General features: G+C 40.2%; 4 protein-coding genes and 1 long non-coding RNA gene across 7 annotated transcripts in view; 2 read left to right on the top strand and 3 right to left on the bottom strand.

Moving 5' to 3' along the window:
• The window catches only part of nck2a (NCK adaptor protein 2a), a 44,789-nt gene extending 32,383 nt beyond the window's left edge, over positions 1 to 12,406 (bottom strand). Inside the window, exon 1 of the mRNA XM_080901999.1 lies at positions 12,134 to 12,406. The gene's annotated coding sequence lies outside the window, so the exon portion shown is untranslated. The remainder of the gene's footprint in view (positions 1 to 12,133) is intronic.
• Positions 12,407 to 41,515: 29,109 nt separating this feature from the next.
• LOC308410227 (four and a half LIM domains protein 2) lies at positions 41,516 to 48,576 on the top strand. Its single transcript, XM_080903417.1, has 6 exons — positions 41,516 to 41,608; positions 43,741 to 43,916; positions 43,996 to 44,170; positions 44,951 to 45,120; positions 45,271 to 45,457; positions 45,548 to 48,576. The coding sequence occupies exons 2-6, from the start codon at positions 43,761 to 43,763 to the stop codon at positions 45,697 to 45,699; spliced, it is 840 nt and encodes a 279-aa protein (XP_080759543.1). The 5' UTR covers positions 41,516 to 41,608; positions 43,741 to 43,760; the 3' UTR covers positions 45,700 to 48,576.
• A 153-nt stretch (positions 48,577 to 48,729) lies between these two features.
• On the bottom strand, positions 48,730 to 50,975 carry cUnh2orf49 (chromosome Un C2orf49 homolog). The gene is made up of 4 exons (XM_080903418.1): positions 50,844 to 50,975; positions 50,500 to 50,663; positions 49,684 to 49,933; positions 48,730 to 49,492 (listed from the first exon to the last, which is right to left on the bottom strand). The coding sequence occupies exons 1-4, from the start codon at positions 50,952 to 50,954 to the stop codon at positions 49,436 to 49,438; spliced, it is 582 nt and encodes a 193-aa protein (XP_080759544.1). The 5' UTR covers positions 50,955 to 50,975; the 3' UTR covers positions 48,730 to 49,435.
• Positions 50,976 to 51,762: 787 nt separating this feature from the next.
• On the bottom strand, positions 51,763 to 55,198 carry gpr45 (G protein-coupled receptor 45). 2 transcript variants are annotated; one of them, XM_080902310.1, is made up of 3 exons: positions 55,072 to 55,194; positions 54,047 to 54,208; positions 51,763 to 53,607 (listed from the first exon to the last, which is right to left on the bottom strand). In XM_080902310.1, exon 3 carries the CDS (start codon positions 53,507 to 53,509, stop codon positions 52,349 to 52,351), a length of 1,161 nt encoding a protein of 386 aa, XP_080758436.1. In that variant the 5' UTR covers positions 53,510 to 53,607; positions 54,047 to 54,208; positions 55,072 to 55,194; the 3' UTR covers positions 51,763 to 52,348. The 2 variants fall into 2 exon arrangements, with proteins under 2 accessions (XP_080758436.1, XP_080758435.1); XM_080902309.1 differs by lacking the exon at positions 54,047 to 54,208 and having other exon boundaries at positions 55,072 to 55,198.
• A 6,968-nt stretch (positions 55,199 to 62,166) lies between these two features.
• Positions 62,167 to 66,426, top strand: LOC308410580. 2 transcript variants are annotated; one of them, XR_013974200.1, is made up of 5 exons: positions 62,167 to 62,607; positions 63,291 to 63,374; positions 63,706 to 64,632; positions 64,735 to 64,806; positions 65,748 to 66,426. It is a non-coding gene; the product is annotated as an uncharacterized lncRNA (long non-coding RNA). The 2 variants fall into 2 exon arrangements; XR_013974201.1 differs by having other exon boundaries at positions 63,259 to 63,374.
• Positions 66,427 to 67,357: the final 931 nt, after the last annotated feature.

Here is a 67,357-nt window from a genome sequence, read left to right as displayed (position 1 = left end):
CATCACACTATCTGAGCTCTCCTGCTCATATTACATGGTTTTCTGCACCACAGGCATCCATAGCTTGACATTTTACACTACACTTCAGTGCCGATTTAGTGTGGCCTGAGCACCGGATGGCATTTCTGCTTCTACGACATGCAGATGATATAATTTCTTCCACATAAAACAGTGAAGCACCGTACACACATCTGCCGGCAGCTCTTTCTGCCCTCCCAAGGTCGCGTTCTAACAACTGCAGCTCTGCCAACCCAAAAAACAGCAGACTGGGTGAATAGATGTCCTGTAGCAAGTGTATATGACTGTGTCCATGTGAAAGCGACAAAGAGACACTCAACAGCGGAAAAACAGAATGTGTGCAGTATTTAATTCTCCGGAGACCCCTGTGGCATTCTGAACCTTACATCTCATAAATAAAGAAGGATTTCCTTCAGCTGTAGCCATGCGTGTGAGAGAGGCTAAGAGAGAGAGAGAGCACAAATGGATTAGGGGATGCCTATCATATTGCTACCAGCAACTGAATCAACTCCCAAGCACGCAGCAGTATATTTGAAGACAAATACAAGACAACAACATATCTTTAAAGCCTAGATTTTAACAAGTACATGATCTGGTGATTTCAGATGGTAACCTTCCTTAAAAGCAAAAATATCAAACTTGAGTTATTCCAAAGCATTAGTCTGTCCTTGAACAGATTTCATGGGCTCCAAGTTATGTCTTGGTGAGCCAAATTGTCACACAGACGGTAGCTGTGACTACTTTTGACTGAAGTTCAGAGAGGCTGTCTCTGCAGCTCTTACATCACACAGAACTGTGATACAAGCCTGGGAAAATACAAGTCAAATAAAGTTAGTAGGCCACTAGACAACCGTTGTAATCGAATTACTGCATAGATCATAAATATTCAGTAGCAGCAGCACGATCGGTCTATTAAATATTTCATACAAATCAAGATAAAACTGGGTCATTTGACTAATGGCGTTGATTAATCAATTTATTCGATTAATGGTGCAGTCCATGTTCTGAGGCACATCAGGCTGCAAAACACTGCTCAGCAATTTGTAATAATTGAGGTTTTCAGGCAAGGCTAAGGTTGGTGTCTAACATTTAATGAAAACATCTCTAATGCTAATGGAACTAAAGGGCTGCCAGTTTGGGCTATATAACATTAACCAACTTGTAGCTAAAACCTGCAGCTGCATATAGATGTTGTGTGTTATTTCTTGTTTTCTTCACCATGTAACTGTGACAACAATGTTTAGCTCCTGTATTGTATAAGCTGTGGAGCGGGTGGCACATTTTCACAAGAGTTGAATTCCATCCATATAATCCCTCCCATAATGCATGCCCCAGCAAATGCACACTGTCTGCTCTTACTTTCTTATTCTTTTCTGTAGTGTGGGGATTTCCCTTAATCTCAAGGATTTCTGAATCATCTTGTGGGAAATTACTTAGAATCACATACCCGATTCTCTGCAGACTAAAGTCACAAGCTATCGACAAACTTCCTCTCAAAGTCATACTGATGAGAATTCAATAAAACCCTTTAAGATAAGCAGCTGGGCAGTGGGGCAAGCTACACCGCATGCCCTTGGTGCACAGATGGCTACGAGTGCATTATTTTAAATCTAATAAATTGTGAAACAGGCTGGTTTTGCTGATCTAGGTTTGCATCTATGCTTATCTTAAACACGTGTAAACTGGAAAAACTGCAGTCCAGAACACAGAACAGTCTCAGATCAGTTAGGCTCATCTCAAGTCCCTGAACTTCCACAGTTTGTCCTCCATTACACAGTTCAGAGCTGAAGATGCTGAACTTGTGTATCTGTATTGCAAGGGCCAAGAGTCAGAAATTTCTGAGAAAAATATTGACTATTCAGGATTACAAAGTTATACAAACTCAGAAGATCTCACAATACCACAAATTTACAAACGAGAGAGAAAAACTTTGCAATATAACATTTTTGGGGGTTCAGGGAGACACACGGTCTCACTATACACGGCTGGCGCGCGCACACACACACACACACACACACACACACCACTGCTTCCTGTGTATGTTATTGGTAAATGATACCGAATAAAATTTGTAATTATATTTTGCTGAAGAGAACTACATGTGATTTTACCTCGGAATCACAATATCATAAACATTTGGAGTTTAATAAGAAAAATGATGTAAACTAGGCTCTTCAGAACAAAAAACAAAAAAAAAAGGTCACACAGTGATGTGGATAAGGCAAGGGCTTTTTAATGCATTAAGATCTAAATTGGAGAGATGCAGTGATAGCTGGTTCCATCATCCATACGTATGGATGTATGTGTGTAAAGCAGTCCCTCTGTGGTATGAGGAGGTTGATGCAACCTTGCAAAGTAAAATCAGTGGGGTTTTTTGTTGTTGTTTTGACACAGTTAGGAACATTTGCACTCAGAGGTAGTGTGTGCCCCTTATTATCAGAAATATTCAGCTGATAAACTCTGAAAGATGAATGAAAGCTTAACTGACTCACAAAACTAAGGCAAAGCAAACAGCTAGATTGTTTGCACTGGTAGGGCAGTGGATCTTTTGGGAATGTTGGGTCAATTTTCAGTCAGAAAAAAAATAAAAACAATTTCCTATTATCCAATTCAAATCATCCTATTTGTAAGAGGAAATATTTTCCATTTCATTTTCAGCCTACAACTGAAAACACAGTCATGTTTTTAGCTGAATATAAGGCTACAGCCTGCAGCCTATTACCTCTGGAAGATTGGAAACAGGGGAAAGCAGCTCGTATATGTATCAGCAAAAATAACAAAATCTGACTACCAGCAACTCCAAGATTAACAGTATTAACAATGAACAATGCATATCAATGTTCAATCTGTTAGAATTAACTCTATGGTTTAATGAGAGAATTACTTCTTAAACTTGGTTTAAGCCATAAACCAGTGACTTCCCCAAGTCTTCACTGGCTTGAAAGAACATTTTTTTCCTAAATTGTCAAAACATTGAAGGTCATAAGTATTTTTTTTTCCAAATCAGATTGCTCCCATTTTTCAAATTAATCTTAGGTTTTGATGAGTTTAGCCAATTAGCGAAATTACTGGACACGTCATTCCAACCTGTAACAGTGAGAGGCGTGTAATTTAGCAATCAAAGAACGCAGCAGCTGCAGTGGCAAATCTGAATGGCAGGTCAAGATGCATTCACACTGAGGTTAGAGCAAGGGCAGATCGAGTGAAGAGCTTATATGTTAGTCCCGGCTGAAGTTCATTACTGGCAGGAATAAAGAACAGCTGGTAAAACATCATTTGGCATTTGAGGTAGTACATGTGTGCATGTTCCTCAGGCCAACATTAGAGTTATCAATGCTTGAGTAATTTTGAGTAAACAAGAGGGTAAAATCAATAATAAAGAAAAGTAAACATCGTCCCAAATGTTCCATAGGGCTATTGTTATCTTTTTTTTTTTTTTAAATATTATTTAGCTTGTTTAATTTTATATTTAACATTAAAAAAACAAAACAAATCCAAGTGACAAGATTACCTCATAAAAACATAGCCGATGTCTCTCCATTGCAGAATGTGCGCCCTATGCGGAATAACTCATCCATTCAGAAAAACTAATCACAAATATGAATCATAATGTTTACTAGAGTGCGAGTGCCTTTCACAGCGTCCATAGGAATGGTGAGAGCTTGTTAATGAGGCTGAACCGCAGAGGGATGGGAGTAACGTGGGCTGCGATGCTCGGAGGGGAACTTGGATTTTTCTGTGAAATACAGATAAGCAAAGCCCTCATGCTCTGTCTGCACGCCGCCTGTTTCTGCATCAGTACAGCCAAAGGGGAAAACGTTCACTTAATTAAATCAATTAGAGCATGAAGGGCCTGTCGAAGCCTCCGCAGAAAAACAACAGGATGGAATAAACTCACAAAAAGTTCAAGTTTTTCCATGAGCCATATAAATTTCTCTTCATTTCACAACTTTTAGATGTCGAAAGTCATGCAAATGGTCTGAATAAGATGGTGCTGTGGCCTTTAATTAGTCTTTTAAATTCTTTCTAATCTGAGACATAAGGGGTAAAGGGCGCATCAGTATTTGATCACTAATTTTTTTGGTGTACTTATAGTTATTTTCACTTTTGATCAATCTAATGAAATTTTAGAGATGCACAAATATTGATCTAAAACATAAAATGTGACTTTTTATTTATGTCATTATTTGCACTCAAAGTAAGATGTCAAACTTTTGTCCAAAGTTTTAAACTCTTACAGTAAAGTGTTGGGTTTCACCCTCGCTCAGATTCTCTCTCCACAGCCCAAGTAGCAATTTTCTGCTATGCAATCTGAACCCCATACCTGCTTAAGGAACATGTGGGACAGCAGTGGACTCTTGATTACTGTTTAATGAGCAGTTCACCGGAAGGTTTATAAATTTAAGGTCATATTTCTCCACAGAGTGAAGCGAAGCTGAAATCATAGTCTGCATGGGTAATCTCCCTGAAGACCTCAGAAGCTTTACATCTCCCAACCCTCAAATCTCCATCTATATCCATCATTTCAGTAAGAAAACCTGCCAACGTATTGCCTCAAACTCGATAGCTGTCTGCAGAAATATGCCGTCTTCTCTTCTGTTTTTAAAATACAATATAATGTCCCTAACTTGCACTCAAACTTGCAACTCAGGTCTTAACCTCAAACTGCAGATTAAAAAGTGTGCAGTTTTGACTCTGTGGATAAGAGTATGCAAGACTGAGAAACTGTGCAATCGTACTCTAACCAGCTTTACTCTTTCACAGCCTCCCCTCCCTCCAGCACTCACCCCTGCCACCTCCCTTTCATCACAGAGCAGGATTAGGCCTGATGCCCAGTGGTGACACAAGGACACTGAAGCCAACATACTGTTAGATCAGTTGTTGGGCATGAATTAGGAACTCGAACCGGGTGGAAGGAGATGGAGCTGGGAGGTGATGACAGAAATGAAGGACAAGAAGGAGAGACTAGACAAACTCAAGGAACAAAAGAGGAACACAGGAAAGACAACAGAAAGTCTAAACTACTGAGTAAAGTCATCAAAAAAAAAAAAAAAAAAAAAAAAAAAAAAAAAAAGGAAGCCAAAAGCGACAGCCTGGGGTGTGGTGTCCACTAGACACTAAATGTTTAGATGCTGATGTTTCAACAGGTGATGTTTCTCATGGCTTTGTTAGCCTATCATAAAGTAATATAAATAAAGATGTAGTGCTACAGGCATGAAAGTCTGATGTTGTAGTTATAAAGTAAACTCTGGGCAAAACTTAAAACAACATAAAGCAAAAAACAGACTTCAGAGAATACTATACATTGGTAAATCTCATTAATCTGACCCATCTTCATTACAGTAAAGACTTTAAGTCTTATTTATATAGACTAGGACCCAATGCATCAAATGTACTCAGTTAACAATTTAACAGAAAAAACAACATGAAAGGTGTTTGTTGGTTTTGGAGAGGTCTGTGTGAGCGTTTAAGTCACACAAACTCTCTTGTGCTCTGTGATGTTTATGGACCTGGGCTGGTGGTGAAATGTGGAAAAAGCCTGATGTTCCAACACCATCCTCTGTGCAGAAAGAAGTAGTCTGTTTGTCACTCCAAAGGGCTTTTTGTTTTGTTGTGGGTTTTTATTTTTTATTTTTATCCTCTACAGGTATTATTGCCGTTTATGGCATTTTGAGAAAACAGTGAGCTTTTTTCTTTTTAGTGAGCTGAGACCTTCAGCTATAGCAGACACTTCTCTTACAGGTAGGTACTAAGTTTGAGCGATTAGACGAATATATCAACGATAGGCCGAGCCTTTCACCAATCGTTTTTACAAGAGCAATTTATTCATCTGTCTATCCATCCATCCATCTGCCCATGAGTAAGTTTGCTAATAATGTTGGTAGAAGCTAAGAGAAGCAGTCAACGGAAAAAAATAAAATAAATAATAGCGCTATTTTAACAGCACCCTCTTCCAGCTGCGAACAAATGCACCCTTCTCAGAGTGCGCCCAAATGCAGCGATTCATTTACTCAAACTCATAAAAGAAAGAAGGAAAGGCAGTACACAAAAAAAGTAAGTTAAAAATCAAATCATCTCTTCTAGCAGACATTTTAAAAAGACAATCTGACGTAAAGTATTTGGCGCATCTCAAATAAATAAATAAACGAATAATCCAAAAAAGTAGCTATATTATTGCTGAAACAAACAAGAAAAGAAGGTCAAATATTCCCTCCAAACAAAACGTATAAATTCTAAACATGCAAATCAGTGTGTGCATGATTACATTGCTCCACCTATCAAAAAGTCACCTTCGCAATTATATTGCCTATCGTCGGTTAGTGGACTTACTATTCAGTTGGAAAATTTTTACATATTGCCCAACCTTAGTAGGTACACACCTACCTGTTAACAAAGAATCATTCTATCTTGATGATGAGATACAAATGTTACTAGATCTGTTAGAATAAAGCCTCGTGCCTAGGTTATACTGTTACAGACACTTACAGCGGCCGATCACTCATTCTGTTATACTTTTTTGAAGTCAAGGCCCGTGTGACTGGAGTCTTAAATTGCCAATGGGATTGCAGCAGACATGTTCAGATGCCATCAGATTAACAGAAAGAGAGGAATGAATGTCTACATTTTGGCTTCCAAAGAGAAGAAATAATAACCACGATAGACCAATACATTTTAAACATTCAGTTTAGCTATAAAACTCAAAGTTGAAACTCCCACATTTTTTTCCAGGTGCAGCTAAGATTACTAAAGAAGAGTTTTAATCAGTAAGATACATATACATTTTACTTGGTGTAGATGTATTTTGTGTCAAAGTTTATAAAGTGGAACCTGTTAAAGGAACTTTAACAGTTGCCTTTATCTCTGAATTGCTTAGGATCTCTCACATGGTTCACCCACAACTGCATGCAACATTAACCGTCAAGTGCAGGATCTCTATTGTTTGCTGGGCCTACCACAGCCATAAACAGTATAAAACAGACACAGCTTCCATGTTGGTGAAATAAAGCCAATGCGGAAGTCCCTAACAATCTGCATCTATCTGGAAGACACCAGATGGTGATAGCTCCAGTTACAAAGAGATTTATGGTTCTATAAAAGTCTATGGGAAAGGGTTTTTTCATCCCTGACCTCTGTAAAAGCTTCTCTACAGAGTTTATGGGCTCAGTCACTAATTTGAGGTTATACTGAATAAATATTAAGTCGGTCTTGAAAAGAAAAACTACTTTTCAACTGCTGCCTTAGTAACAAACGATCACCTCCGTGGATCTGTCCGTGTATTTGATTTGGCAGATTTTTATGCCGGATGCCCTTCCCGATGACACCCCCAAGGGATTTGTGTCTCCTCCCGGCATCAAACCAGGGATCTTTTGCTTGTTAGGCAAATGTGCAAATCACTACACTGTGAAAAATCATGTTAAAAAAAATCATTGCACAGAATAAGCAACACCTCGGACAAGATGTAGCACACTAAGATAAGGAAGGGGAAATTCTTATGATTCTTATGATGATCACTTTATACACTAACAATATTTGTGCATAACTTAACTTTCCATTTTTCAATATTTGTTCAAATAAACCACATTGCGCTAAAGTGACCGGCTGACACTTCCATCCCAGAGCCATGTTGATAATAACATTGAAAAAACAGAAGAGAAGAAAAAAAAAAAAAACATTGATGGGCTGCAGTGACGTGGTATGAAGGAAATAACACCAACTTTAAAAACAAACAAAACCTAAATGAAGAAAGATTATATTTCACCAACAAGACCACACACACACACACACACACACACACACACACACACACACACCCACACACCCACCCACCCATGGTAACCTTCCTGATCCAGTTTAAACAGCAGCATGAATCAACTTTCTTCTCTTACATTACAGAGTCACAGAAGTCATAACTGCATGTACTGTCAGTTTAATGGACAACTATTCCCCAGATTACCGATGATTACAATGACAATGAGATGGCCTTCATCTTGCTTCCATCATGATTCTCTTCAGAAGCATTGCTCTGTCTTCTCACAGCATTTATTAATTCCTTCTTCACTCCTAGTAAGCCTTTTCCCTGAGGGACACGAAATTTTATGCTTTCCACATGAAAAAAAAAAATTTTTTTCCATGGATGTTTCCCCCTGCTGTAGGCTCCTGAAAATATTGCTGGAAATAAATTTCTATTAGGGCTGGGCCATATCATACCGTTCACGGTAATACCGGTATAATGTTGGGGAATGATAAGAAAATGAAATATCGCGATAGAATATGGGTAAAACGCGCATGCGCAGTGCCTTTGTTTTCATACACAGATGGCGGGAAAAGGATGGCGGCGATGGAGAATGAGAAGGGCGAAAGCAGATCGTTGAATGAAACAGATAAACCAGAATTGGTTTGTAAAAATGCTGCAACTTCAGTGGTGTGGAACTGGTTTAGCTTTCGTCCGTCAGATACACAACAAAGCACTATTTTTGGTAGCGCATGCTAGCGGGCCGTCGTTATTACAGTGTTTTTTGGAAAATACGGCACACTTAAATTCAATCCTAAGATTTTTCTGAAAATCGACAGTACCCCTTATAATCCCGTGTGCCTTATGTACGAATTCTGGTTGTGTTTACTGACCTTGAAACGATTTTATGTGGTACACGGTGCTCAAAAATCTGTCAAATGTTTTAGTACTACTTTGCTAAGCTATGAAGCCGTACTGCTTGATGGATTGTCGGAGCATTACGGCTATCGTAGTCAGGAGACTCACGGAGTGACACATACTATGCTTCAATATAATATTACCGTATTGTGTGTGTGTATAACCCCTTTTTTAAGTTTTGTGGATATTATGCATGGTTATGGTGAGGACATGTCGGCCAATTTCCACTGGAAATGCCTTTTGGTTAAACTGTCAGCAAGGAAAGTTATATCGTTATAGCAAATTTTCAAATTTATTTCGTGATAAATATTTTTGGTCATATCGCTCTGCTCTAATTTCTATTATTTTGTTTGGGAGGTCTACACAGAAACCTGCGTCTTACACTTTCTTCACAACGTTCCATACAATGTGAAGAAAGTGTAAATAAAATTACCCTCACTCTCCAAGAGACAGTCCATGTAATATAGGTCATAAAATAAAAGGGGATGATGCAATAGGTTTTAGAACCCTTTTCTCACAGCAGGCATAAAAATAAAGATATATTTCGCCTGCACTCGAAATCTTAAATCATTTAACTACCACTTATGTTATTAGACTATAAATGATTCATTGCTACATTACAGACAATTTAAGATCGCATATGATCGACTCAGCGCCTTCTCTTAAAAAAAAAGAGAGAGAAAAAAAAGAAGACCACTTCAAGTACAAATCACATAAATCAGCAAAATGAGAAAGAAGCAAAGCATCACTTGCTCGGAACAAAGTCATTTTCCACTGGCTTCCACTCAAAACAACAGAGGAACAAAATATTGTGTGGGCACAGCGCGGCAGTATGCAAGGGATTTTTTTTTTTAAGGCCCATTAGGCATATACAAGAAAGACAAGCAGAGTAATTAGTCACAGCTCATAAAAGTGCAATCAAATACACAGAAGAAAGAGGATTTGGATTAGTATCTCGTATGTAAGAAGAAAAAAAATGCAGCTCAAATGACAAACGTGCACATGTTCCAAGTTTGATAGTGGAAGTTAAGACATGCAGACGAAAAATAGCAATTTGTCACTAAATGCAAGGGCGATCTACATGCTTGTATATATATCAACATCACATATACTAAGAAATATTCATATTATATTATTTTCTCTAAATCGGCACCAAACGTTTATACAATACCACCTCATCTGACGTCCAGAATATTTTGTTCAACACTTGCTACGAGCTGCCTTCATATCAACTTCAAGTGACAAAGCTCATGCAAGGTGGAAACAAACAAAGTCATATATTAACACCAGTGTTTGTTCTTTCTATCAGATTGGATATGAGGTTAATCATTACCTGTTGTCCAGGTTGCTTCATTCACTTAGACATATTATGGTAGGAAAAACCATGCATGTTTTAATACCCCAATACTGAATCACACACTGGTTAAAAAAAATGCTTCAGTTCATCTCAAGCATTTAACACTTGGCAGACTATTATAGGGGAAGTTCCCACAGATTGACTCTTAAAATGTTTGACTTTATTAATTGATGATGGCTGCCTGAACGCACCATTGGTTTCAGTCTCTGCAGCACATGGAGCCAATTTAATGTGTGTCATTTTGAAAAGGGCTCTTCTACAAGTCCAGCTTATAATGAAACATGTCAATTATAAATTCTTGAAAGGAGAGGTAATGAAAGACTGCTTTAAATGATGCGATTGGAGCAACCAGCCAAAAAAAGAAAAGAAAGAAAAAAAAAAGTCCCAAATAATTGGTTTACAAAGACTTTAAAGAGGAAAAAAGCAGCATCTGCAAAATTGACTTAATCAACTTTACATTAAAATGACAGAATTGCTTAACATGTGCACACACTTGGTAATTCCTTCAAAATGTACCTATAAAACATAAAAAATGCCTTAGATCGAAACCTCATTTAAAAGCATGCATGCAACAGGATACAGCAGGGTTGCAACAATTATCTGACTTTTTATCATTACTTATTATCATTACTTTTTCAGTTATAACTGTTTATAAGTCGTAAAATTGGAGGGGGAAAAAAGGCATGGCGTGAGTTATTTTAATACCGCTTTTTTTGTCTGCCAATCAAAAATACAATAATATTCAGCTTACAATCATAGAGGATCAAGAAATGCAGCAAATATGCACTGTGAGGTGGAATCAGACCCAAATTACCCGATCACCCTAATTCCCATAACTAATAGTTTCAGGTCAAATTTAGGGTTTAACTGAACCACCACATAATCTACAACACTCATACTAAATGTTACTTGAGTGTGAAGTCAGCCCGAAAAGCTCACCTTTCCAGTGAGTACATGCAGTTACTGCACTTCTCGGTATCATTAGCAGTCTTTCTAGTTTTAGTCATGTTTCTGATATGCTGGAAATGCAAAGCACTGAAACTCGCGTTCTCTCTTTGCTTTGTGATGTAATGGAAGTTTATGCAATTCACACTTTATCGCTCCATTATTGCACATGCCTACACGGCATACCTGTTCATTTCTGAGTGAACCTTGTCCTAGACTCAGAGCTAACATGGTGCTCTTGTCAGAGGGTGTGTCGGCAGAATAGGTGTGCCACGCAAGTGTACCTGCATGTTGAAAAAAAGAAAAAAGAGAAACTGTGCTTTCTTATAACCTCAGTCCTTGCATTTGCATGCAAGTGCAAATTTCCCCCCGTCTTCTAGAATAAAAGGGACTTTACTTATGGACAATAACTGCCACAGCAAGACAGACAATGCATGCTATTCTCTGCTGCTATTGATGAGGACGACGCACGGTGTAGTTACCATGAAAAGCCACTAGACATTCAACATTGACAATCTCGGCATGTGGCACCAGTCGCCAGTCTATGGTGTTTTGGCAAATGTGGTTCATTGTGTAAGCCACTGCGTTTTTAAATAGGCCTGCTGACAAACGCAGCTCATTGTAAATGTAAAAAGAATGACAGGAAATTGTGTGTGGGGTTTTATTAATCAGAGATATAAATGCGAGAAATTACTCAAACAAGAGCAGATGCCTGAGAAAACAGTCTAAAGGACCTGCCTGAGGATTGCTTGAGTAGCTTGCGCTTATAGGCCTTTAAGAAGTGGCCCCGCAAAAAAAATGCTAAACGGTAAAGTTGATAAATTGGAAACCATTTGTTCTGACTCTAAAAATTAAAAAAGAAAAATATCACTGTTTGTGTGGCTCGTTAACAGCAACCACTCAAACGCAAGGAAAAACCGAGGCTGTAGCACACAGCGTCCAGTGAAACCACCTCTGAGTGGACAAAGACCCAGCGTCAAACCTACAAAGTGGCACGAGCAAGCTGCCGTTTTTCTTTACCCCAACTTTTACCTCAGCTTGTAATTACATTTTTCCCGGGCAAATATAACTGAAAACGGTCGTTTAAGCAGCACTGAAATGGCCAAAACAACCAGTCCAACTGCACCAACTTAACACAGTTCATTTGCGGTTACAAGGCTTACCTTAGTGTTCACTCCAGTGAGAATGGGCAAACAGCGACACGCTCAACAACAAACCCCGAACCAGAACCCGCCAATCAAATTGTAAGTTAGGGAGCCCGCGCGAAAGCCGCGAAAATAACCTCCTACATCCACATAACCACCGGTTTCTCTATTTTTCTTTCTTTTAAAACAAGAACCGAGCATGAAGTGTCCGACCTATTATAGCTTGTTTTTTTCCGTCGCAGGCTGACTGCCTCCACCTCAAGCACTCGTTTCAAGCTCAGTCTACGGGGCTGCCAACTTCCGCTCTTTGCTTTCAAAATAAAATACCTCTGGGCGTAGAGACGTTGCAGTCAAACAAGACTGAATTTGAAGTCCGGAGGAGATGGTGACAGAAATGTAACTTCCAGGTGGGAAAAATGGGCTTTTATTAAATGTCTTTAGATTTTTAAAGTTTTCTTTTAAGTTTTTAAATCATATATGTCTTATGTTTCGGTTTATGGCTTCTTCTTCTTTTTTATCTCAAAGTAACCAATAGTTTTATTTAATAAGTTGATTCAGATGATTCGTCAGGATGTCTGCCCTTTTAAAGGTGTCTGGAGGCTTCACAAAAACTTGTTTCCAGAGGAATTCTGGTTCTTCTCCTTCAGCCGACTGCTCCTTTTAGAGCGTCACCACATCAGATGCTCTGACTCCATCTCACCCTATCACTGACAACCTCCTCTGTCACACAACCACCTTCACTACATCCACAAATCGTCTCTGTCATCTTCCTCTTTTCATATACAGTAGCCTTTGTTCAATCTACCACCTATCCCTCCTCTGTACATGTCCAAACTCTCTCAGCATTGCCTCTCTAACTCTCTTTCCAAACTTGTCCATGGACTTACCTGGTGAGTCACAATGAAAATTTTAACATTTCCAAACCACACATAACAGCAGGTCTCACTACCCTCCCAAGGTGGCTGTGGCTTAGGAGGTAGAGTAGCGCCAGAGTATTCTTGGATAAGATACTGAACCCTGAATTTCTCCTGATGTTCATCAGAGTGTGAATGCTAGATAAAAAAGCAATTAGATGGAGAGAAAAAAGCGCTTGTATGTGTGTGAATGAGACATGTTGTGAAATGTACTAATAAAAACCTGTCCATTTATTTTTTATTGTAAACCTTCCTTGTTTGCATGTTCACCTTTCCACCTGTCTTTGACTTTTTACGACGACTTATGAATATATCATGTCAACCCCCAAATTATTTATTAATTGAACATGAAACAGCTAAATGTGAAAAGAAATGCAAGAAAGATGCAAATAAAGATTATGAATTTGAAAATATTTTATTGTCTATTTTAATTTTTATTCAATCTGCTGTTATTCATTTTTGCGCCTACAATTTTCAAGGACATTTCGCTCCTCTGTGTGAGCTAAGATGCATAATGCTTTTATTTTGAAGACAAATTCCTTAACTTCCGGTTTGATTTCGTTGAGCGCACTCAGCTTGATCGCCGGTCCCCTTGGTGACGTCACCCACACCGGGACTCGTACAGGACAACGCCGAGAGAAAGGGAGAAAATGTGGGGTACTGTGTCGCCCCTTGGCGACCACACTGGGAAATCTGATGTATTTTATTTTATTTTTTTAACATGAAAAGTGATTTTTTTTTTCAAAGCCTGCAAGTAATTATCTTGAGTAAACTCATAAACAAAAACTTTGTATTGATGAGTTCATCAAAAAGTCCCTCCTCGCCCGTCAACTATGTGATTAATCATTAATCATCATTCGTCGTATTACACTTAAATAAACTTCATTGTTCACACACTAAATTTAGACTTTGTGCGGTTGCTTTCTCACCTGTGTATTCCTTCTCACTGTTTTCATCACTCAGATGGTGTGCTATTTACTACTGTGCCATATACTAATCATCCTACACACTTGTAACTGTTAAAAATAACACGAGGCGGAAAAAAAGTTGCATTTAGCTCATGTTAGAATTAAAAACAGTCCCACACCTTGACACTTCAGAGGTCCAATGAGCAAGTCTGATATTTACCAGTACTTGGGTTGAGTAATCAAAGAGCAATCAGATTAAAGGCAACTCCCCCCCATGTTTTATTTTGTTTCTCAGACACACCTAACCTACAGTGTATGACCTCATGAGTGCTGACAAGGCCACATTTTCATGAGTAAACCTTGAGCACGAGTAACTGGTTGCATAATAACAGGTTGGTTTTTACATCCAATCAAAACAAGTCAGTCCTAAGATGGTAATAAAAGAAAGCTGCACTGAATCTTAAAGTGATGCTGATCTAATTTAAAAATGGAGTCCCTACTGAAGTGTCCAAAGTGTCCCGTATTTCCTTGCTCAGTATCCCACGGTGATTTGCTGTTATAGGCACCATTCGAAATCAAATAATGTCTTAAATCTAATTTTGTTATGAGAATTAGAGCTGTGGCCAAAAGCCAGAATTAAGTCAATATCTCTACTGACTTCTTCTCAGCTATATACTTCATGTCAATTTTATGACAGATTGTCTGTCATGCAAGAAAAAATAAAATAGTATCGCCATTTTGCATGCTGTAAAAGTGCAGTCTCACATTAAGACTACATCCTGTGTGTCTGACTACTACACATTTGTAATTTATGACTGGATTTGGATCCTACTCAAAACACAGTTTTCATAGCCAAAACCTTCTGTTCCCACTAATCTCTTATATGCAATATCCATCTGTTTTAACAGTTCAGTTGGCCCAAATCCACAGATGCTGATTCATTTATGCGTACCTCGTTCCACTGCACCTTCACACGTCCCTATTAATTCCTGCAATGTAAAGCGAAGCAGTTACCTGTAAACGCCTTTTGACACTCATCTCAGCAGGCCCAAGCGACACTTTTTGTATTTATTTCAAGTGAGAAGTGAGAGTGAAAATAACACTGCACATGTACAGAGAGGCTCTTGAAGCATTGGATTTCCTGTCACAAGGGGGCAGAACATCCTTGAAAGAAATGCATATCCACTAATGATATGCCAAAAGCTTTAATGTGCCCTAAATGCTGCAGCAGATCAGATACAGTCCACCAAAAGTATCAGGATGGCCGCCTGCATCGTTCCCCTTCTGCAGCACAAAAGCTAAAATGCTTTTTGTCCCTTCTAATCCACCAAACTCTGCACCACCAATACAAAGTCCCATTCGCATGCATATTGTAAGAAACAGTACTAAAAAGATAAAGTATGTGACTTGGATCATGGACGCTGTCCCCGTAATCATGTGCGAATGCCTAACATACTAACCTTCATCACCATAGCGTCAGGATGCGACAAATAAATAACCATCTGCTGACCTTTTCACCCACACTCCACTCCTCCACCCCTCATCCACAACCACCCTGTCTTATTCATCATACACATTTTTTTTCTACCTCAACAAACTAATTTAATTCGAAGACAGCTGGATGAATAACTGCAAGCATGTGCTTATTTTTAAACATACACGTTAAAAGTTAAATCCGTTTTAATGCTGCAGACTCACGGGTAATTGGAAAGAGCTGATGTGTGTGTTCACACTGCTACACTTGGTATTATTAGATTTCCCAGTTGGACATCATTCAACATAAAGTTCATTATATAACTTTCAAAAACAACATTACATGTCTAAGGGGGGAGGAGGCAACGTTTAATGTTGCTGAAGAAGTGCAAAATGATTGGAATGGTTTGTCTTTCATACCCCACTCCTCCTAATCCCGAGGCAAACTTGATTTATTAATCGGGACTGAGTCACACATGTCACCACTCTATCTGCTCCTGCTATAACCAGGATGTCTTCCATTTTAGAGACACGCCCCTCATATTCTCACCAGTGACACTGTATCGTTGACTACTGAGGGGCCTGCAGCTGAGCAGAGCTATAGTTACCATGCTGATGAAACTGGATGTTTATTTTGGCAGAAAGGCGCCCCGTGTTTAAGTACACCTGACCGGAGGTGGTGATGTACGTGATGAACCAGCGGCTCCTGTGCTATGTTTGCAATTCACTGACCTCGAGGCCAAGTGAGACTTTTAGTCTTATGAAATATAGATTGCATATGATGGAAATGAGCATCTTTGCTCCTTCAAGGAGAGGATGTATTCATCAAAATGCAGAAATGTATTAGCTTGGTGTCATAGATGTAGATATGGTGCTTTTCCCCGTGCTGTTAAAATATCCACAGTGGAAAAGGTTGGTTTGAAGAGGGTATGAAAGCTGGTTAGTGGATTGCAGAGAGTTACAGATAGTTAATGGCTGGATATTAAAATTAGCTCTCACACGTGTTTCTGGAATAAAAAGCAGAATCAGAATAGTTTAATAATCCCCTGTGGTTGCACAGCCAGCACTATTCATCACCATTCTACAACCATGCTTAACAGCTGGTATGAGGTGTTTCTGCTGATATGCTGTGTTCGGGTTTTCTCTAAATGCAGTGCTGTGTGATATACCCAAACAGTTCCACTCTGGTCTCATGTATCCTAAGGACATTGTTCCAGAAGTCTTTTTTGTTTTATTCAGGTGCAACTTTGCAAACCTAATCCGTGCTGTCATGTTCTTGTTAAAGAGAAAAGAGGCTTCCATCCAGACAAGTCGTGCAGTACTTGTTGAGTGCGTTTCTAACTGCACTCTCATGAACTTTCACATTTAGCATGCTAACAGAGTCAGAGATGTAGCTCTTGAGTTAACTGCAGTTTCTCTGAGCACTGCACAATGTGACCTTGAGTTGAATTTGTTGGGACGTCCAATCCTGGAAAGTTTGGCAACTGTCTTGAATGTTTTCCATTTGTGAACAATCTTTCCCTCCGCAGGATGACAGCCCTCTCTGGCAGAAGGAAGCCTTTCTGTCAGAAAAGCTTTTAAGTCTTCCAAAACAAACTCCTTGCATTCTGAAAAAAGAAATGTTGTGAAGGGAAACATCTACCACTACCACATGAGATGTTTTGTATCTGGTATTGGAAATCTATATACATCACAGTGACATGGCTGATCAGCTGGAATGATGGTGTTAGAGCCACATTAATATGATTCCTTAGGGGAAAAAACACAAATACAAAAATGTTTACATACACACCAAACCAGCTCCCATCTGCAGTTTCTTATTTATCATACAGACATGAAAGAGGTACCAGTTCTGTCATCTCCCAGGAACAACAAGGCTGACTGTTGTAGTAATCACAAGTTACATTTACACTGTATAAACTTCTACACCTGGATAAGTTCATTCTTACACAAACATTGATTTTTGACCAGCATTTTGCAGAATTAAATGTTTAACTGCACCTCTGATGTGTCATGGTGTCAGGTTTGTTTCGCTTACCTGGTGTATCTCTCGGATGAATTCATTTCCTGTCTTTGTTTGCTTCCCACCTTTTGTGTTTGCTCCATCCATCCTGGGTTCCTTGAATTGATTTTTTGCTTTCTTTCATTGATTCCTTTTCCTGTTGTTGGATTTTAAAAAATGGCTTGTGTTAGATTACCTGCCCATTGTTTTCAACAGCATCCTGTTTTCTTTTTGTTTGTCTCCTGGGTCAAGTGCTGTCAAATGTTTGCTGCTTTTTTTTTTAGACAGAACATTTTTAAAAGCTCCAATGATTATTTGAAGACTGCAGAAATGTAACTGTAGTCAAGCAAGGAAAAGCAAACAAAAAGAAATGAATATTCATGTCATAATACCTAACTGTAGACGTTGGCAATACAAAAAAAGAAAAAAAAGAAAATAAAGAAAAACAGCTGGAGGAACATAATACGGTTGATTCCCAGGTTAGTAAGATTACTGAGAATCAAAAGAACATGTTACAGAGTTTCTCAGAAGATGAGCAGAGGTTCGCCTGGTATCTGCTAAAAACAGTGACTCGTGTTCTCATAAAATTGCTATCGCCTTGTCATCTAGAGTACATAACATCATCCAAAGTTACAGTGAAACTAGAGTAATCTCAGTGTCATCACAGGCCCAAGACTGAAAATCAGCATGGATGCCTGTGATGACACTGCATGATTCTGTCATGGACCACTGCCCAGATGTTTGTTGTGGGACTGTTATTAGATTTTAAGATTTTATTATTAAAATATTACATTTTACATTTTAAAATGAAATGAAATGAAACATTTGATGTTTGGCCTTATAAGATTTGCAAATGATTGAATTTGGTTTTGCTTGCATGTTACGTAATGGCCCGACTTTTTTGGAGTTGCTTGTAGAAGGGTTTCATCAAAATACAATGAATTAGAACTGTTCAGTTGAAGTATTGTTTTAATTTGATCGTGTAACACAATTACACAAAAGAACACTCAATTTTGTTTGTTTGCTTCCTTTTTTAAAATATTAATCTCATTTAAAACAATTGACCTCAAACGGCCTACAAACAAAACAGGGTTATACAACATCCAGTGGATCCCTTTCAGTCATTCTACAACGCCTCAAACATAAACTACTGTGTAAGAAAAATACTACAAAGACCCAGATAACAAAGCAATGGTAAAAGAATCAACCTGTGTTTAGATTATTTGTAGCACAAAAAAAATAAACATTGAAATGGACACAGACGGTTGTTTTTTTTTTTTTAATTTAAAGATGAGAGAATAAAGGTGGGGAAAAGCTAAAGGATCAGAAATAATCCATGACTGATTGTTGTTTGCTTCTTTGGCTTCTTTGGATCATTTGTAAAGTTTCCGTGTTGGATTGTTCGAAGCCTGGGATAACAACAACTGCTGTTCAACTACTAGAATTTCAAACTCAATACCCAGTAAAATACTCAACACTCAATATTATTTTCAATATGGCTGTCAGGCAGGACGGAAAGAGGAAGAGCACAGAGAGGATTCATGGATCCAGTGAAGGTGGACATGCAGAGGGTTGGTGTGACAGAGGTGGATGCTAGAGACAGGGTGAGATGGAGGCAGATCAGTTGTAGCAACCCCTAAAGCAGAGGTGGGCAATCTCAGTCCACGAGGGCCGGTGTCTCTGCAGGTTTTAGATCTCACCTTGGCCTCTGGAGAACTTCAGGACATGTTGAGGAGCGAATTTAGCCATTTAAATCATCGGCTGTGTTGGTTCGAGGACACATCTAAAACCTGCAGGGACACCGGCCCTCGTGGACTGAGATTGCCCACCCCTGCCCTAAAGGGAGGTCAAGAAGGAAAAAAAAAAGGAGAGGAGCCTACATTTCTTGTTTAAATCACATAAGCAATAGTTAGTTGTTGTTTTCAGGTATCTGAGTCAGCAGATCCTTGAAACAAACTATATTTAATTCAGGTAATGTTCCTTGTTTGTAACAGTTAATAAGATCACAACCAATAATGGTAAATGTCAACTTTTAATTCTACTTCCGATTTGTCTCAGCTGATATCAATTTAGGCTTTAATAAAAGACATAAACCATATAACAGAGTCCTTTAACAATTTGATATAACACCAGATTTAATTGTGCTCTCAGGAGTCAGAATTACAAAAAATAATCATTTTGTGAAATCTTTTATCAGTTGCCAAAATAGAATCAGTTGAAGCAAAAAGATGCCAAAAGTTATTTGTTATCATAAAAACTAATTTTTTAAAAAAGGACATCCATGATTCAGCTGACTCTGTGTTAGGAATGATCCCAGAAATAAGATTTGTGGAAACTAGAGATGCTATTATCTTGGGATGTTCTGATTTCTATCTAAGTGTGACTGGCAGGTTGTCTTTCTAAGAACTATAGCTGACAGCATATACAAGCAAACATCATCGGTCCTTCAGTGCAAAATGTAAAATTTTATTTAATAATGCTGGATTCCGGTTCCTGGGCGGTCAATCCGTGCATCTCTAATAGAAGCATCTAAACTGTATAATTCCCTTAGCATGATCTATCACGGCGAAATTCAGTTTTCAATCATTAATGCATTTGCTGTGCTGTTTACTACCACATTTCTTCAATAATTTAGCATTAGGAAGGTTCCCAGACTGCTGTGCCGCACAGGATAATGTGCATAATTTGTTTAAAGAAAACCGTGAAATTTCTCAAAAACTGTCTGCATTCTGTGTTTTGTAGACTTTTGAAAGGCATCCTTTCAGAGACGAGAAAATTACACAGAGGACATTCACATGACTGGACTGGCACCACTAGGTCATTAGAAGCAGCTGATCTCACTTCACTGAAAGCACCCAGAGAAGAAAAATCATCAAATTGTAGTTTCAATTATTTAATTTTTAAATATTAGGAACCTTAAAATATATTGAAGATTGAAGAGAAATCAAGTTAAAGTGAGAATGTGCTGTCTTTTCACCATTCACAGCTGAGCAGGTCAGTCAATGAGTCTGTGTCCTAATCAAATATCTCAAATAAAAACAGAAAACAGCTCAAGCAGAAATCATTTATTTGGATGGTTTTCCCTCATCATGAAAAAATACTCAACTAAAACATAACAAACAAACAAAAAAAGTACTCTTGTTGTTCCCTTCACCCACTGGAGAGTCACAAAAGACCAATATTAGATAGCACAATACAAAAACTGCTGTCTTCACTGCGCCGACTGATAACAGGAGTGTGAACCGTGAAATCCCCAAGATGCAAAGTAAAAAAAACAAATACAATAAAATAAAATACAATAAAATAAAATAATAAAACACTTTAGATGGACATTTAAAACTGTAGACTGAGACACAGTGCTGCATAATTATATCTTTACAGGTTGAACAACCTGCATCAAGCGGTATGCATGATTACAACGATACATGCAGAGTACACTTATAGATGATATTATTTGGCAAAGTGCTTTGATGAACTCACAGTTGAGGTCATTAACTGTTACTGTAGTGCATAATATCATTGACACATTTATTTCATTTGTTTTGCAGATTTCAAGTGAGGACCTGCTTTAAACCTACGGCCCAAAATCTGCTCCAAAACCAGTGCCATGCTAGTTACTGTGATTGCTGCAAGGGCCTGCTTGCGTTTTTTTTTTTTTTCCATTACCAAAATGTATGCCTTGGTTTTACTCGTAGCTGTGCATCAGTCATTGATGGGGTACAGTGAAATTTCTGGACTGGCTAATGCCGGCCAAAACTACTGCTAAACTGAAAAAGTTGTCCAAACAGCACAAACAGCCACCTTTTTGTTATTCTACAAAGATGTTTTCCTCAGGAAGTCATAAATAATACCAGCAGCTATTGAAGTCTGTCGTGGTCCCAAGGTTTTAAGCTGTTGTAGTTTTGAGGAATGATTTATATTTGAGCTTTACCAAATTTTTTGTTAATGGTGTCATTTTCTATTTCCTTATGCTTCTACGTTTTGTTACCTGTTCACCTTTAGATTTCGTTTCCCTTTCCTGTCTGTTCTATCCTAGTCTTGTATCTGTGTTGTAATCCTTCAGTCTGTTCTCTGTATTTTTGTCTTTCTTGTTCCCCAGTTTAGTTGTTTGAAGTTAATCTTTTATTCTCATTCATTTGTGGCTCTCTTCCTGTTTTATTTTGGTTGTTTTTAACCCTCTGGTTCTCTGTCAAGCTTCACTTCCTCTTGTGTTAGTTGCCCTCAGCTGTGTGCTCACCTGCTTTCTTTCCACTCATTATATTGTGAGTATATATATTGGCTGTATCCCAATTCAGGGTTTGCAGCCTTAAAGTACGCAGCCTCAACGGTCCTCAAGGGCCGCTTACTTAAAGACCGCTAAGGCCGGAAGTGCGAGGCTTGTGAAATGGGATGGTCTAGCCTCCGTTGTGCTGCCCAGGTTGCCTAGCAACCATGATACTAACAGCTGGAAACGTGTCATACAGCTTTGTTTGACAGAAATGAAGGAGAAAATCTTTTGTTCATTTGTTTGTTTGTTTCTACATGAGCTTTGATCATTCTCTGATTAAGGTCAGCTATTGAACGGCGTATATTTTAAAGTAAAGGCTTTAAAACCAGCACAAACGTCACTAATGTCACATAACTTTGCCGACATGTGGCCACCAGTAATGTTTTAATGTTCTTCGTTATTAAACATTTGCACATAAATAAGTCACATAATATTCAGTACTTACTATGTTACTCTTCGGGCGCCCCTCATCCGCTGTTTTTTTTTTTCAGCAAAATTATCCACACCCACCGCCGCGCTATGCATTCTGGGATATGTTGGGCCACGAAGTCTACACCGCCACGTCCTTAAAATTCAGGGAAATGAAGGACGCATTTGAGGGCCGCATTTCGAGCAGCCTTCGAATTGGGACAGCCTTCGTCGCGTCGCTGTGACGTAATCGGCCTTAAAATGCGGCCTTTAAGGCTGCAGACCCTGAATTGGGATACAGACATTGTCTGTGTCTCTCCTTGTCCTTTGTTACGCTGCCTCTCATAGTTACCCAGCAACTATCTTGGATTTTGCTTTCTGTTAAGAAGCAGGATTGAAGCTGATGTTGATTTAGTTCATTCCTGGTTCCCAAGTCTAGCATCTGGGTTCACATTCTGCCTGTCACACAGCTAACAAAGTGTCCATATTGGACACGCAAAAGGCTTCAGATGTGGAAGATTCTAATCTGGAGAAATATTCTCACCGTGCAGCTACGTGAAGTACTCTGTGTCTGTAAAAGCACCTGCAGGGACCAAAATGATGCCCACTCACTGGCGATGAATGCCTCTGTGCTCTATGCTATTGCTGCAGTTTAACGGTAACCAGAGACCTGGTTTAAGACAGGCTAATGTGTCCCCACATGCACGTCTGTCAGCTATTGTCTAGAAAAGCTCAGGGCTGTAGTGCATGTGTCGAAATGGCTCATGACAGTGTTGCAGGGAGCCAGTACCCGGGTGAACAGCTTAAAATATAATTCAGCCATCACTGTTTTTATTTACAGCTGTGCATTTTTACTGAGTGGTCAAGATGCCGTCTTTGAAAAAGATCTGTCATCATGTTGTTGAAACATCTCTATCGGAACAATGAGATTACTTATAGCCTAAGAAAGAAAAATACCCAGGGACAGTCACACCAACAGCTTGTAAAATAAAAATCAACAGCAGAACCAAGTGAGAACTTTTAGGCACAGCTGGCCCTCAGCTGCTGCCACCACACCACCAATCCCAATCTTCTTTTTGTTTCCCACCTACACATTGGATCTATATTGAAGGCAGGGAGGGCTTGGCATTGCATGCCAGAGTGCCAACATATCAGCTGCCTGCAAGAGATAGAATTAGTAAGAAAAATGCAGAGACAGGGGTCCAGCTTTTTACTCAGTGAGTCTGCAGCAATCTCATTGAGTAACATGACAGAAAAACAGAAATCTTTGTCCATGAAATTTGTTGGAGAAAGTCTGAAATATAGGGTAACAGAAGTAAAGTAAGAGTTAAAGCACACAGAGCAGTCTGATTGGTGGGAGAGAAAATCACCAAGCTGAGCAATAAAGACAGAATTAAGTCTGACAGCGTGGGAAAATTGAAGTGACACCCAAGAATGCAGGCAGATGAGTGAATACAGATCTTCCTTATTGAATATATAATTTTCAAACTTTATCTGATTGAAGTGCAGACTTTCATCCTTAATGCAAAGGGCTTTTGCAAAAAACACAATATATGCATCCTTTTAGAAATTATAGGCGTTTTATACAAGTATTAGTGATTTACAGTGCAAATAGATAACAATAAGTGCAAGAGTGACTCAAGAGTTTCTCATGGCAAACAACTGGATATTCTTCAATGGCCAAGTTAATCACCTGATCTTAATCCAACTGGACATGCCTTTCAGTGATTAGATGCAACATGAATGCAGAAACCCCCACAAGTGGCAACAAGTGAGGAATTACAGAATTTTATATTGTGAGTCTTTGATTTCAGATTCGGAAGGAAGTTTCCACCATGTGATGAAAATAATTGTTTATATTTAGAGATGTAATTATGTTAGTTAGTTCGTTTACTTCGGAGTCTCTGAAAATGTTTGTAATTCGTAAAGAGCCGAGGCAAAAGTTTTGATTGTTTGTACAGAGGAAAAACTACAAAAATTGTGTCTTTGTTGAAAAAATGATGGGTCTAATTGTATTCATGCTTTCCTTACAAAATGTTTGATATCAAATGCACATAGGCAAGAGACATGTGCCCCAAACATGTCACAGGAACATCTAGCAAATTACAGAGGAAAGCAGATGATCATAGAAATTTGTCCATGTCATTTCATACAGTAGAAGTATGAAACAAAGAGAAAACATCAGCATCTAAATAAGGTGTCAGGTCGCTGCTAGGTTTGAAACTATGAGGTGCCGTAAGGGACATTATTACTGAAACGCTCTCACACACACACACAACTGAAACGCTCTCACACACACTACTGAAACGCTCTCACACACACTACTGAAATTTTAGCTCTCACACACACACAACTGAAACGCTCTCACACACACAACTGAAACGCTCTCACACACACAACTGAAACGCTCTCACACACACTACTGAAACGCTCTCACACACACTACTGAAATTTTAGCTCTCACACACACACAACTGAAACGCTCTCACACACACTACTGAAACGCTCTCACACACACTACTGAAATTTTAGCTCTCACACACACACAACTGAAACGCTCTCACACACACAACTGAAACGCTCTCACACACTACTGAAATTTTAGCTCTCACACACACTACTGAAATTTTAGCTCTCACACACACACTACTGAAATGCACTCACGCACTCCACTGAAACCAGAGGCATTTCCACTGAACAGGAAGTTGTTTCCTGACAAGGAAACTGATGGAAAAAGTGGTATATTTCAAAACACTACAAGAATGTCTACTCGGCAACCTGCTAGTACAGCAGTCCCCAACCTTTTTTGCGCCATGTAAACGATATAAAAATAGAAAAACGATAAATACCATGAAAACCATAAATTTCAAACTCAAGCCTCAACTCTCGCGACCCGGTACCAAACGACTCACAGACCGGTACTGGTCCAGGACCTGGGGGTTGGGGACGGCTTGTAGCCTAAGTGAAGCAGCCGCATTACTTAACAATATTTTAGCTTCCTTGAATCAAGGAATGGATTCGAGGTGCAACAGGGAATTCGGCAAGTATGTCTTGTTTCCCCTAAGCTTTTTATATTGGCAACTCAGTTGTTAACACTATTAATCAAAAATTCTAACGACATACAAGGAATATCAATTTTTAAAGACTTCAAAATAAGTCAATTCACAGATGATACATTATTTTTTTGAAAGATAAATACATGGTAGAGAAAACTAAAGCTTCTCGTTTATCTCTCAGTATCAAAAAATGTGAACTTCTCCCGATTCATACAAGCTCTGACTCCTCAATAACTTTGGTTAGAGTTGAATCTAAAGTTAAATATATAGGGCTGATAATATCTAAAAAACCCAATTAGCAGAAAAGACACCAATATTTCTAACTGTATCATGGAGATGAAGAAATATATTGTTAAGTAATGCAGCTGTCTCACTAAGGTCCAGAATCGATTCGTTCCACGATTCAATTCAATTCGATTTGATTCTGGGAAATTTTGACAGTCAGAAATATTATAATTCAGATCAGTACATTTACATATTTTTGTATCTAAAAAAAGGAAGCTGACACACACAAGACTTTATCACAAGTGTGAGCATCACAGCAGATGCCTTTGTGTCAAAGTAGCTGAAGATAAAACACAGAAAAACATGAAGGTGATTTTTCCTGGCCTGGGATTTTATAAAAAATATTCTGCAGTAGGCCTATCAAAAACAAAAGAAAACCATTAATCAACATATGAACATATGAACTCTGAAGTTACAGAGGTTTTATTAGAGACACGGCTAACGTTTTGCATTTTGCATGATTTTAAAAAGTTTAAATTTGTTCAGTATTGAACGGCAGAAATTAGGTTTTCTTTTCGGAAGTATGTAGGAAAACGAAAAGAGAAGACAGTGGCCGACTGCGCTGTAAACAACGGTAGACTTGTGCGTAACAAGCAAGCGAATAATGCAGAAGACAGATTTTTAGATGGGAAACTGTTCTTGAAGTACAGAGAGAGAGAGAGAGAGAGAGAGCTGTGCATGACTTGTGGTTTTATCGTGGTGGAAGCAAAACAGTAAATGTCAGAGGGAATTCATGACGATGTTTATGTGAAGCACAGTTTGGATCTTCTTTTGCTGCTAGTTCAGTCAATATTGTTTGGAGAGAGATAAAACTACAGCTTTAGAATCGGCGCAAAAACGGCGTGAAAACAAAGCGCGGACCTGCCGACAGATCAGATTCAGCGAGCTGTCGGCTTTCAGCCCCGACCGTGTCCGTGCTGTCGGGTGAGAAAGGAGACACTGATTCTGATCCGCGGGTCCACGCTGTGTGTTTACGTCTGTTGTTTGGTAAGTGTGGAAATTTTGTGAGGTTTCACCTGAGATTCTGGCATTTCGGGCAAAATAAATTTATATTAAAAAATCGATTGAGGATTTTAATGATTTCACGTTATCCAAACCAGAATCAATTTTAATCGATAAATCGATTATAAAAACCCACCCCTAACTAGCAGGTTGCTGAGTATACATCTGTGGTTTGTTTGAAATCTAACACTTTTTCCTTCAGTTTCCTTGTCAAGAATTAACTTCCTGTTCAACTGAAATGCCTTGGTTTTTCAGTAGTGTGTGTGAGAGCGTTTCAGTTGTGTGTGACAGCGTTTCAGTAATGTCCCTTACGGCAGCGGTCCCCAACCCCCGGGCCTCGGACCGGTACGTGAGTCGTTTGGTACCGGCCGCGAGAGTTGAGGCTCAGGTCTGAAATTTATGGTTTTCACGGTTTTTATTGATTTTCAGCGTTATTTTGTTATCGTTTTTATCGTTAACTTTTTTCCTGGGTCTTTTCACATGTGTTATGAATAAATCTTCTTTTTCGGTACCGGTACTAGTTTTATTTTGTTGTATTTATCCGCGACACCTTAAAGGCCGGTCCGTGAAAATATTGTCGGGCATAAACCTGTCCGTGGCGCAAAAACGGTTGGGGGCCGCTGCCTTACGGCACCTCATGTCACGGCTGCCGAGGCAAGCCGTGTGGAGTTGGGAGAAGGACCCAAGATGCAGGCAGTGGATGAGATGCTGGTGAGGTTTATTTACAGAGATGTAGTGGCAAACAAGCAGTGGGGCATAACAAATAACTGAAGACACCTAAACTGGGAGAACTAAAAAATAACAGACCTGGGAGCATACGACAACGGGATGAGAAGCAGAGAGCCGCAGACGAGGAACGGGACACCGAGTAATACAGACAAACCAGCAACAGGCAGGAGAACACACAGGGGTTAAATACACACACCAGTAATCAGGGGATGAGAGACAGGAGGGCAACACAGCTGGGAGGAATCGCAGCTGACGGGACAGGGGAAATGTAAACTGAACACACTCACATCAGACAGAGACCTTCACAATAAAGCAGGAAACTCAAACACGGGGAACCAACCAAGACACAGAACTAAACAGACAGCTTCACAAACAGACGGGTTGACACCATAGACAGACAGAGACACAGACGCAGACTCAAAGGCAGACCGAAGATAACACATAGAACTCAAACAATAATAATCATCATCATAATAAACTAGAAAATTATAATAAACTAAAAGCGCTGGGTCACCGACCCAGGACCATGACACCTCATATGAAACATCCCACCAATCCCAACAGAGATTTACCCGTCTGGGAACATAACTCCAGGCTAAATGACTGAGGATTTGCCCCGTCATACATATAGAAGCATGTCAGTACAATGGCACAGAATGAAGAAAGAGAGAAAACATGTGCAGAAGGTTTTTAATCAGCGTTTCAAACTGAGTGTCTGATGACAAGGAAAACTACTATAGTTTCCTAGCTTAAATCATAAAATTTTAATATATATATACATATATATATATATATCCATCCATCCATCCATTCGCTTCCGCTTATCCTTTTCAGGGTCGCGGGGGGCGCTGGAGCCTATCCCAGCTGTCATAGGGCGAGAGGCAGGGTACACCCTGGACAGGTCGCCAGTCTGTCGCAGGGCTAACACATAGAGACAGACAACCATTCACACTCACATTCACTCGCACATTCACACCTAGTGGCAATTTGGATTATCCAATTAACCTATCCCCACAATATATATATATATATATATAGGTCCCTCATCCTATTCATGTAGCCCCTTCCGCCGGGGTTACTTGCATAGTAGCATTCCAACAACGCCCTGTTTTCGTCTCTTGCCCACCGATGCCTTCTTGTTCCAGTAGCCCACTTTTCGTCAGGGTGCCCTGGTTCCTCAACACCTGACGCGGACCTTGTTGATCCGGGCGACGTCCGAGCCGGCATGCCTTCATATTTATCTGTCTCGCTCATGTCTGCGGTAGGCTTGCTTAGCATAGGGGGTCTAGCCTTAGGACCCTTACTGGATACAGACGCCCCAGGCAGGAATCGAACTTGCGATCCTCTGTTCCAAAGGCGTGTAGTCTAACCACTACGCTATCCAGCTGCGGCCAAAGGAGGAGATAGAAGCCACTGACATAAAGACAAGAAAGCTCCTTACCATGCATGGAGGGTTTCACCCCAAATCCAGCACCCTGAGGCTGTACGCTAAGCGGAAGGAAGGGGGCCGGGGACTGGTGAGTGTCAGCACCACAGTCCAGGATGAGACAACGAACATCCAAGAATACATTGGGAAGATGGCCCCAACTGACCGAGTGCTCAGTGAATACCTCAGGCAGCAGAAACCCAAGAAAGAGGAGGGAGACGAGGAACCATCATGGAAGGACAGGCCCCTGCACGGTATGTACCACCGGCAGATAGAGGAGGTGGCTGATATCCAGAAATCCTACCAGTGGCTGGACAAAGCTGGACTGAAAGACAGCACAGAGGCACTAATCATGGCAGCACAAGAACAAGCTCTGAGCACAAGATCCATAGAGGCTGGGGTCTATCACACCAGGCAAGACCCCAGGTGCAGGCTGTGTAAAGATGCCCCAGAGACAATCCAGCACATAACAGCAGGGTGCAAGATGCTAGCAGGCAAGGCATACATGGAACGCCATAACCAAGTGGCCGGCATAGTGTACAGGAACATCTGTGCCGAGTATAACCTGGAAGTCCCGAGGTCAAAATGGGAGATGCCCCCAAGGGTGGTGGAGAATGACCGAGCTAAGATCCTGTGGGACTTCCAGATACAGACGGACAAAATGGTGGTGGCTAACCAACCGGACATAGTGGTGGTAGACAAACAGAAGAAGACGGCCGTAGTGATCGATGTAGCGGTTCCGAATGACAGCAATATCAGGAAGAAGGAACACGAGAAGCTGGAGAAATACCAAGGGCTCAGAGAAGAGCTCGAGAGGATGTGGAGGGTGAAGGTAACGGTGGTCCCCGTGGTAATCGGAGCACTAGGTGCGGTGACTCCCAAGCTAGGCGAGTGGCTCCAGCAGATCCCAGGAACAACATCGGAGATCTCTGTCCAGAAGAGCGCAGTCCTGGGAACAGCTAAGATACTGCGCAGGACCCTCAAGCTCCCAGGCCTCTGGTAGAGGACCCGAGCTTGAAGGATAAACCGCCCGCAGGGGCGTGCTGGGTGTTATATATATATTGTGATGGCATGCCACACATGGTAAGCTCCACACCTCATCACCCGTTGATTCACTTTAGTTTAATTTACAGTCACTACTTTAAAATATTCTATTTATTGTTCAATATCGTTTCTTTATTAAATGTATTCATTTTTCCATCACACCTTCCAATGTTTATATGGCGTGCACACATATTAACCTTGCAAGGTCAAAGTTCTGTTTTATGTTATATTAATACATCTTTCTTTGTTTGAGTTACCTGGGGGTTGGTGTCTCCTCCTGTCTGGCAAAAGGTGTGGCAAAGGGCTGGGAGACCTGAAGTACTGCTGACAGCCTAATTGGATTGCACCACATGCTTCATTGCCTGGGGGGTGTTTCATGTTTGTTTAAATGTTTTGTATTAGTTGGTTATATGGCAGCCATCTTGTTTTCCCCCGTGTGTGTCATTTGGTTTAGCTAAACCAGTATTTAAGTCCCCCTGTGTGTCATTTCAGCAGGTCAGTTTACCATATGTTTGTTTGAGGTTTTGTTAATTATTATCTTGAGTTTAGTCTGTTGAGTTGACCTCTTTTATTGGTCTGCCTGTTTAAGTTTTGGCTTTGTTAAATATATTTTCATATTTTTGGGTCAATAAAACCCGTTTTTTGAATTAAAACCACCGGTGTCCTTTATGCTTTACTGCTTGGTCCCTGACAATTGGTGGCAGCGGTGGGATCATCCAGTATTGGACACAGGTCTTTTTTCTTTTTCTTTTTTTCTTTCTTCTGTTTTTCCCCATGAGGAGGAAGAATGCATCGTGGTGGCAAGAATGAAAAGAAAAAGGGATCTGCTCAGCAAACCTGCGAAGAGGAGGAAAATGGAGCCTCAGGAGTCACTGAAGTTGTGGAGAGAGTTGAAAAGGAGCCTACTTTGTCTGATCTAGTCAATATGCTACATGCTCACATGGAACAACAGGACATCCGGGATGCAAAACAGAGTGAGTTAAATGCACGACAAGAACAGCGATTTAAAGCCTTTCAACATCAGTTTAGACTTTTGCAGTCAGAAATCCAAGTCAGAACATCACCATCAGATTCTGCAGAAGCTCGCTCTGAATCATTAGAGTTTGATATTCATCCTTCTTCCTCTGTTCAGCAGGCCCAGGCTGAACCAGTTATGACTAATTCCAATCCAGCCATTTCACCAGCATTTCAGTTTCCCCTACAAATAGAGGGCAGATTGGAAAGATTAACTGAAGCTGATGATATTGAACATTTCCTGATCACATTTGAACGTATGGCTACAGCTTATCGATGGCAGAAGTCAGATTGGGTTTTTCATTTGATACCCTTGCTTACTGGTAAAGCTAGAGGTGCCTATGTTCACATGGACATTGATGATTCATTAGACTATGATAAAGTGAAATCAGCTATTCTGTCAAAATATGACATTAACCCTGAAACATATAGGCAAAGATTCAGATCCCTGGACGTTCAACCAGATGAAAGCCCTCGTGAGCTATATGCGAGACTGAAGGAGCTTTATGGGAAATGGATCCAGCCAAAGGGTAAAACTATTCATGACATTGGTGAAACTATAATCTTGGAGCAGTTTCTCAGAATGTTATCTCCTGAGCTTCAGGTTTGGATCAGAGAACACAACCCTGGTTCAGCAATGGAAGCGGCTCGGTTAGCTGATGTTTTTGTTGCTGCCAGAAAGAAGGGGCAAGCATGGAGCCATAATGCATGGAAGGTATCGAGGGACACCCGGAAGATACCTCAGCAAAACCATCTGGATTCAGCAAATACAAGCACCAGTAAGAGCTCTCAGTCTACCACTAGACCACCAAAGGCCTCTGGTAAGAAGCTCATTTGTTATCTTTGTGGATTAGAGGGCCATACAAAACCTATGTGCCCAAGAAATTCTGCTAAAATGGTGCAAATGTGTTTTGCTCCTCGTTCTAATGCTGATCCTGAGCAGGAGAGTGACAAATCCATCAAAATGAGCCAGATTGAAGTGAATGGGGTTCTACTCAATGCCCTTCTTGACTCTGGCAGTTCTCGGTCTCTTATTCACTCAGATTTTGCCCCACCTAATATTGTTCGCACCAGTGATACAATTTCAATCTGTTGTGTCCATGGAGATGAGAAAAGATATCCGACAGCTGACATCTACATTAAAGTTCAGGACCAGATGTATCTGCTGAATGTGGGTGTTGTGAACAGTTTGCCTTACTCTGCCGTGTTAGGGCGTGACCTTCCTGTGCTTTTTGATTTGTTGGAGTCTGAGCAGACTGAGGAGTGCAATGTAGCTGTTACCAGAGCTCAGGCTAAGCAAGTCAGTACCCACTCTGAGACCCTGAGTGCCCTGCCTTTTTTTAATGAGGAGTTTGAGACAACTGTGGTGAAGCCACGGAAGACCCGCAGACAAAGAAGGCAGGAGAAATTCAAATTTTCACCTGTGGATACACTAACAGACGCTGAGCCAACACCGTCACCCCTAGGGTTTAATATTCCAACTGAAATTGCTGAACTCCAAAAATCTGATCAATCTTTAATATCTCTTTTCCGGAAGGCCAAAGAAAAGGAACCTGGAGTGGAGCAGGTTAACAGTGAGTACATCTTGCAAAATGACATTCTCTATCGTCAGCAGGGGTCGGTGCTGCAGCTGGTGGTTCCCCAGAAGGTTAGAAACGCCATTCTCACCTTAGGGCATTCTATTCCGTGGGCTGGCCACCTTGGTAAACACAAGACCACAGCTCGCATCAAACATCATTTCTACTGGCCTGGTCTTAGCAAAGATGTGGCTCAGTTTTGTAAAAGTTGCCCACAGTGTCAGATAACATCTGCTAAAATCCCCCATAGAGCTCCACTCCAACCTCTCCCTGTCATCGGCACTCCTTTTGAGCGTCTTGGAATGGATATTGTAGGGCCTGTTGAGAGGAGCAAAGCAGGAAATTGTTACATGCTTGTTGTAACAGATTATGCCACAAAATATCCTGAGGTGTTCCCTTTAAAATCTATAAAGGCCAAGCCCATTGCATTTTGTTTAGTGCAGTTCTTTGCAAGAGTTGGGTTTCCACGAGAAATACTAACTGATCAAGGCACTAACTTCATGTCTACTCTGTTAAAGCAAGTTTATCAGTTGTTGGGCATCCGGAGTCTGAGAACTTCACCATACCACCCTCAAACTGATGGGCTGACAGAACGGTTTAACCAGACATTGAAACAGATGCTCAGGAAGTTTGTCAACGACAGTGGTAACGATTGGGATCAATGGCTGCCATATCTACTCTTTGCTTATAGAGAAGTCCCCCATGCCTCCACAGGTTTTTCACCTTTTGAGCTTTTGTATGGTTATGAGGTTCGTGGCCCTCTAACTCTGTTAAAGGAGATTTGGGAGGGAGACAAGGTGGAGGGGGGATCCAAGAACATTTTGTCTTATGTCATTCAGATGAGAGAACGGTTGGAGAAAATGGGTGAACTTGCTCAATCACATATGGTGGAGGCCCAGCAGCAGCAGAAGTCTTGGTATGATAAATCTGCTCGTCAGCGTGCGTTTGAGCCAGGACAAAAGGTGCTCGTGCTCCTCCCCAGTGACAACAACAAATTGTTGGCAAAGTGGCAGGGGCCATTTGAAGTCATGAGGAAGCTGGGACCCACCACATATGAGGTGTCCACCCCAGGGCAGTTGCGCTCCAGCAAGGTCTTGCATATAAACCTTCTGAAGGAGTGGGTGGAGCGTATTGAACACAAGGCGGATGCAATGCTCATACGGCGAGTGCCTGAAGAAGATGAAGCAGATGAGCAATATCTACCACCTGCTGGCTCTCTAGATTATGATCTCAGCCATCTCCCAGAGGACAAGCAGCAGCAGGTGAGAGAAATGTGTAAATCAGCAGTCTTTCAAGAGAATCCAGGGAGAACTGACATTGTCGAACATGATATTGTGGTACGAGAAGGTGCCTCTGTGAGACGATTAAGTTACAGGATCCCAGAACGTCTGCTGCCTTCATTGAAGAAGGAAATCGATTTGATGCTATCTCTAGGGATCATTGAAAGATCTAAGAGTGAATGGTGCAACCCTGTGGTCTTGGTACCCAAAAAGGATGAGAGTATGAGGTTCTGCATTGATTTCAGGTACCTGAACTCCATATCCATGTTTGACTCCTACCCGACACCAAGAATTGATGATCTACTTGAACGTCTGGGAAAAGCAAGGTACCTGACCACAATAGATCTGTGTAAGGGTTACTGGCAGGTCCCACTCACTCAACGGTCCAGAGAGTTCACAGCGTTCAGAACACCATGGGGGCTTTTCCAATTTACAGTCTTCCCATTTGGACTACATGGAGCTCCAGCAACTTTCCAACGGCTGATGGATCAGGTATTACATGACTGCTCTGACTTTGCTGCTGCTTACTTGGATGATATTGTTATCCACAGCAACACCTGGGAGGAGCATGTGGAACACCTGCGAACTGTTCTGGACCACCTGCACTCAGCTGGGTTGACGGTGAATCCGTCAAAGTGTGTTTTCGCCGCTGCTGAGACAGAATACCTGGGCCATGTCATCGGCAAGGGGGTTATCAGGCCACAAGTCAGCAAAATCGAGGCCATGGAATCATCCCCCCTGCCCCAAACAAGGAAGCAGCTGAGATCCTTTTTGGGCATGGCAGGTTTCTACCATCGTTTCATCCCTCAGTTCTCCAACAGGGCAGCTCTGCTCACAGACCTGACGGGATCACGTTCCCCCAATTACATCCAGTGGACAGAGGAGGCAGTGGCAGCGTTTCATGACATACAACAGTCACTAAGTAAGCAACCGGTTTTGTACAGTCCCAACTTTGATGAACCATTCATATTACAGACTGATGCTTCAGATCGGGGCCTGGGAGCTGTCCTCCTCCAGGAAACCATGGAAGGCCGCCATCCAGTGGCTTACATCAGCCGGAAACTGTTTCCACGGGAAGTTCGGTATTCCACAGTAGAGAAGGAGACCTTAGCGATCAAGTGGGCCCTGGACTCCTTCCGCTACTATCTACTGGGAAGAGACTTCACCTTGGAAACTGATCACAAAGCACTACAGTGGCTTGAGCAGATGAAGGACACAAATGGGCGAATTACCCGCTGGTACCTGGCCTTACAGCCATTCCGATTCACTGTCCACCACGTACCAGGCAAGGAGAACCTTACTGCTGACTATCTCTCTCGCTGTTCCAGCGAGAGCTCTGAAGAGGGGAGGTGTGTGATGGCATGCCACACATGGTAAGCTCCACACCTCATCACCCGTTGATTCACTTTAGTTTAATTTACAGTCACTACTTTAAAATATTCTATTTATTGTTCAATATCGTTTCTTTATTAAATGTATTCATTTTTCCATCACACCTTCCAATGTTTATATGGCGTGCACACATATTGACCTTGCAAGGTCAAAGTTCTGTTTTATGTTATATTAATACATCTTTCTTTGTTTGAGTTACCTGGGGGTTGGTGTCTCCTCCTGTCTGGCAAAAGGTGTGGCAAAGGGCTGGGAGACCTGAAGTACTGCTGACAGCCTAATTGGATTGCACCACATGCTTCATTGCCTGGGGGGTGTTTCATGTTTGTTTAAATGTTTTGTATTAGTTGGTTATATGGCAGCCATCTTGTTTTCCCCCGTGTGTGTCATTTGGTTTAGCTAAACCAGTATTTAAGTCCCCCTGTGTGTCATTTCAGCAGGTCAGTTTACCATATGTTTGTTTGAGGTTTTGTTAATTATTATCTTGAGTTTAGTCTGTTGAGTTGACCTCTTTTATTGGTCTGCCTGTTTAAGTTTTGGCTTTGTTAAATATATTTTCATATTTTTGGGTCAATAAAACCCGTTTTTTGAATTAAAACCACCGGTGTCCTTTATGCTTTACTGCTTGGTCCCTGACATATATACAGTGGGGCAAAAAAGTATTTAGTCAGCCACCGATTGTGCAAGTTCCCCCACTTAAAATGATGACAGAGGTCAGTAATTTGCACCAGAGGTACACTTCAACTGTGAGAGACAGAATGTGAAAAAAAAAATCCATGAATCCACATGGTAGGATTTGTAAAGAATTTTTTTTTTTCGTAAATCAGGGTGGAAAATAAGTATTTGGTCACCTCAAACAAGGAAAATCTCTGGCTCTCACAGACCTGTAACGTCTTCTGTAAGAAGCTTTTCTGTCCCCCACTCGTTACCTGTATGAATGGCACCTGTTTGAACTCATCATCTGTATAAAAGACACCTGTCCACAGCCTCAAACAGTCAGACTCCAAACTCCGCCATGGCCAAGACCAAAGAGCTTTCGAAGGACACCAGGAAAAGTATTGTAGACCTGCACCAGACTGGGAAGAGTGAATCTACAATAGGCAAGCAGCTTGGTTTGAAAAAATCAACTGTGGGAGCAATCATCAGAAAATGGAAGACATACAAGACCACTGATAATCTCAACTGGGGCTCCACGCAAGATCTCATCCCGTGGGGTCAAAATGATCATGAGAACGGTGAGCAAAGATCCCAGAACCACACGGGGGGACCTGGTGAATGACCTGCAGAGAGCTGGGACCAAAGTAACAAAGGTCACCATCAGTAACACACTACAACGGCAGGGAATCAAATCCCGCAGTGCCAGACGTGTTCCGCTGCTGAAGCCAGTGCATGTCCAGGCCCGTCTGAAGTTTGCCAGAGAGCACATGGATGATACAGCAGAGGATTGGGAGAATGTCATGTGGTCAGATGAAACCAAAGTAGAACTTTTTGGTCTCAACTCGTCGTGTTTGGAGGAAGAAGAATACTGAGTTGCATCCCAAGAACACCATACCTACTGTGAAGCATGGGGGTGGAAACATCATGCTATGGGGCTGTTTTTCTGCCAAGGGGACAGGACGACTGATCCGTGTTAAGGACAGAACGAATGGGGCCATGTATCGTGAGATTTTGAGCCAAAACCTCCTTCCATCAGTGAGAACTTTGAAGATGAAACGAGGCTGGGTCTTCCAACATGACAATGATCCAAAACACACCGCCCGGGCAACAAAGGAGTGGCTCCGTAAGAAGCATTTGAAAGTCCTGGAGTGGCCTAGCCAGTCTCCAGACCTCAACCCCATAGAAAATCTGTGGCGGGAGTTGAAAGTCCGTGTTGCTCGGCGACAGCCCCAAAACATCACTGCTCTCGAGAAGATCTGCATGGAGGAATGGGCCAAAATACCAGCTACTGTGTGTGCAAACCTGGTAAAGACCTATAGTAAACGTTTGACCTCTGTTATTGCCAACAAAGGTTATGTTACAAAGTATTGAGTTGTATTTTTGTTATTGACCAAATACTTATTTTCCACCCTGATTTACGAATAAATTCTTTACAAATCCTACCATGTGAATTCATGGATTTTTTTTTTCACATTCTGTCTCTCACAGTTGAAGTGTACCTCTGGTGCAAATTACTGACCTCTGTCATCATTTTAAGTGGGGGAACTTGCACAATCGGTGGCTGACTAAATACTTTTTTGCCCCACTGTATACTGCGATAACAGTGATTGTGCCTCATGTGAGCATTAATCCTGTTTTTCACTTAAAAAAAATAAGAATAAATTCTTCACCTAATTTTGTTTACTTAATTTTGTAAAAAAAAAACAAAAAAAACCCACCCATCCTGTCATTTGACCATCATTATGCACTTGGACCTTATTCTTAGAATATTCACAAGATACAAAGTACCTATTCAGCCAAAACAGTGTGCTTTTGACAATTCGATTATTGTCTATTATTATCTGTTATTGTGCACTTATTCTGGTATTTAGCAATAGGAGAGAATTACAAAGTTTAAAAAAAAAATAATAATAAATAAATATCCTTTGCAGGACCAGGTGGTACAAATAATGCAACCTCAGATAAACAATAAATACTGCAGTATGTACTTTAATAAATAAATAAGTTCTTCCTGTTTCCCTCCTTAAGAGGGGCAAAAATAGCAGCTAGGTGCTGATAATCAAATTCACTTGAATTACCGGTCATGAGGACGTGAGCTCCTCTGTAAAAGCAGAAGTTTTGTTAGCATTCATGTGGCCATTAACACAATGCCATGTGCCCATCAATCTGGGAAGAGTTTTAAGGCCATTTCAAAACATTTTGAAGTCCAACGTTCAAGAGTGAGAAGCTGGGAAACATTCAAGAGAGCTGCCAATCTTCCCAGGAGTGGACATCACAATAAATTCACCCCAAGGTCAGACTGTGCAATGCTCAAAGAAACTCTACACAAGAGCGACATCTCAGACTCTACAGGACTCAGTTAGTATGTTAAAAGTTAACGTTTATGATGGTACAAAAAAGATTGCACAACTAGTGACTATGTTAACTGTAGAGCAAAGGAAAAGAGGCTGTTATAGATGTTATGTCTGTGTACTGCAGATGTTGGAGTGATTAATGGGTTAATAAAAAACTGAACAAAAGAAGACTTTCTTTTCTAATATCTATGCAAGAATTAAGTGTTTACATCTGACACATCTCTTGCGCTAGTTTGCTCCTATGGTTCATATCAGATTGTTGGGATATTTAGGATGGAGGACTTGATTAAATGTGTTTCACACTTAGTTTGGTGTCTCTAATGAGATAAAATGAGTTAATAAGTCAGCTTTAGCGGTGGATTTGTTTGCATTCTCAGACTATCCATAAGCTCATTGTGTCCTCTGTTTCCTGCCTTCATGCTAAACTAAGCCAATTGGTCGACTTTATCACACTTGTCATCTAAAATCAAATGAACACTATCATCATCTTAAGCAAACAGTTGCTACCCTATTCCCACAGCGGGAGCCCAAAATGAATCCATCCGTCTTTATCAGTTCTAACTGCCCATCTGAGACCTTCGTTGTGACGCTACTTTAAAGTCAGTTGCTGGGATCCATTTCATGAAGTTTGACAGGGAGTGCAGTGAAGTTCTTCCAAAGGATCATATTGGATCTTGGATGACCCAGAGAAATTCCAGTCCAGTTGGTTGCTCTGGCACTAATGATTAACAGTCCACTAGTGACGATGGGGAGTGCCTGGTTTGACCTTTCCACATGGCTGTATTTGCAGCAGAAGTAAGTACCAGGCTTTACCATCATGATAGCCTTGCTGTGCCCAGACAGCTGCACCTTTATCCCCTTGGCCTCAGCAGCTGAGGTGGAGGCCTCAGTCCAGAGAGTGCAGAGAGAGGGAGGTTTCAGCTAAATGCTGGGAAGAAGGAGCAAATACTGAGGGCACGTTAGGGCAGTCTTGGGCATCCTTTCAACTGGTCATATTTATTATATGCACAGTTATATGTTTAACTGGACCTCATGTCTCCAATTAAGTGAACTGAACTGAATTGATTGTTTCCCATGCCTGAATACTAAAGCATTATAAAATAGAATCAGTTTAATTTACACACGAGCAGCAAAGAACATATCATTTTTAGTTATGCTCATATTTCATGGTTAAATCCCTTTAGTTCCCTCAAACACCACCTTTAAAAAAAAAATAAACAAATAAAAAGATGCCACATGTTTATTACAGTGACAATAATCCAATTTTTCCCAGTCTTTCTTCCAATGTAGTACAATATGATCTTCTGTCTGACAAACTGCCTTCTGACTTCAATTTAACAGTACTAGTCCAAATAACATAACCTCCTGTTTGTCTCTGCTTCCCATTTCAAACATGTCTGGCATACATAAAACACTGCTGCTGTTTACTACAGTCGAAAGAAGTCTGAAAAATTACTGCTAAAATTTTAAATAATTGGTGGGAGAGACAGCAATTTCCACAAGCATATCTAAAACATGTAAACTCAGGTTAGAGCTCTCAGGATGCATCAGAGCCATCGTTCTTATTAAATGATTAATCTGCATTTAATAGGTTTGGAGGCTCAATTCCTTGTTGTGTTACTGAAGCTGTTCTTAAACAGTTTTCAGGGTGTGGCAGGATGCACTTTTACACTGGGGGAGGACACTGGGATTAGGGTTAGCTACCACCATGAAGTAGGTGGGGGGTGCTATGTTTGCAAATGTTTGACTTCTATGCTAGAGGGATTCCTGTTTGTATAAAAATTGGTCATTTTTAGCCTGTTGCTAGCAGGTTGCTGGGGATGTAAAATCTTTATTTAATTATTAAAATATTGATAAAATGTTGGTGTCATGAAAATGACTTTTTTAAGGTGCTGTAGGTGCACAAAGGTTAAAAACAGGTCATTTTAGCCCATTGCTAGGCAGCTGCTAACCAACGTGATCACGTCAGGTCACCTGTGAGTGATTGAATTAGTATGGCTGATCAATTTCTATAAGTAGTAAAAAGGCAAAAAGTGATATAAACCAGGCTGTTGTTTATATCCCAGTTGAACTGGTTGCCACAGCTACAAGAAATTGGGATTTGCTTCCAAACTTTAAGCTAAATGCTAAATGTACTTGTTTTCTAATCAATTTGAGCACTCAAACAGCTTTTTTCCTACAAACTTGGTTCACCAAGTTCACCTATTCATTCATGCTTAAGCACTTTTAACCGATTGTTCACAAACACACACAAACACTCTGTTGGATGCATCAGATGTAAACAACCCGCTCTATCTCCTGATCCTAAAGCTAAGACACAAACTGTTTCACCTTAGTATTAATACTTTCTAAAATCTACCAGTCACTGGTCAGCACTAAAGTAAAAGTACTGATGACTGAGTCAGAAGTGGTGAGGATGATTTCAATGAAAAATTAATGAATCACATGACTTACATGAGTGCTAAATTTAATGGGAAACTCTCAAATTGTTGTTGACATAACCACAATGTCATCCCCCTGGTGGTGCAAAGGACAGGTTTTGCACAAAGTCATTACAGCAAATCAATATTGTTTTAAAAGATTATCTCATGAGACAAATCCCTGTTAACTGAAGTGATGGGATAGCCAGCGATATGGCTGAACCCAACTGTGATAAACATGGTGGCTAAAACCATAGAGACAACACCCTCATAAACTGATTTAACACTTTGTTAAGCACCAAACTCTTTATGCCGTGCTACAAATAGAACACTAGAATCTTAGTGGAGCATTGCTGACGCATTTTCTCACTGGAGAGTGTCCAGGGACCACAGGGTCAGGAAAACCTGCCTCAGAGAGAAAGGGAGACGTCGAATGACAGAAGAAAGAGTGGGGAAGCGCCTGGGGGTGCGGGTGGGGGTGACGGAGGGGGCCGCGGTGTGGATTAGAGAGCATCAGAAAATAGTGCTAAAATTTTCTAAGAAAACAAGTGGGTGTCTGTCATTAGCAAGTCTGGATATTGTAGCCAACAAATGGGAGGGCTGGGAATGAATGTGGAGTCCCCCTGTGAGGGGAAATATGGGGAGGCAGGAACAGATGAGACATTTGAGTAGCAACAAATCTCACAGGACAAAAATCTTGAACATTTGACTCTTGGCATCTTTTCTATCATATATAGAAGGCTGCAGGAATATTGTGTCATTACTCAATAGTATGCATATGCATTAGAGTGCAATGTTGTGGTAATGATGGATAACTGCGACAGAAAGAAAACAAACAATAGCAAGGAAAGATGAATAACTCTCTCCAAGGAGTGGAAAAGGGAGGAATGATATGATACGACTGTTCTGGGGAGAAGCAAAAATAATGAAAGAAGAGAGTGAAGCACGAGTGAATGAACACGTGAATCACACGGAGAGGATGTGAGCGAGTGAACAACTTCTGAGTGACCTTAAAAGGCCACATGGTTGGCGCTGGGGACAAAATGAGCAAGTGAAATGGGGCCTCGGGTTTATCTCTGTGAAGCTCTGCTGTATTTATAGATCATCTCAAAAAAGAATCCCTGCCCCCTTGTAACCCCCCTCCCCCCACATCTATCATCCCTCCCCCATTTTCAATTAGCCCCTGATGGGTGGAGTAAAGCAATCAGGAGTAAGTACAGCTCACCCAGAGCCTGCTCCTTCAGTCTGCCACAGACTCCACACAGGCACACACTCCTCAGACAGGAAGGTAAGAACCAACTCTGTTCAACTGCTCCACTCTCCATGTATTCACTTGTCCATTCTTCCGCCTATCCATTCTCCTCACTGGTTTTCATTCACCATGTCTTCCATTCTCCACCACACTGGCATCCTCCTATCTGCCTCCCCACCCACCTTCTCGTGTTCTCCCTTCTTCCACCTGCAGAGCATTGTCACTATTTAACTACCTCTTCCATCACCTCACTTTCCTTTCGGCCTGTTTCATGCAGACTGGATTCCTTATTTAGTAAAAAGCTCTTCCTTAAATCATCCAGTGATGGGTAGGCTAGTTATCTTGAACCTTTTCTGCTCCCTTCTCTTCAAAACGTAAACCTAACTTTACTACTATAAAACCAGCCACTTCCTAATAACTTCTGTTGCTTTTTATGGCTTTACAGTATTTTGGTGTTTTTAGATCACACTTTTTCTAAACTGTACAAAAACTGTGCTCTCTCTCATAGAAATACAAATGATTGATGCGGGGTTCAGATTTTTTAATTGGGTTTGCCTGAAGGGGGATCAGCAAATCAGATTAGATCAAGTTAAGATCAATTAATGTTTAATTCTGTGTAACACTTAGAAGGTTGCTATGTGACTGAAAAGGATATCCTTCAGGACTGTTAGGTCAGGAGAGTAGAACACTAAAGTGGGCTAGCATCTGTAAAGATGAGTAAAAGGCTGCGATTTTAAGCTTTTCTGCATCTTTTTTGGCGTTATGATGCGATCGCACAATTCCTTTTTGCAGTTTCACTCTAACTAAACGTTCTTAGACCTAAATATAAATGTTCCAGTGCATGCAGATAATGCCATACATGCAGAGATCTTATTAAAATACTGTAAAATAAGCAGTTCTCTACAAGGCACCATGTTTAAACACAAGAACCTTTTAATAGTTCACTTTTCTGTAAACTGTCTGTAGCTCAGGTTGACTCCCAGATGGGGAGCATCAAAGAGACCCCAGAAGCTGGGAAACAGCTGCATGGCATGTCTGAATGGCTGGAGCTTTTATTTGCGGCAGTTCAGATTAGCCTTTTTTTATTTTTAGGAGTCAGATAAATCCTTATATAAGCTAGGTGAGTCATGGTGGGAGTGATAAACAATGAGGGAATGTGGGAGGGCGCTGAGAATGCTTAGAGCAGAAAGGACGGGCAGATTAAACGTCTCAGCTTCAGCAAGATAAAAGAAACTAACCTTTTGAGTGTGGGGAGCATCGCAAATCACTCACGGACCACTTAGGTGGGAATCTACGGTGATCAAATATAGATCACAGAGAAGAACAATAAGATTATAGGGATGACAGCAGAGAGCAGCTCAATTCAAACCAGAAATATGAATTTAAGCTTGGGGTTTCTGGAGGGGATTTTTGCAGGGTTTTTTGTCTTGATTTGCTTTATTTGGTGAGAGCTTGGGTAGTATTTAATTCTGTCTTGGAGAATGGAACTTCATCAACCCTTTTTTTTTTTGCCCTGCATCTTCTCTTTTACCCACAAAGAAATACTCAAATAAATCGCTTATGTTATCCTCGTTTAACCAAGAGTAGCGATATAGGCACAGGTGGGATAGCCAAGAGCTCAACAGGCAGACCACAAACAGCTGCAGATTGTGAACAGTCATTATTACGAGTGTCGTTTAAACCCACTTATGCACGGACGCGCACACACAGTGACAAGGGATACTGTGATCTGGCGCTGACAGCTGGAGGTGAGGTGATAAATGGGTCGGCGTATAGTGGCGTAGTGTGTGTTGGTATGCAACGGGGTAAAAGTTGACTGTCTCTAAGCAGGACTGATAGGAGTTATTTATATCCGCCTCATCGCTCACCTTCTCATCTGTCACAAAATGAAGGACGTCTGAGAGATGGGAGAGGAAGATGAAAGAGGGAAATGCATGGAAAACTCCCCAACTTGTAACGTGACAGGTCTACTAATGCGTCCTAGAAAACGCCATTAGTTTGAAGTTTGATTTCTAAGAAATGGCTCTCTGATGATTGCCAGCATCGCTCCAAGGATTAATTGGAGCAGGGAAGCAAAATGGCAAAAGTTTCTATGGTACTTAATATAAGCGTTCATATCCTGTATACATAATATTACCCTTAGGCTCTTTTGCTTCTTTCTCTCTCAGCTGAGCAGTGCTAGGTCAAAATGACAGAACGCTACGACTGCCACTACTGCAAAGAGTCCCTGTTTGGGAAGAAGTATGTTCTGCGAGAGGAAAATCCCTACTGTGTGAAATGTTATGAAAGCCTGTACTCCAACACCTGTGAGGAGTGCAAGAAGCCTATTGGCTGTAACACCAGGGTAAGAGATATAAAATGAAGAAATGCATAGATACAAGAACAAGTAGAGAACAAGAACAAGAGCACTGCTCTTTCTGCAGGATCTTTCCTACAAGGACCGTCACTGGCATGAGGAATGCTTTAAGTGCTTCCAGTGCAAGCGCTCCCTGGTGGACAAGCCCTTCTCTACCAAGGACGAGCAGCTCCTTTGCACCGAGTGCTACTCCAACGAGTATTCCTCCAAGTGCCATGAGTGCAAGAAAACCATCATGCCAGGTAGGAAGAAAACTGAAATAGATCAGCAGAGTAGCTAGAAAAATTAAAACCTTAATTTGTCACTCAATTTTAAATTGGATCATTGCATAAATAAAAAGTCTTCTGTCTCACTATATAGACTGGTTGGTGCAGATTATATTATATGAAAGTTGTAATGAGAATAAAATCCACTATTGTAGGCTGAGTTATAGCTGACTTTCTATGCTGGAAAAACAGAGCTGTAGCCCGGAGGGTGGGAAAGCACCTCAGAGGTCTGAAGGTTGCCTGTTCAGTTCAGGATCTCTGCAAAAATAAGGATAATGTGGAGTAACTTAACTAAAGCTAAAATTGAATTAAACCAAGTAATAGAACTAGATTGAGAAGTTTGAAACAGTACTGATATTGTTTGTGCTATTTTCCCAGTGGATGAACAAGAAGGTTTCCTCTTTTTTCATTTGATTAGCTGGGCACGATACATGCCCATTAGTCCTGTTTGCCCACATTGCTGTAGTACAGTTATAATAATATAGGGTATAAACACATTAATTTTGTCAGTACATTTACAGAAACCTGCTTTCTTTTCACTTTAATAGGTACAAATAAAGTAACAACTAATTACTAAGTATTTGTAACCTATTCCTATACACTTCAACCTGAGCAGTGATTGGTATGGAGCGACATGCGGCACATACTATAGAATAAAACCATACCTTGTTGGGCCTTTGGAGTACTAGAACATGTATACTATGTTGACCCAAAATTGAATTTAATCATTAGTTGTAAACTTACTATTTTCTGAAGGCTCCAGGAAGATGGAGCACAAGGGGAACAGCTGGCACGAGACCTGTTTCACCTGCAAGCGATGCCAGCAGCCTATTGGCACCAAGAGCTTCATCCCCAAGGACAACCAGAACTTCTGTGTGCCCTGCTATGAGAAGCAGTTTGCCATGCATTGTGTGCACTGCAAGAAGGTAGCACATCCACTGCTACATACAATGATATCGAGTAAAATGTACTTTCAAAGTAGCTCTCTATTTTCAGTCTCCATTTTCACACTACATGTTATTGTTGCATGTGTAACAGCACTAAAGTGTGGCAGTAACCCAGTTCCCTCTAAATAGCCCATCACCACTGGCGGGGTGACCTACCGTGACCAGCCCTGGCACAAGGACTGCTTCCTTTGCACTAGCTGCAAGCAGCAGCTGTCTGGACAGAGGTTTACCTCCAGAGACGACTTTGCCTACTGCCTCAACTGCTTCTGCAACCTTTATGCTAAGAAGTGTGCCTCGTGCACCACCCCCATTAGCGGTAATCTTTAATCACTGGGTCAACTGAATCTAATAAGGCTCATTTATAACAGGTTTGTCAGATGTATTGACTTCAATTTGATATTCTTAGGTCTTGGGGGCAGCAAGTATATCTCCTTTGAGGAGCGTCAGTGGCACAATGACTGCTTCAACTGTAAGAAGTGCTCCGTGTCCCTGGTCGGCCGTGGATTTCTCACCGAACGCGACGATATCCTGTGCCCAGAGTGCGGCAAAGACATCTAATTCAGCCCGAGTGATGACCGTTACATCTGACGGGATGACCACGTTATGATCAGGGAACGATGCAGAGTTGATAAATTCTATTTGAGCACAGTGCATGACATCTATAACATCGTTACTACAAAGCAATACTATGAATGTACATGAAATACAAGCTACTAACAGTGTTCTTTGAGATAAGAGAGTTCATTTAAGTTAAATGTTCACTATTTGAGGAAAGAAAAAGTAATTACTAATCAATAAATGTAGGCATGAATCTGCTGTATTGTGCTCATGAAGAGAAAATGTTTCCAAGTAGATACTGAAGTAAGGATTCTGAGGAAAATCTACAATTTTACTGCACACTATCAGCTTAATAATAGTAATTACTGCTTTGTGCATGTAATTAGAGTTTTTGTGACGTTTAACCACTTAAATATTAAAAATGCATATTTATTCATATAAAGGAATAAATATGAATACATTGCATGAAAGATGAAAAATATAAATAAATAAATTCTGCATGAAATAAGATGATTTCAGGATTTCTAAACAAAACACAAAAACAAAACAAAAAAATCAAAAGAGATTAAAAATGGCAAAGTCAAAATGTTTTTATTGGTAACTTACAAAAAGAAAAGATTAAAAATGTTCTAGAAAAGCACTACAGATTGCTCGGTGGAAGATTTTTATCGTTTCATTCAGTTTTACTCTAATGTCCAGTTGAACACCATGTCAAACATGACACATAAAGCCCGTAAAATTTCTTACATAATTAAATCAATGAACATCCTTTTTTTTTTTTATATATATAATTCATTTTTTTATGACACTTTTGTACAAACACTGATTCAAAGCACATTTTCCGGTGTGTTTTAATGAACTCCGCATCAGTAACTGCAAAGTCAATTCTCCTTTTCTCCAGTAAATAGGCTTCAAAAGTTCTGCATTCTTGGTTTTGCCCAAGCTCGTTTTATGTGTCTGAATTATTAAAAACTGGTATTCAATTGCAACCCAGTTTCTGAAAAGTTGGAAAACTGTAAAATGTTAATACAATTTGCAAGACATATCAACGATTGAAAAACAGGTTGTTGTGTTTTTAAGTGGTATGTTTAACACTGTGTTGCTCATCACAGGTAAGTGTTTGGAAAATGAGGAGGTAAATTCTTGTAGTTCTCAAAGTCTTGCTTGGGTTGAGATTTCAGGGCTTCTTTGGTCAGATTTTTGGATGTTTTTCCTACTAAGCTACACTGTTGGCTTAGCAATGTTGGCTAAAATACGCAAGAGGTCTGCACAGAAAAGTCTTCTGGATGTAAGTATGTGATGCTGTATTGTTTAGCATTATTGATGCCTTTACAGATGTTGCTCAGTCTATGTTCACTAACGTAAGCCTATGCCAGCACAGTTGCTGCCTTTGCTCTTGGTGTCAGTAAGCCAGGCCGTCCCCCTACCACACGATTTTCAAATACCTTATGACTGCAAATTTACATTTTTCTTGTCACAGGAGAGCATTTCATTTCACTTTAATCCATTGTTTCTTACTTGTTTTTTGTTTTTTTTAACTTTGCATAGTGTTGTTTAACTTGTATTTTTGGTTTAAATAATTTGTGTTAATTTGTTCATAAAGAGAAGATTATCCTTAGATAAAAAAAAACAAAAAACAAAACCCCCAATTCCAAAAAATATAAAAACAGACTGAAACGATTTGCAAATTTTATGAAATTTAATTAAACCATAATTTATTCACAATGAAACATAGAAAACATCAAATGTTTAAACTGAGACATTCTATTATTTCATAAAAAATACTTGCTTAATTCAAATTTAATGGCAGCGACATGTGATGGGGCAACAAATGGCTGGAAAAATAGCTCATACTAAAAAATACAACTGGAACTAGTTTGCAGCTAATTAGGTTAATTGGTAACAGATCGTGACATGAGCTGATATTAAAAAAAGGAGCATCTTAGAGAGGCAGAACTTCTCAGAAGTAAAGCTGTGCACAGGTTCACCACTCTGCAAAGAATTGTGTTCACAATTGTTGCATCAATCTATTTTAGAGTAATGGTCTTAAATGTAAAATTGAGAAGAGTTTCTCGTTATCTCAGTACATAATATCAGCAGAATATTCAGAGAATCTCTGTGCACACCAATAAGGTGAAAACTCAGTATTGGATGCCTGTGATCTTCGCACCCTCAGGCAGCACTGCACTGAAAACAGGCAGGATTCTGTCACAGATCACTGCACAAGCTCAGGAAGACTTCCAGAAATCACTGTCTGTGAACACAGTTCACTGTGGCATCCACAAGTGCAGGTTAAGGCTTAAAAAAAAAAAGACAAAAAAGAAGCTATATGTCAAAATGATCCAGAGACACAGCTGTTATCTCTGTGCCAAGGCTCATTTATAACTGCCAAGACAAAGTGGAAACTGTTCTCCAGTCAGACGAGCTGAAATTTGAATTTCTGGGGGCGGAAAACATGGATGCTATATCATCTGGATTAAAGAGGAGAGGGACCATCCAGCTTCATCCATGTGCTCAAAAGTCTGCATTTTTGATGTTATGAAAACAAGAACAGAAAATGTGGCACATCATAAAACGAAAAACACAACAAAGATGATCCAAGACTGTTGAACAGCTAGAATCTTCGATCAGACACGAACAGGACAAGTCCGCTCCCAAAAAGTCCAGCAGCTGGTCTCCTCAGTTTCCAGATGTTTACGGACTGCTGTTAAAAGAAGAGGTGATGCTACACAGTGGTAAATGTGGCCCTGCCCCAACTTTTTGAAATGTGTTAAGGCCATCAAATTCATAATGACTTTATTTTCTTCTTAAAATGCCACGCTGCCAGGTCAAACATGTGATATGTTTTCTATATGTTGTTGTGAATATGGGTTTATGAGATTTTCAAATCATCACATTCTGTTTTTATTTACATTTTTGCACAACATCCCAAAATGTTTGGAACAGTATTTACAAAAGTGGTCCTTTTGAAAGACTCAGCCTCTCTGCGATGCTCTTTTTATGAACAAGTAATTACTGGTCTACTAACAATAAAGTTCAATATTGTTTTTATTTATCCCATCGTTATGTGCAGCATATGTAAAATCTCACACCAGAGTGACATTTCAAAATCCTGGAAAACGTATGTAGTGCTCGACAAATGCAAATCTCAGTTGAATTCATAACAGAAATGATAAAAATCACTGATCACACAACTTCTAAAATGTGATGCTCACCATGATCTGTCTATATTCATTTACAATACACCGAAGAAAAAGATCTGTTTCATAACATGTCTGCATTCCCTCTTGCTTACTTCCATTGTTATCACGTTATAAGATCCTTTAGCATCCAGTTGAACACACAGCCATCGAAGCCATCATTCATCACCCCGGGGCCTTTTAACCTAAACCAGCAACAGAATAAAAAGAGCAATAATTCACCTCACTCATTTTGGATGGGACTTAATGCAAGTTGCTGATTAATGCTGGTAAGGGCACTTGAGGTTTTGGAAAACATCAAGGAAGCTCGTGACTTCATCCCGGTTTGTAAGCTCTTATAACTGAATGGCAACAGTTAAGCAGCTTTGACCCACAGCTTGAAGGGTTTCCACCTCTTTCTGTGGATAAATGAGTTGGGAAAATTGTGATGGGACACCTAAGGTAGTGGACAACCACAGGTTACGGACAGGGAAAGGAGTGGTCTGTCTGCCGGACCTTGAGGTCCCATCAGGTCTGTATGAAAAAGAGGCCAAAGATCAGGGCCAAGTCACACGCTGGATCTTGTTCTTCACTTCCGGAGACTTCAGTGCCCCCTAAAACGATGGAGGATAAAACATAAACAGGCATTATGAACTGCATATTTTTCTTTTTTTAAGAATAAAATGATTTTTTTTATTATAAATGTCCTTACAGATTCTTTAGAATATCTCCAAACACACAAACAATATGAACACTTGTGGATTACTTTCTTTGTGCATGAATAACTGAGGAGAGAAGTTCCTACCGACGTATTTTCTTCTAGTTTGAGGTTTTTTGTGTCACTGCTGCGCTGACTGGATTGAGAGGAAGATGTGTTGCCTGAGAGTTTGCGGATGGGGTTGGAAAGATTTGCTGCTGGTGGAGGTTTTAACCTGTCGTTGCTTCCTATTGACACTATACTTCCCTCTGGTTTCTTCACTTTCAGTGGGCCAGAGTGAGAGGAGCTCCCATCGTACACAATCAGAGGCCTCTTTCTACTGTGGTCACTGCTGGAGCTGAAAAACCATATGAATCAGTTTCTGAAATGCATTAATCTTATTTTAACATTACATTACAGGCTACAGTTTTCTTTTGTTTTGCCACATTTACACCTGGACTGTGTCTGTATGTGTTTTCCAGATACTGATATATAGTCCATGGATGAAAGATATTGTTTCTGTTTTACAAACTTTTGAATATGTTGTTTTACATGCATTTTATTCCTATACCTTGCTGAAAGACTTCCAACCAGGACAGAAACTGTTAAAGCTTAAAAAAGTGCACCAACATCATATCAAAACCAATGATATAAGAATGGGATGTCACTTAAGTTCATATATGTGTGAAGCCAGATGAGCAAGTACTTTTAGCAATATAGTGCATCTGTCCTGGGGCCTTTCACAGAGTTGTTACGTCTGTTGACTGATCAGTGAAATTACAGTAATAACACATTCGTTTCGCCTTTCATGGAACTCGGCAAATTATTTGGTCCAAATTCTAACATCATAGTCAAATTATCTATATGCAGACAGCCTAAAACTGCACATGAAAGTACTAAATGTCTGAAGCTGTGGACCCATACTTGTCTGACCGGTGAGCTACCGGCGTTTGCTTCCCTCGGCTCTTCTCCATCCTCCGTCCCCAGCGGGTGTTGGGTAAAGTCCTCTGCGGCAGAGGGATGATATGCCGCAGGTAGAGCTCTGTGAGCTGGTCCCTGCTCCCACAGTCTCTGGTACTCACGTTTTTCTGATTCAGAGAAAAATATCTCCACTTTAAAAATCACAAGCAGCGCCTTGAGTTGAGTGTACTTAAACAGTAACCAGGGAGGTGTCCTGCTTGTTAGCTTACATGCTAACATTTCCGCATTCTTCATTTATTCTCGCATCAAATCACATTTCTAGAGTTCCTTTTAAAACACCGACTTACCTCATTTAAAACTAGCCTCATAAAGTCCTGAGACAACAACTCAGGGTGAAGCAAGAGATCCGCATCCGAAGTACCAGCAGCCTTTCCATTTTGCCCCGTGGAAGTCGCCATGTTTGCCTTTCTTCTTCGCTGTTGGAGGTATACGACAGTTTGCATCCTTGAGCTTACAGGAATATTACTGCCTCCTACTGGCTTTAGACACTTAAAACCGTTTACATATTTGGTATGTATTTTTTAATAATGGTTATTTTCCTCTATAATTTTATTTCATTTCAGTTAGTTTTATTATTTTCAAAAGTCTATATCTCTTTTTTTTATTTTAGTTAACTTTTTTTTTTCATATCTAGTTTTAGTCTAGTGTTAGTTAACAATAATAACCTTGATGAGCATCATTATTTTTTGGGTTTGTTTGGTTCTGTTTTTGTTTTTGGCTCATTTGGATCTTATTTTTAATTCTTGGATGAAAATACTTTTTTTGCATTTCATAATCCTAAAGCATGCTCTGGTAGGTTGAGATCAGTTGACTGACTTGAAGAATATCCTATTTCTTTGCCATGGGAAACATTTGAATTGCAGTATGCTTTGGTTCATTATGCATTTGATCTGTATGATAAGTTTTGCAGCAGAGAGTATAGTTCTGTTTACTTCACAATTAATCCTGCTACCTCCATCAGCAGTCAAGCTGAAAGTCTGCACTTGACTTGCGTAATCCACTGGGGTGGTACACAGGGATGACATAAAAAAAACTATACCACTGTCGTGGCCCTTTACAAATAATGCCCTTGTGCAGGGCTTGCTCTTTTAATGCAATGAGCTTACTCGTTCTACATGTTTTATCGTTAGAGAGGAAGAGAGTCAAAGAAACTTTAATCCAAAACTATATTTATTTACATATCTTATGTGACATGATAATGCAGTTAACACTCATTCCTCTATAACAGAAACATTAAGAGTCATGAACCAGCTGACAGAGGGCTGTGTTTCTACACAAATTTCATCAAACACTTTTTAACAGTGGTCTGACTTTCATCTGAGAACATCACCAAACATCAATACTGTAATTTGTTTTTGTTTTTCTGAATCTTAGCACATAACTGACAACATAATTATTATCAACGGTACAGCTTCAGACTAATGAAACAACAAAATGACAGCTCAGGGACAGCACAGGAAACAGAAAAATAAAGCAAAAATGGAAGATATAAAAATGTTTTTTTAAATGTCAGTATGTTTCAGAAGCTTGCGTGGCCATGAAGCTGAATGAACACTTTGACTTTATTTATTAAAACAGCAGACAAATGATTGTCACCACCAGATCAGTTCAGTTGTCAGCAATTGTGATTTTCAGATGACCTTCCCCAAAAGGAGGGAGTCATGGGACTGTAAATGCTCCAGTTTCAATAAAGTTAAAACCAATTTGTTCTTGTGTAAAGGGAACTTCAGTAACATCCCATAGCTTATCAAAAAGTTAAAAACATTAGACTGCATTGGGTTTCCTCCCTGTGTCACACAGCTGACTGCGTCTCACTGCAAACATAGATATTGCTGGGCCTCACTCTTCTGTGGCTCCTGCCCGGCACTCTGGGACACAGTCTGCAGCTTTTCGGAATGAACTCCTGACAGGCCTCCCTGAACTTCCTGATCCTCCAGCAGTAGATGACGGGGTTGAAGACCGTCTTCAGGTAGCTGAGCCACAGAGCGCCTATGCTGATGGGGTAGAAGACTGAGCTGTAGTAGAACTGCCGGCTGAACACGGCCAGCAGGCTGACGATGGTGTGAGGGAGCCAGCACACTGAGAAACCAACAAAGAGGATGAGGATGGTGGTGAAGGCTCGGGTTTTGAAGCTCATGTCCACCTTGACCTGAGGCGGCCGCTGCAGTCCGGTAAGTCTCATTTTGCTGACTTGGTTTAGGGCTGGCAGACAGGAATGCTCGGTGGTGTGGTTGTGGATGCGCAGGGTGTTGCGGCGCACCGTGTTGAGGATGCACATGTAAGAGTACAGCATGACAGTAAATGGCACAAAGAAAACCGCTACAGCCAACAGGACTGTGTATCCACGGTCTGCCAGGGACTCGCTGTATCCCAGCACGCACTGCGGTGCCCAGGCGCCCCCGATACCTGCCGCGCCCGCCCTCCACCCAACCACTGACGGCAATGACACACACAGGCTCAGCACCCAAGAACCTGCGATCAACAGTTTAGCTCTGTGCGGGGTCAGTTTGTCCTGCCGCTGCACAATGATCAGGAAACGGTCCACGCTGATAATGAGGAGGATGGACACCCCCTCCAGGACGAACAGCCAGTACAGCATGATGGAGGCGCGGCAGAAACCGCTCCCAAAGCTCCAGTCTGCAGTGGCCACGGTGACTGCAGTGAAGGGCATGCAGAGCAGAGAGAGCATGATGTCTGAAAAGGCCAGAGTGGCAAGCAGGAGATTGATAGCAGAACGCATGGCAGGTTTCTGGTAAACAATCAGACACACGATCGCATTGCCGAGGAAACCGATAGTAATCATGAAGATCATTATGGCTGCCAGGGTCACACGCAGAGTGACTGATATGAGAGGAGTCGTAGCTTCTGATGGGAGGCTTTCTGACGTTTCCTCTACGCTGTTCGGGTCCATGCAGTTACACTCCTCCATGAAGCTTTCATTACAAAAAGCCATAGTAGCGATTATTCAGGGATAAAAGGTGAACATTTCTGGCTATGCCTGTGGTTCAGAAGTAAAGCTGTCCTCCAGCAGTTGAGATTCCATGGGACTACCTGTGATTAAAAAAAGACAAAAAAAAAATTCACATAAGGCATTTGTGAATAAAAAAGAAAAACAGTCAAACACTCAGAGATTTTAATGGATGGTCTCTTTAGAAGCTGTGATAAATGTGCCCAAAAACAATAGAAAAAAAGGGAGTCTAATAACTGATCTATTAGTCAGTGAGAACTGTAAACATGAAATAGTGAGAGGAGGAATGACGTCCACTAAATGTGATCAACCCAGAAACACACCACACTAAGAGTTACAGCCACACGGGACAGAGATGTGTCGTTCACCGTCCTCACTGAGGTTGATGATTAACAGCCAAGCTGCTTCACACTTGAATAGAAATACACACATTTACACATCACCCAGGGTGTTTGTCAGCTTAGCAGAATCTCGCTCTTGGTTAATGCTACAGATGGTGACACATTTGTGATGAAACAGAACCTTCTTCAAGAGGGCCGGAGTTTTAACTTCCTGCTGCCGATTGAGGGACCAGAGTGTAGAGATTTAGAGTTAAGGCTGTTTTGAGGTCACTATGGCATTCACGTCCCCCATGCAGCCCTCCAGTCTGGACAGGTTTCTAGCACCTGGGCCTAAGGGTCCCTCCTGTAACACATCAAAATTGTAAATATGCTGCATATTTGATAAAATAACCTAAAATAAAAGAGGAGCCACGTGATTTCAGATCAATGGCCCCATCCAGACAGGAAAAGTGAAAATGTGCCTTTTTAGTGACTGTAGCTACATTCTGGCACACGCACAAACACACAAGTCATGGCATAGTGTTGCCGGCTGTTGCCACGGCAACAAGGTCAGCGGCTCCATGGCAACAAGCAGCCCTTATTCTCATCTCTTGTACAAGAGTCTATGACAAAATATTTTCTGGATCACATGATTCGCCGAAAGACTTTTTTTTTCCCAAGACGCAACCTCACAGTCAGAGAAGACTCCCTGACCGCTCGCCTCTGTCTTAAAACCAGATCACAGCTGTTTGGTGTCAGCAGTGAACAAACAAATCAGCCTGTTTACTAAGACAATAACAATTTCAATCCTTCACTTGTGCTGAATACCAGTGATCTTAATTATGCTGCTGAGCTGGCTGCTAGCTGCAGATCTGCAGGGTGGCCTAATCTTAAGGCATCTAATACTCTAAAAACTCTTATTATGTACATGTGATTTACAGCTGCTCTGATCATAGCTGATATTTACTGGTTTACACCATGCCATCATCTCCATGTGCTGATTCTCCCTTTCTTCATTTCTTTCTTTTTTTTCTTGTCATGGCTCCTGCACCGACCCTGTACAGCCTGTTCTTGCCTTAACATGTAACAGCTTTCACACACTGGCCCGTCGCAACAGGCTAAATGTTGCATATATTAAACGCCAAGACACAACGCCCTGTTTTTCTCTGCGCACTGCCTTACACAATGAACCATAAATGAACATCTGCAAGTGCTGACGGGACTTACCTTGACTATTACCGGGTTGTGTACTCGTCTCTCGTCGAGCCAGTCAGTTCGGTGACGGTCTCTCTCCTCCGGTGCCTGCTGAGTTCTTCCAAAAATATCCCACTTTGAACATTTCACTGCCGTATCGATCCCCACCGTGCCGCCTGCGGATGATGCTGACGCCAGAGGAGCAGGTGGTCTCACATTTAAAGGAGCAATGTGTCAAAATTGACCATCCTTATCATCCTAATCCTTATTATTGTTACGATTAGCACGGTCAACTGTAGGTATAGTGTGAATCGAGCAGTTGCTGATGTGCCGAATCTCCGAAAGAAATGAACGAATTTTTTTTTTTAAAACTCACGACGGTAATAGTTATTTATTGGCTTCCAAGATTTACATTAGTATGACATACATTAATGTTCAAAAGTATCGATCTACACCTGTTCATCTTTGGATTTCGGTGTTATCAGTCCCAGTGCCACAGTCAGGCCCTGAGCCATGCAGTTTGCCTTTATAAATATTTGTGAAAGAATGGGTCGTTTTGAAAAGCTCACTGCTATAACAGGAAAGTGCCTTTACAAAATTTCCAACCCTCTTAGATATTCCACAATCAACTGTGAGTGATATTACTGCAAAGTGGAAGCTTCTCAGTCACAAAGTGGCAGACCATAGAGTTGGTGCTGAGGGCAGAGCGTGTAAAAATAGCCAGGGTTACTGAAGAAATTCTAAACCTCCACTGCATTAACATCAGCACAGAAACTGAGTGATGGGAGCTTCATGCATGGCCTGTAGGTGTAATGTGTGGGTGGCCCAGTACATTTGATTGCATGTACCAATATATTATATATATTAGTTTTAGGCATGATAAATGTTACCAGCCACGAGCATAGGCTATTTGCAGCATTTTAGTTTTAACGGGCATTTTATTTTCTGTTCCTAAACCCATGCAGTCAGCAAAATGATAAGTTATTAATCCCTTACAAAATGTGTAAAACTATACAATAAATGAAAGTAAAGTAAATTAATTTAAATATCTGGAAATTCGTGGAATAAAAAAATTATTTAGTTTAACCCTGTTTTTTTCCAGGCTTTGTGATCCCCCATGCAGCCTATTCACCTCCGTTCTTAACCTGTTCAGTTCAGTTCATTCCAGTTTTATTTATTTAGCATTAATTCACGACAACAGTCACCTCAAGATGCTTTGTATTTTTAGGATAAACGGTCTTTAATGTTTGAAAGAAAACCACAAAAATAAGATGATTCCTATGAGCAAGCAGTTGCCAACAGTGGGACGGAAAAACTCCCTTTTACCAGGAAGAAACTTCCAGTCGGAAGAACCAGATTCAGGCAGAGGAAGGATGAGGTGAGAGAGAAGAGAGCATCGAGAGACAGCACAAAAGGCACTCTAAGAAATGACACACTGATGTTGGTAGCATTATGTAAATGTTTTATGTTAAAACTAATGCCACCAATTGATTTTTAACTTTAAACACAAGTATGTTGTTTTGAATTTAATTAACAACATAATATTTCAATACAACAAAATGCAGTAAATTAAATCCAACGTAAAAAGTTCATTTAAAATGAAGAACAGTTTAATTTAAAGAGGATTGTCCTAATAGGCTCTCCGTACTTCTGAGTTTGCACATATGCAGTGTGGAAGTTTGATCATCGCCATTTTCAACTGAGACTTGCATATGCTTAGTATCCTGGATAGAATCCATCGCCATCTGAGGATTATTTGGTAAGTACAACAATTTAAGGATGACAAATTTGATTAATGTATACTAACTGATAAACATCTGACACTTTCGGGAATACTTTTGCTTTTTTTTTTTTTTAACAAATGACGCCTGGTAAATTTTTTAACACTCTAGCTTGTATACCTCTCTCACGTGTTAGAAGTATGAAGACATTTAACAAATATTGTTGAACCTGCTTCGGTGTAATTTTCCAAAAATCTTTTGCGATTCCTGTTAAGGTGAGACTTGCCTACTGAGACCTACAGTTTTAAAATTACTCCCAACATCTACCGCACCTGCTCCCTGACATCAGTAATGACCACCGGGAGCGCCAGCGATCCTGTAGTTTGGAGAATGAAATGAATGTATAGTGTATTTTAGAAATGTGCATCAATTAAGTTGCTACATTGTTTGAAAGAATTCGACTCCATGTTGATTTCTGGTTTAGTGTCAAACGCAGGGATTTAAGCGATTAACAGTTTGATTTGTAAAGTATAAGACATGCGTTCATCTGTTGTCATTGAAGTGCAGAATAATGTGTAATACTGTTATATAATGCATTTAACTCCTTGTATCAGTTTCCATTGGCTATCATCGCTACCGAAGACAGGAAATCATCAAAGACATGCCATTCATTGCAGAGGTCAAAAACAGATGGCCTGCCCTGTTTTCAGAGACTGAGGTAACTCTTACTAACTTTGTTATTGCAAGTCATTTTCATAAGAACTTGTATTTGAAGAAGAACAAAGTACTATAAATTGTTAATTTTAAAAGATACAAAATGTTTGACTGAAAGTTGTAGCATTCTTGCATGTGGCCTCTAATAAAATTAATAGAGAATACTCTCTAGTTGTAATTTTTAATATGTTTCAGGTTATTGCAGAGTTCGCCCGCATCACCATCGTCCCTTTGTTGTCAACTTTCATGGCCAAGCTGGACCACTACGCTGACCACCTTCTTAGTGTTCAAAGAGAAGGTGTCATGGTTCTCAAGATCTGGAGAGGTCGTGGTGTGTGTATTGTTTGTCTTAACCTCTCTCACCAGGGCGGAACTGGACCTTGGTTCCCCGCCTCTGAACCCACCCTGAACACACACCTGTGGCTCATTCACACTGATCCTGGCAGACTACTTAAGATGGCAAGAGAGGCTGCTTCCTCGCTGGATCGTCACATTACCAAGTGCCTTCTAGACTCCCTGCCCGTCTTCCCTGCCGTCTGGATTTCTGTGGATGTGTGTGAGTGAGCGTGAGCTTCTTAGTGTGGACATTTTTGAGTTACGGATCGAGTGGAAGAAGAGCGTGTGTGTACCCCCGTCTTGGACCTTCCCTTCGGACCCCGCCCTACTCCCTGGAGCCCCGTGTTATCTGTTCCACTGTATATATGTATATATTCTCACTTGGTGTCACATTTCAAATAAAACCTCACCCTCTCTCTAAACTTCAGAGTCCTGCGAGTGAGTCCTCTGCCTACTAATCTGTGACAGAAGGGGGAACAGCTAAACGCAATATCAACTTAATCATGGCAGCCATGGATGGGGTATGTATTTTAGTTGACCTTGATTGAGCTCTGAAATTATTTGAATGCTTCTTCAACTTCTGTGTCTGTCATTAATCAGATTTTTTTTTCAACTGAATATGTGTATATTTGAATATTTTGTAGATACATGTGAATCAGTGACATGCAGTCAAGTGAGGCACCTTAATGAGAAGTAAAATACTAACAAAAGAGAAATTCAATTTGTACATTAGATTTTAAATTTGCTTTCTGTGTGATTTCAATATTTTTATGGTCAAAATTGCTGTCATTACGGATTTTCTGTTCAAATGCAAGGTAAAACGCTGAGAGGAGGCAATGATGATGCTGTGTCTCACCGCGGACACACACATGCGCAATCCCACTGCTGTTTCTCTAAATCGCCAACGTACATGTTTGATTACACATGTAATACAGATGATGACTTGATGCAGACCTAATTTATTTGACGAATGTGTGTTACATGTTTAATGTTATTGGTCATAAATGTGCTGCAAAAATGCATGGAGTGAGGCTGATGGAGGGCAGTGCTGAACCCTAAAGGCAACATGTATAAAAGGTACACTTATATGGATTCACAGTGTAATCACATTACACTGAGAGCGCCATTGACACAGTGGATAAAGCAGCGCACTTGGGGAACATCAGTAAATTTCACAAAGGACAAATCGACACCAAATCAGTCCTAAGCAATGAGACGCACCAATTTTATTTCAATGCATCTCCTATTTATAAATTAATAAATTGATGTAAAATGAATGATTTTTCTATAATTGTTTCCAGGTCATTTGACCAATTTATTTACTAAACACAAAAAATGAGACACACCAAACCTAAATAAATTTTAATGCATCTTCTGTAGGGCTGGGCATCTTATTGCATCGCTTATCAATATTGTGATAACACACGTCCTATGTGATTAAAATGATAGACTGCTTTCAAACCTCTAAAAAAATATATGATAATTTAGTTGAGACTATTACTTCCATTAATGTCAAACTTATCATCAATTCAACAAGATAAATAACTGCTGGTTTGCCTAAATAGCACATTTGCTAAATTTAATTTGCAGTATTTGTATTTGTGAGGCTGCATTGATAGATTTATAGGCAAAAATACTATTATGATCTTTTATTGTAACTCTTATTGTTAAGAAGCTTGGAAAGAAAAGCGTCTGGATTTCTTTAAGTTGCTTGAAGACGTTTCATCTCTCATCCGAGAAGCTTCTTCACTGAAGAAGCTTCACTTTTCTTTCCAAGCGCCTTAGACTACAATGACCTGGATGACTGAGAACCTTCACAGACTTATTGTTATCGCAAAAAATACCACAAAATGTCATGATAGGATTTTAAGTCCATATTGCCCAGTTCTAATCTTCTATTTAATTTTAATATTTTTAGGGGCACAATTATTAAATATATTGTTGAACAATCTAGAATTGATTAAAGCAAAAATGAAAGCTTTCACGTAATGTCAAAATTGAAAAGCTTTGATTTTTGGGTTCATATATTTGTTTATCTGACTCAGAGGAGTCAGTTCCTTACCAATCATGAACCTCACTGCACGTCACTGATGTGAGTTATGAAACATTGCTTAATCACTTATCTGGATTATGTGTTAATATTTTTGACTTTGTTTTGTAAAGAGGTTGAAAGGAACCAAAATAGGAAACTTCTCTCATATTGAGTTCTTATTTCCACCAGAATCCCAGCGTTGATGTTCGACGGGAATGCGTTCTAAAAACTATCTGTGTCTACTTAAATGAAAAGCCAGACGACCTGTTCAAGGAATTCTTGGTAAGTTAAAAAAGGAAAACGATCAGTTATTGTCCTTTTTTTAATTTGGGGTTGGAAATGGAAGGTGGACTTACTTGTCCATATATATATGTATGCAATTAACTTATCCTTTTCTTTTCTTTTTATTTTAAGGGTGTGGATCTTGGAGCAAGCAGAGAAACGGAGCAGCTGACTTTGGGAGTCTATGTTGTCAAACATGAAGGAGCAAACTCTGTAGATACACCTGAGGACATTGGTGTCATCATAGAAGGATGCACTGTGCTGCAAGCTCTTAGTGATGTGGCAAAGGGTTGTGGCCTCCTGCTTGGACTAATCTACAGTCTAAATCTGAGCTACCCAAAGCACCTGAAATACACATTTGAATTTCTTCAGAAGGTGCTGATGGAGTTGGATGGGAACAACCTATCCATGAAGGTGCAGGTTCTGAAAAACAAACTGCTTGAGTGAAACAGCCTGCACTGAACTATAGAGGACACTGAACTTTAAGGTTCTCGAACCCTTCTCCTTGCACTTCATAAACTGTTCAGTTTGAATTGCCACAAGAACTTCTGCAAGGCCTTTCACTTTTCTGCATTCTTTGTTCTTGAACCTTTACCAACATCCAACTACACTGAAAAAGGCTGCTCCTAACTTTGGACTTCAGTTTAAGTTTTGAAGCAATGGTTATTTTTCTAAATATGGAAAAAATGACACGAAAGTAATTTCTACCTGCTGTTTGCAGGGCTGTATTGCGGGCTTTTCATTGTAGCCCACACTGTTAGCCTTTGCAGTAATTTCCATAGCTTAGTACTGCAAAATCAACAGTAAAAAACTCTAAAGGATGTTAGCAGTTTAATATTGTAATTTGCATGTAATTGTGGGAAAATTCCATGAGATTACATTATTTTTACGGTAACTCACCGTACTCATGGAAACAGCTGTAAAATACAGCAAATGTAACAATTGGTGATGTTACTGAGATTATACTATTACACCATCTGGATTTCTGTTGTTTTCTACTGTAGATCTAAGAGTAATTACTTAAATCCTCATTCAGAGTGTATTACTATAAAATGCGATTCACTGTGAAAGTAGCATAACATATAAACTACAATATACAGCATGATTTTTATCTTAAGGAGTAAGTTGCAGCCACACTAAAATTTAATTCCTTGAACTGAATGGAACCTCATATATTAATAAATGTATTTGTTTATTCAAACAATGTGAAACATTATTAATACTGTAAGGTTAGAATTGTGATAGAGTCGAGTATATTTAATTATACTCTTGTAGACATTATGACATTATGCTAGTACATTTATGGTGAACAAAAAGTACATCTAAAAGTTAATTTCAAGAATACTGTTGTGTACTAAAACGGGGGCCAATATAATCCCAAGAAGCATTATTAGTATACATACTAGGTAAGGTATACTTGGGAAATATAATTGAAGTATACTTATTTTTTGTATGGCCAGCAACAAAAACTAATGGCTACATTTGGAGTAATGTTTAAAAATGACTTCATTTAGCAGGGTGTTCCTTTTTTCTCTTCTTATTCTTTCTTATACTGGACCTTCATTTGTTTTGTATAAGGTGGTACTTTTTAAGACACCTCTGCCTAACTACAGTGAACTAACCTAATAATATGCTCTGGTCGTCATTTTACTCAAGTTAAGGTGTCACATCCATGAAACTTACACCACTAACCAGCATCAGTACTACAACTTCACTCTCAAAATTAATAAATTCTGGGACAAGCAGAAACTGTATTTTTAGCGGTGCATTTTGTGGCAGGCCAGACTGCTATTAAATGCACTCTCCTAAAGAAATAATTCCTTTGTAGCACCACTTCGTCTTGGTTCAGAAGAGATGTCCTGGATATACGTGATAATGTAACACGGGTGTTTATGTTTGTTCATGTTTAGCGCGTTGGGTTGTTTTTTTTTTTAAAGCGATTGTTACGTTTTTAAAGCTTTGTAATGCGACAGGCGCGATAGCCGACACCACACCTTCACCTGACGTACAACGTGACGTATGACGCACACGTCGGGTATTCACTTTCAAAACAACAATGGGGATAGAAAATATTGCTCGAGTGGTTAATGCTCCTTTCGCTGGTTGCCAACCACCATTAAATAACAACAAGAAGAAACTATTGATCTGCTTCTCAAGTTTTGCACGTTTAAGCCGCGATTCAGACTCAAACAAAGCTGCAAAGCAGGAGAACAACATGACCATCAACTATTGATGAATAGACCGTTAACATGTGCAACTTAGAAGTAGTCAGAGGTAACTGGATGTTCAATCGGGTTAAATGCAAGGTTGATTGGATTATATCTGAAGATCGTATGCTATTCGTGATAACTCTGCTAGACTCCAAATTGATCGTCCATGCGGGAGTATCTCAAAATTAAATGAAACCACTTAACACTTTTTCCCTAAAATGGACTGACATGGGACACATTAAAGTTGGATTGACACCAGCTAATCAGTCTGAAGGTAAGTGTTTTTTTCACTATTCGAGAGAAGTCAGAAATGCGTTCTTAGTACTGTTTGTTTTGACTTTCAAGCTACCAGGATATTTTCATTCAAATGCTAAGACAAAATGTCAATATCTATGAATGTGGAGACTCAAAAGACTAGTTAGGTAATAGTTGCCGATGGATTTATGAGACTTGATAGAAACTTGGACGTTTGCAACAGGTGAATCGGTGAACTACCGAGGTTGCGCCCAAATGCTTAAAGCTGTTAGCTGGTCAGTGTTTTCAGGTGTGCTTGTACTACCTGTACGGTGCGGAGTGCTGACTAAGTCATGTTAAACCCATTAAAGAGTCGAGCTCAAATATCTTTTCATTTTTGTGCACTGCTCTCTTGTCTCTCATTTTCTGTTTATTGAAGCCTTTTGTGAATGATTTTGATCGTGTAAAAACTGGGAATTGGTCCCTATTGACAATACTCTTACTTTTTGCATTGCATATGTCATTTAGGAAAGATAATTGGTCACTGAACTTTTTGCAACTATGTGTATTTCTAAATTTTGTGGCTTCAGTGCATGCAAATATATATTGTTCAGTTTGCATGTTAAAAGCCACAAACATGTAGCTAACTATTGGCTTTCTTGTGGAACTGAAACTGTCCTGCCACTTTCAGAACATTTTCTGCCTTCATTCACATATGCCTAGGAATCACAGAACAAAAAGGGAGACCACTAAGGAGGAGTTTTATAAGTTCACTGGTGACCTCGGCTGTCAAGTTCCTGGATGTGGGTATGCTGCAAAAAACTTCACAGCTCTTTGTGCCCCTCTCAGATTTCATATCAAAGATGGGGGGAAAGTATTATGTCCATTTGAAGGTTGCTCGAAAGCACAAGTAGACAGTTCAGCAGTCAAGGCAACAAGAAATTGGGGGATTTGCCATAATACAAGGACAGGACACAGTTAATCTATTAGAAGACAGTTGACTTTGTGTCATTTAAAAATGCAGGCTAAAATGCTCTTGCCAACCAGCACTATACAGAGCATCATAGAGGAATTTCAGCATCTTTGCAGCTGTAACAAAAGTAGACACTGAATCTAACACCATCTCTCTCTTTTTTAGATGGCAGACCAATGACTGGCTCATTCAATGAATTACTCTGGAGCTTGGGAATGATTTCCACTCCAACTGTCGCATGCAATCACAAGAGGAGACAGAGGTCATCCAGAGGACAGAAGTATGGTTAGAATTGTTGTGGAGGCCATGCAAGTTAACTGCAGAAACCCTAAACGTGCATCTTGTGAAGAGGTTGCTAAGATCATTGTAAACAGATACCCTCAAACATTTGCAGATTTTACTGAAAAGGGAGAAAGACTGGGTTGTGGACATTATTCACTACTAAGAAGCATCAAATCTACAGTTGAACATGTTAATCGAGATAATACAACACATAGACTTCGTCAAACAAAGAGAACCAGGAATGAGGAAGACTGCAGTCCCAACAGTAATGCAACCTCACATAAAAAAGTTAGATGCCTTGTGGATAGCTATGGCTGTATAAATTGGCAGCCAGTTGAACTTCCTGAGGGGGAAACGCCAGCTTCTTTAGAGGAAAAGAAACACATCTTGTTAACAATTTTTAATTCAGAAGGACCTGGAGCTGTGGAGAGACTTGATGTGGATGACTTCATGTGCCTCACATATATTTCTCAGCGGCAGCTTATCAACAGTTGTCCCTCACTTTCAGTAGCTGAAATTCAGGAGCAGTGGCCATTCTTGTTTACTCAGAAAGGTCTTTCGAACCACTTTTACAAACTCACAGGCATCGATATCAGTGAGCGCTTAGGTCAGGCCCTCCTAACCAAAGGCAGAAGGATTGTTAACTATTTCTCCAGCCAGAAGCTCAAATGGAACCTTGGTATAAGGACACTCATCCAGCAGATAGAAAGTGAGGGAGTTTTGACCAACAACAAGGTTGGCACAGCAGCCATACTTCTCATGATGAAGTATTACAAGGAAGATGAAGACTCCCTCTTTGTCTTAGCAGATGTAAGCTTTTTTCATACAGCTCTATGTTTAATGCTGTTGCTTGCTGTCCTGTTATATTTTTTTTATTTGTTACATAAAATGTCTTGGTCCTTTTTCTGGCAGGAAACATCTACCAGGATGTCCCTGGTATAGCAGAGAGCAACCTGCCCATCACCCCAAGGCTGATTATGCTTGGTAAGAAGTCATTCATGAAATAGAGCTGATTAGACCATATTAAAATTTCTGTTTGGCACAGGAGCTTTTCGTGGACACAGGTATCCAGTCTCTGTATTGTTAGCTCAAATTTCTGTAATTTCCTTTATAAACCAAGGTTGTTGGACATGTGTCTCAGTGAATCCAGCAAAGTAACATTATCAAATTTCACATTACATATTACTGATCAACGTAGTAGTCTAGCTACACCAACAGCAGAAATACTGAAGTCAATACTGTAAAGTTTAACAGCAGCACAAACTATGAACTCCAAAATAACCATACAGTTGATTCATCTCTGGTAATTTAACTGGGCTGACTCTTTGTTAGGTGTGTTTAATGTGCAGAATAATTCCCAATTATGTACAATTATAATATGTTAAAACGGACTTATGTACATAAAGCCATTAATAATTAACAGTACGTAGCTATTTGCTTTATGACTATCTAGACAGTGTGAAGAAGTGAAGTATTGAAATTATTTTATGTTGCATAATGACAATATGTTGCCCCTATACATTTAAGGACAAAGTTCAATGACCGCCACCTGCTGGATGGTGAGTGCAGAGGGGCGTGTAATTGTTGAGCTGGACAAAGAGAACACCTTTGCTGATGCAATGTCAGTCTTCTTTGGTTCATTCTATGTATTGAACCGGGAATACCAGGAGTCAGCGTGTGCAAGGTTTTTTGTAAGGATAAACCCTGAAGAGGGAACAAAATGTACCTCCAAGGTTGGGACAAGCAGAAGGACTGGGACCACTGTGAAGCGAAAGGTTGTTCACATTAACCCTCATGTCACTACTTTCCTCCAATTGCTTACTGAATTTGAGTGGAGAACTTCAAATTAGGTAACTGTTTTTGCCATTTTTAGTGAATTTCTTGTATAATTTAAGTGACCAATGTGTTGTTACCTGTCTCCACAGATGATCCATGGCCCATGCTTTCTGGACATTTACACAAGACGAACAACAATGAAGACAAGCTCTCTTGCCATCTTGCAAGACGCTGTCTCTGTCCAATAGGTTTTTTGAGTGCAATAGTTTTGATTTTTTTTTCCTTCTTTTACCCGTTTGTTAAAAATTATTTCAGCTACTTACACTTTAATTGTCACATGTATTGGCTCACCCTACAAATCAATGAACTCAGTCCACAAAGCAAGATCAGGGTTCAGTGCAGGTCAGTCAAGTTCCTTCACAGCACACACGCTCATCCATGTCCTTGTGGACCTGGCTTTGTGCATTGATTTGGTGGTGTGAGCCAGTATTTTGGACAAAGTGTATATAAAGGCAGAAGTGTGGGGCTTGATATTATATTCATTACAATTCAGTTTATTTGTATGGTGCCAACAAAATGAATGCCACGGCACTTCACACTGTAGGTTTAAGACCCTACAAAATATAACTAAGAAAACCCAACACTTGAGCATATGTTGTCTGCCATGATATGGATATGACATAATATTGTTATTGTTTGTACAACCATCTGAGAAAATAATGGATTATATGGTTTAGTAAAAACAAGTGCTTCCTCAATGAAAATGTTTTCAGTTTTTGATTTTGGAAATGTGTATTTCAGCAGGGAAAAATCAGTGATAATAAATAAAGTGGTGTAAAGCACATGAATTATATTCTGTGTCTATCTATCTATCTATCTATCTATCTATCTATCTATCTATCCATCCAATTTTTTTTGGAACCCTCCAGTCTCTTACAGTATGTTACTGTTAACTGAAATTACGGTAAAATTACGACCTGTTAAACAGTAAATGACCGCCTGTTGGGACACGGTATCCTCTAGCAGAGATGAATATTTTTGGTACTGATGATGCGTGATAACGGTAAGTTACTGGTTAATATATTGCAGTTTATTACCTTGCAGCGGGCTTACAGTGACATACCGTGAATAAACGGTAGTATACCAATTTCTTAATCACAGTATGATGTTACTTTGTTGATGTAATTTACGACACAACGGTATCTCACTGGCGTCACTGTCGCCAGTGAGATACCGTAAAAAAAGGCTACGGTGCGTTACCATAATTTGTCCAAGAGTATTATACCACACCAGCACAAAACGGTATCATCCTGCAGAACAGTAAGCTACAGTAACACGGCGTCACGGTATGACGCTGGCAACAGTGACGCCAGTATGTTACCGTAAAGTGGCGATGAAAAGTCTAACAGTGCAATCAAGTTTAAATTAAGTCATGTTAATGTTAAAAATGTTGGAATCACAACACTTTCCAGTTTTAATCATTTCAGTTTAACATGACATTCTGTATCTTGTCTTCCTGCACTTAAAATGCACTTGAATATATGTAAAGATTGTTTAGGAAAAAAGATCTAGAAGCATTTGAATTGCTCAAAGTGTGCTTCAACAAGTTTTACACAAAGTGTTATTAAAGTTAGGTTAACTGAATAAACTTGTGTTCAATTTTTTTAAATTTCCAAACTTAAATAGAGTAAGTTGCAATTCTGTTAAAGTGATTTAATCCTAAAGTTTCAGTCGAGCGTGTTTTGGGTGAGTAGATTTA

This window comes from Rhamphochromis sp. 'chilingali' (genome assembly GCF_963969265.1).
Source record: "Rhamphochromis sp. 'chilingali' genome assembly, chromosome: 14".
Lineage (NCBI taxonomy): Eukaryota > Metazoa > Chordata > Actinopteri > Cichliformes > Cichlidae > Rhamphochromis > Rhamphochromis sp. 'chilingali'.
Note: the sequence above shows the minus strand (reverse complement) of the source record. Positions and strands in the feature narration are given on the sequence as shown.

Bases quoted from the DNA above. Each gene is read 5' to 3' on its own strand.
- cUnh2orf49 (XM_080903418.1), bottom strand. From the start codon at position 50,954: ATGGCGACTTCCACGGGGCAAAATGGAAAGGCTGCTGGTACTTCGGAT. The intron at 50,664-50,843 runs GTAAGTCGGTGT...TCTCTGAATCAG, and splicing joins TGAGGCTAGTTTTAAATGAG to AAAAACGTGAGTACCAGAGA. The intron at 49,493-49,683 runs GTAGGAACTTCT...CCATCGTTTTAG, and splicing joins AACTAGAAGAAAATACGTCG to GGGGCACTGAAGTCTCCGGA.
- LOC308410227 (XM_080903417.1), top strand. From the start codon at position 43,761: ATGACAGAACGCTACGACTGCCACTACTGCAAAGAGTCCCTGTTTGGG. The intron at 43,917-43,995 runs GTAAGAGATATA...CTCTTTCTGCAG, and splicing joins CTATTGGCTGTAACACCAGG to GATCTTTCCTACAAGGACCG. The intron at 44,171-44,950 runs GTAGGAAGAAAA...TATTTTCTGAAG, and splicing joins CAAGAAAACCATCATGCCAG to GCTCCAGGAAGATGGAGCAC.
- gpr45 (XM_080902309.1), bottom strand. From the start codon at position 53,509: ATGGCTTTTTGTAATGAAAGCTTCATGGAGGAGTGTAACTGCATGGAC.